The sequence below is a fragment of the Lepidochelys kempii genome, chromosome 3 (assembly GCF_965140265.1).
Source record: "Lepidochelys kempii isolate rLepKem1 chromosome 3, rLepKem1.hap2, whole genome shotgun sequence".
Taxonomy (NCBI): Eukaryota; Metazoa; Chordata; order Testudines; family Cheloniidae; genus Lepidochelys; species Lepidochelys kempii.
Genome location: NC_133258.1, coordinates 210013444 through 210067285, shown reverse-complemented (window position 1 = coordinate 210067285; position 53842 = coordinate 210013444). Strand labels below are relative to the sequence as shown.

The following is a 53842-nucleotide window of genomic DNA, read 5'->3' as shown; positions in this document are numbered from 1 at the left end:
GAATGCTTAGTTTTTAAATGTCTTGCTAATCGTGATGGCTTCATACTCTCACCAGCGAATATCTCAAGGCACAATATACACTTAGGGCGAGGTTCATCATTAACGATAGTGGATGTAAATCGATATTTCAAATAGTTGTCTTGATAATTTCGAATTTTTTTGGCCGACTTCTTGTCAGATCTGATTAGGTCATCGTCGTTTTTACCTCGTAATGTGGCTGACTAAGAGCTGGTACGAGGAGTAGGGGAAGTGTCAGCTCTGCCATTTTCTTGTTGTTCGCTTGTGCTCGCATTATTAGTATTATCTTCAATCCGCGGATTCTTTGCAGGAATCTTTTTAAGCCACTTGTCCATTTTGTGAGGGTTAGGTGAGTTAAAACTAGATAATATAATCCGTAAATCCCCGTAACCGGGCACATGTAAACTGCAATACGTCGCAATACGCTGAAAGCAAACGAACGAGTGAGGGCGCCACTGTCAACCGCTCCGCGTTGTGGAACCCCCACTCTTCCCTCAGGATACCTCTCAGGGCCGGCTCCAGGCACCAGCGTAGGAAGCACGTGCCTGGGGCGGCACGCTGTAAGGGGCGGCATTCCGGCCAATCTTAGGGCAGCGCTCCTCCTGCCACGCCGCCCTTTTGCTCCAGCTGTGCTCCTCCTGCTGCCCCCCCCAATGGATCGTCTCGCGCGCACCCCACTTTGGAGACCGCTGATCTAGTCCAATCCTCTGCTCAAAGCAGGACCAACACCAACTTTCCTTAATTATTTTAGTTTCACTGAAAATTGTGTGGTTTTTGTTTGCAGTTAAATGTTCCCCTTATGTGTTTCCAAACCAAACACTGTAGCATTGCAATACTGCATGAGAACCATAAAGAGAAATTGACAGTCTGAATTGTCTGAGAAGACAGAAATGCAAAAAGGTGCCTGGAGTCACAACACAGATTAGGTTTCAGAGTAGCAGCCGTGTTAGTCTGTATTCGCAAAAAGAAAAGGAGTACTTGTGGCACCTTAGAGACTAACCCATTTATTTGAGCATAAGCTACAGTAGCTCACGAAAGCTCATGCTCAAACAAATGGGTTAGTCTCTAAGGTGCCACAAGTCCTCCTTTTCTTTTTGCGAACACAGATTAGGACATTTTGGCCAGACTCACCAGTACAGTCCGGTGACATAAAGCAGCCATAAACTCGTGCAAAAGAAAGAAAAAGATGTGGAAAACAACTCGTTATGATCATGGGCAAATCCAACCCAATCACATTGCACTGGAGGCAGAACTTAGCACTCCTGATGCCATTAGCAACCCCTATTGATTGCTGAAATCTGAAAGGGCAAGATTTATCAAGGCGATACAAGAGTTGCTATGGTGCCCATGTTTTTAAAATCCAGATCTGTAACAATTATGGGGCAATATTTTTAAGATTGTGAAGCAGTCATGCAAGCCATTCCTTGGGGGCTGGTGTAGCTAATGCCAGCTTCAGTCTCAACAGCGACTCTAAATGACACTAAAGAGCCGCAACCTTTTCCCCCACTGGTGACAACCACGACTGCAACATTGAACATCCTTTCCATGCTCCCTAAGGTAGCAAAGACCCATCTCCACCAATGCCTGCCAGCTGCAGCAGTGGTGTGTGAATCCAGCGGCATTAAAGCCAGGTTCTGGGCTGCTTCCTGGATGATGTGTCACAGATAAGAAAGTGAGAGGCGTTATTTTGATTCCACCCATCCTGAGGATGCTCTTTGGTATCTCCAGAGCACCTTCCCTCCCAGGATCTTCACTGTGCAGTAGGTCAGAATTATTCTCCCCATTCAACAGATGGGGAACTGAGGCACAGAGAGTGATCAGTTGACTTTGCCCAAGGCCACATAGGAAATTAGTGTCGCCAGGAACCAGCACGGCCTGCAGCCCGACTTGGGTAGGACATGTCAGCTGGGATGAGTGACTGCAGCCACACCAGGTGCTGATTCAGCATGCCCAACAAGAAAGATTTGGGCCCTGATACCTCATGTTTGCTGGGGTCCCACCCACTCCCATTTCACTCTGTTTATACAGGGGTGACTCTGGGGAGGGGGAAGCAGGGGTGACTTCAGGGGGATGACTTCAGGGTTGGGCAAGGGTAATTCTGCAGGGGAGGCCTCGGGGGTGGGCAGGGGTGAGTCGGGGGGGATGGGTGGGTGACTCCGGGGGTGTGGGGATGGGTGGGGTGAGTTAGCGGAGATGTGTGGAGTGACTCAGGGGTTCTGGTGGGATGACTCCAGGGGAGGTGGGTGGGGGTGAGTTGGGGGACGGGCGCGGTGACTCCGTGAGGGCTCCAGGCCCTGGCCGCTCGGGATCCTGGAGCTGGGGGTAGGGACGCCAATTTTAGTTGGATGTATTTCTGGAAATTTCATCACATGTCATAATCTTTCATTAAAGATTAATCTTTAAGTCCTGGACACTCCAGGCCAATCCTGGAGGGTTGGCACCCCTAGCTCGGGGGAGGGCCGCCCCAGCGGGCGCTAGGACCCGGCAGCGCCGGCAGCCAGGCGCCCGGCGGGCAGGGAACCCGGCGGCGCTCGGACCCCGCGGGCTCCGGACCGCCCGCCCGGATGGGGCGGAGCCGGCGGCGCAGTTGCCGGGCACGCGCCGCAGCGGGATTGGCGGCGCCGCGCGCTGCCGGCCGATAAAGGTCTCGCGGCGGCGTTTGACGTCACGCGGAGTTAATTTTAAACCCGGACAAGATGGCGGAAGGGGACGCGGCGCGGGGCGGCCAGCGCGCGGGGCCGCCAGGTAACGAGCGGCCGGGCCGGGGCTCCGGGCTCTGCCCCAAGCGCCGGCGGTGGCGGGGCCGGGTGTGGCGGGCTCTGGCGCGCGTCGGGCGGGGCGGGCTCTGGCCGGGGCACGAGTGGGGGCCCACTGGGGGGGGCGCTCTGGCCGGGGCGCGGCGGGGGGGGCTCGGCGCGGGGTGACGGGGGGGGCGCTGGCTGGGGCACGGGGGGGGGCGACTCGGCGCGGGGTGACGGGGGGCGACTCGGCGCGGGGTGACGGGGGGGCGCTCGGGGGGGGCTCGGCGCGGGGTGACGGGGGGGGCGCTGGCCGGGGCACGGCGGGGGGGGCTTGGCGGGGGGGGGGCGCGCTGGCCGGGGCGCGGGGCGGCGGGGGGGGACGCTGGCCTGGGCTCGGCGGGGTGGGGCTCGGCGGCGGGGGGGCGCTCTGGCCGGGGCACGAGTGGGGGCCCACTGGGGGGGCGACTCGGCGCGGGGTGACGGGGGGGGCGCTGGCCGGGGCACGGCGGGGGTGGACGGCTCGGCGCGGGGCGGCGGCGGTGGGGGGCGCGCTGGCCGGGGGGGCTCGGCGCGGGGTGACGGGGGGGTCCGCTCTGGCCGGGGCTCGGCGGGGGGGGGGGTCCGCTCTGGCCGGGGCTCGGCGGGGGGGGGGGGTCCGCTCTGGCCGGGGCTCGGCGGGGGGGGGGGTCCGCTCTGGCCGGGGCTCGGCGGGGGGGGGGGGTCCGCTCTGGCCGGGGCTCGGCGGGGGGGGGGGGTCCGCTCTGGCCGGGGCTCGGCGGGGGGGGGGGGTCCGCTCTGGCCGGGGCTCGGCGGGGGGGGGGGTCCGCTCTGGCCGGGGCTCGGCGGGGGGGGGGGTCCGCTCTGGCCGGGGCTCGGCGGGGGGGGGGGTCCGCGCTGGCCGGGGCTCGGCGGGGGGGGGGGTCCGCGCTGGCCGGGGCTCGGCGGGGGGGGGGTCCGCGCTGGCCGGGGCTCGGCGGGGGGGGGGGTCCGCGCTGGCCGGGGCGCGGCGGGGGGGGGGGTCCGCGCTGGCCGGGGCGCGGCGGGGGGGGGGCGCGCTGGCCGGGGCGGCGGCGGGGGGGGCTCGGCGCGGGGTGACGGGGGGGCGCGCTGGCCGGGGCACGGCGGGGGGGGCTCGGCGCGGGGCGGGGCGGCGGGGGGGGTTCGGCGCGGGGTGACGGGGGGGGGCTCTGGCCGGGGCACGGCGGGGGGGGCTCGGCGCGGGGTGACGGGGGGGGGCTCTGGCCGGGGCACGGCGGGGGGGGCTCGGCGCGGGGTGACGGGGGGGGGCTCTGGCCGGGGCACGGCGGGGGGGGTTCGGCGCGGGGTGACGGGGGGGGGCTCTGGCCGGGGCACGGCGGGGGGGGCTCGGCGCGGGGGGGCGCGCTGGCCGGGGGGGCTCGGCGCGGCGGGGGGTGACAGGTTCTCATGAGTGTTTTGGGGGCGCGGCTGCAGGTCGCAGGGCCTGCCCGGCACGTTTTGGGGGGTGGCCGGCAGGGGGTGGCCCGTACACTTGTGGGTCCTGTTGTGTCCCGTGTCGGCGGGTGGGCAGGAAAGCTGCCGCGGGCGGGCGGGCGTTGGGAGCCGAGGCCTGTAGCTAGGGAGCCGGTGTCCCGGTGCGATGGGGGCAGTCCCTGTTTTCGGGGCTGTGTCTTGCAGAGGCGCCTGTTCCCCTGCCCCCGTCCCCCCTGGTCGCCCTGCCCGTGGTGGCGGCAGCCGGCTGCAGGGAGGAATCCGCTCGCGTTGGAGCGCGGTCCTGGCGGTTCATTTATGCTGTGACCTACTTTTAAGTAGAACAGAAATCCTGAAGTGCCAGTTTTATCCCTTCCAACTCCCTCATTTGTTGCTTCTCAGCTCCTGGCCCTCCGTAGGGAAAGGCTCTTTGAGCTTTGCCCCGCGCAGATGGTTCCTGTAGTGAGTCTGAAACAACCCCTTCAGTGTGTGCATAGAGGGAGTTGGGTGGAAACACTGAATTGAACTGATAACGTTTTAGTGACCTTACCCTATGCTGCAACGTGGTTCTAGCTGGCAGGTGACCTGGGGACCTTGCCTTTGTGTAGGTCATAAGTTATGTGCATAATTGTTGCCAAATCTCTCAGGGAGAATACATTTGTAATACTCTACAACTCTGTAAATAAGCCAAGGCAAAGGATAGCATTTGGACACTATCATGATGGGAAATGCAGAAAACGTAATATAGATAAAAATGTTAAGTCGTGTAAAACCTTAATGACTCAAATTCTAAATGATGGGAGCAACTTATTTTCTCATTCAAATAAAATCAAAACAGCCCTAGTAATATGTAATGTGCTTACTGGTTCTGGTTACAGCACTTAAAGTGGGGTCTGGTTGTGAAATTTTACTGACCAACTGAGAAGAGATCCGATGAAGATAAACTAGACTTTCCTTGCCCCTTTACAAGAATATGCTTGTACTAATATACTGTTTGTCATGGAAGCAGACTTGTACACTGGAGCATCAATGTTCTTGTAGCAAGTCCTCTCTTAATAATGGGACCTACTGTCTTCAAGGGTTTGCTACTTAGACTCCTATATATTTGAGTCTAAGGTCGTACGGTATGGCTCAAGAACAAACCAAACATTTGAGAATGTGACTGTCTGATTTTAGAGCTAGAAAGACAGGCAATGTTTTGCTAAGTCATAGGCTCTTGGAGTTAAAATACAATGTAATATCTTCAGTCAAATGTTGAAGTCTCAGTGCATGTTGGGCATACTTACAACATTTTGTTAATTACACTGTTGCATGATTGGAACACTTAGTTTGAAAACCAGGTGGTTGAATTCAGCATTGTTAACCAAAAGCTGATTGGTAGATACCATATGCTGCCATTGGTTAGCGGTGATACACTTGCTAGTCCACTGGATATGGAGACATCTTGGCAGAAGTAGAAACTGGAACTTACAGATCAGGTACTCTGCAAACCTGTTGAAAGGGGGAAATAACCTGAACACTTCCCTTAATTTACAGCTTTTAATGATGTTCTTCCTCATCAAAAATCTATATTTGTTCAGCAGTAATTCTGTCCTTCAGGGTAAAGTGTGCTGCGTTCAAGAAAATAGGGAGGTGGTGGTCTAAGGAAATACTAGACAAACTCAAACATGATTAACTCCACTAAAAAGTCATACTGACTTAAGGGAATACAGGCCTAAAAGCTCTTAGATGAAATTATTTCAAACTAGAAGTAAAACATTTGCACTGTGGCCAATATCCATGTCTGAAAGCCACCAGTCCTTCAAATACAGATAAGAAGATACAGAATTTCAGAAGACATCTTGGGCCTAAAGTTCAGGGGTATTGAGCACCTACAGCTTCCACTGACTTGGCACTCCTAAGACTCAGGCCCAAGACCTCTCCAGTTAGGAACCCATAATCAAAGGCAACTTCTGAAAACTTTGGCACAAATGTTTCAGTAAAGTTAGTGAAAATGTTACCTCTTCATTGTTTCTACAATAAGATACTGTTGCTGAATACTTAAATAGACTAGTGAAATGCTATTGATCCTCTCTTGCTACCTCACACTTGAGCAAGTTAAAATAACACTTTTAGAATAGGAGACTAGTACTACTGATGTAAGTTGGCCATAGCAGGGGTAAGTGCTGCTAGGTCTTCTCCCTCACATTGCTAATGTTCTTAATGGCAACATCTGAGCTGTTCCAATCATGAAGCTTGCTTGATCATACTGCCAAGTACAATAAAAATGGTGGCAGTGAACTTCTGAAGTACAGACTAGAATTGGAACCAAACTAAATGCATGTTCTTCTCACTTAGCGTAAAACATAACTGAATATTCAGTCTTATATGACAATCACAAATTGCAACCCTTTCACCAGGGTTAGGATAAGAGGAAATAAAAAGTTATGACTGTTCATATCCTTTGTCAAAACACACTATACCATGTCAAAATCTGATTGCTCAGTTCTGAGGAGTCACGGACATAGGACAAACTCCGTACTTAAAGGATACCACCAAAGCTGTTCCAGCTTTGACTGCTCTTGACTGTAGCCCCTCGGGCTAGCTTGCCTTTATTATATTCAGCAGTAAAGCAAAGAACCTACAGTTAGCTGAAGACTTGAGGCCTAATGCATAATCTATAGATCAGGCAAGATGACAGATGTCTTATACTTTAGGTCCCAAGTTAAGATTTCCAGTCACTTAAAAGATTGCATTGTAACAATAAACATGCAGATTTGCTGTGTCCATTTAACAACCTGAACTACTTAGAATGATCTGCAAAAGTTCAAAGGGGCAGTATCAAGTTTAAAATTCAGAGTTTGAAGTGGTTTGCATTCTTGCTTGCATGCGACACTCGGGGTGTGTGTGTGTGTACACAGTGTTGCACTGTGCACTTGCAGTTCTCCAACTTGCATGCATTTCATTAAGTCCATCCTGGACCAACATTTTAAACTTGATTTACTAACAGTTTAAGTTATTAAAGATCACGTCTTAATCTTTTCTATTTCTCATTCTTATTGTCCAAGCTGAGTAAAATCCCAGAAATATAGTTCTTGTTTACACCATGCTGCAATTCTTGCAATCCAAATACTGTAGAGGAATTTTGAAATACCTACACTTGTACTAAAATCTTAAACTTAACATGACTTCTAAACATTGCAGTGAAGAAGTCTATTTAGTTTTTTGTGAAAACAAAAAACACTTTTATAAACCAGCATCTGAGTTCAAGCTGTCTGGCAGTGGTGCCTCTTTCCTGTTAAAATGAAAATATTTTACCCTGAGCATTAATGGATCGTTTCCCTCATGTGTTCAGAGCTTTGCCATAGTCCTGCAGTTGAGTGTTGAAGTCAGTGGAACTCTGCATGGGTTTGCCCATGTGAATCCAATTGCAGTATTGGAACTTATGCTAGTCACATGAATACTAGAGCAAACTAATCTGTTCTAAGGAATGGTCGTCTTTTATGGATAAAAGCAGGTTAATGATATTGAAGAACAGTCTTTCAGTTCATTTGTCATGTGGTACTCTGAAAGGAGTACGGGTATCTGTACAAATAGAAATAACTCAGCTATAGTACTTGGCAACTAATTTCACAGGAAATGTTTTTGAGTACTTATCTAGGGAATCAGTAGGTGATCATATCATGCTTCAGCTGTAAGACTTCCCTAATATTACTCTTCTTTAATAATAATTTCCTGTAAAGCTAAATGATTAACACTACACAGGTCTGTGAGTTTAAAGCTATGGAAGATCTTGGGGGTTTTCAGAAAGCCCCCAATATGTTTAACTATATTGATTTTTAAAAAGATGTTCAAAATAAAATCAGAAAGTTGTGTTTGCACTGTGTAAACTGGAAGTTTGCCTCATGCAATGGCATGCAGATTGGGCCAGTCACATTTCTAATATCTGGTAGCTATCTGCAGTATCTTAAAGGGACCTGCAACTCAAACTTCTTGAAATATACTAACTTTAAAAAGTTTCCCATGTCTGATAGATTTGAGGCATACTGTTTAAAGGGCACTATTTACATAAGTTTAAAAAAAAATTCGGGCAACAAGGGAGGAAACTGACTGCAAGGGGCACAGGGAAACTGACTTCATACAGTGCTTTTGTGCACAAAGTAAATAGGCTGGTTTTTTTGCTTTCAATTACCGTAATCTTGGCTATTAAATCCTACTAGTCAGTAAAAACAAACCCCATTATTTTCAATTGGTATTCCTTTGGCATTGGTCCTATAAATGCTTATATGAAGTGGTCCATGCAGCACTCCCACTGTGTGATCCTTGCTTTCATTCTGTGGACCACCAGAAAGTGCCAGAGACCACAACTTGTTCATAAATGATCTGGAGAAAGAGGTAAACGGTGAGGTGGCAAAGTTTGCAGATGATACTAAGCTGCTCAAGATAGTTAGGACCAAAGCAGACTGTGAAGAACTTCAAAAAGATCTAACAAAATTAAGTGATTGGGCAACAAAATGGCAAATGAAATTTAATGTGGATAAATGTCAAGTAATGCACATTGGAAAAAATAACCCCAACTATACATACAATATGATGGGGGCTAATTTAGCTACAACTAATCAGGAGAAAGATCTTGGAGTCATCGTGGATAGTTCTCTGAAGACGTCCACACAGTGTGCAGCGGCAGTCAAAAAAGCAAACGGGATGTTAGGAATCATTTAAAAAAAGGGATAGAGAATAAGACGGAGAATATCTTATTGCCCTTATATAAATTCATGGTAGTCCACATCTTGAATACTGCATACGGATGTGGTCCCCTCATCTCAAAAAGGATATACTGGCATTAGAAAAGGTTCCGAAAAGGGCAACTAAAATGATTAGGGGTTTGGAACGGGCCCCATATGAGGGGAGATTAGAGGCAAGCTTGGAAAAGAGGAGACCAAGATTTCAGCTTGAAAAAGAGGAGACCAAGGGGGGATATGATAGAGGTCTATAAAATCATGAGTGGTGTGGCGAAAGTGAATAATGAAAAGTTATTGACTTGTTCCCATAATATAAGAACTAGGGGCCACCAAATGAAATGAATGGGCAGCAGGTTTAAAACAAATAAAAGGGATTTCTTCTTTACTCAGTGCACAGTCAACCTGTGGAACTCCTTGCCTGAGGAGGTTGTGAAGGCTAGGACTATAACAGGATTTAAAAGAGAACTAGATAAACTCATGGAGGTTAAGTCCATTAATGGCTATTAGCCAGGATGGGTAAGGAATGGTGTCCCTAGCCTCTGTTTGTCAGAGGGTGGAGAGGGATGGCAGGAGAGAGATCACTTGATCATTACCTGTTAGGTTCACTCCCTCTGGGGCACCTGGCATTGGCCACTGTCGGCAGACAGGATACTGGGCTGGATGGACCTTTGGTCTGACCCAGTATGGCCATTCTTATGTTCTTTAACCATTGTCTTGAGGAACTTTTCAAGTTCAAGTGCAAACCATGATAGCTGTCATGTGCCTAGCAGAGAAATTTAGACTATCATTATTTTACCACTGCGTACAGCCAGGTTTGTGTAGCATATAGTTATCAGTTTTTTTCAGTGGACCGATCACATTTTAGTACTAATTTCCTGTGAAATCCTGGATTGGCAAAAAAGTCAATTCAAAAGCAAGTATTTCATAAGACTAGCTGTAATATATATCTGTTTATTAAACTGACATCTGGGAAACGGAAACTCTTTCAAATAGTGGGTAGATGCAGGTAGTCAAGTTAATTTGAGCTGGATGTAACACACCACTCAGTGGGCCACACATAGGGAGATTGATGAACATGCCACAGTTTTAGTATAGCTGGGTCGTCTAGCTCACTCAGTAGAGGCATATTCTTTTAGAACTGGAGGTCCCAGGTTTGATACATGCTGCCGATGACCCACCCAGAGGTGCAGTGTTAGAGACAACAAACTGCCTGAAAGTTCTCCAAACAGAAAGCTAGCCTCCTCAACTTCAAAGTCAACATTTCCTGTTAATGCCCAAAGTTTTTGTATGGGTTGTCTGTCTGAAATTTGTCAGTGCTCATGGGAATGTGTAGTTATACCTTTGAAACTGGACTAAAACAAGATTCTCTCCGAAAATACATTAAAAATGCAGTTGACCCTCCCACTAATCAATCTCAGATCAAATATTCTGAAGTGCTTGTGTATCCCTGTATCCTCTCTCAGTATTGGCTAGTGGTTAGCTGCTATTTAGGGATGGGTAAAAATTAAACAATCAAGACTGTTAAGCTATTCAGAAGCTAAGGGGCGGTCCTACAAAGAGTAGTTGGGGGAAAGAGTATTTTCTTTCTGCAGCTCACTCGCTAGCAGTAAGTAATTTGGTAGTCATGAGCAGACACTAGAAAACTGAACATGTAAAGTGCTATGTAAGTGCATTATTTGCATCTGCAAAATGCCTCACAAAAACTAATCCTGTGGGGAATGTAAATACGATCTCCATATTATAGTTCAGGGTATTTAGATTGGGGATTGGAGATGGTTTTGGTGACTTATTCCAGGCTACACATGGAGTCATAGGAAGGGACTTAAATTGTAACTTTTGCATTTTTTGGCATGTCTTGCTCATGGCTTGCTCTCTGAAAGAGGAATATTTTGCTGTTTTCTCCTTGTTGGATGCAGGCTTCTTCCCTCCCAATCTCTTGATATCTTTCCTTTTCTCTAGCTGTTCTCTCTTTAACAACTTCAGTTTCATATTTTATCTTCTGACCAGAGAGTGAGCACATGGTTGCTTTAATTGCTGTTGCACAACTGACCTGGAATGTAGCACTACTGTATGGCAAGATGGAACATGCACATTACCACTGATCTCCATGGATTGCTCTTCAAGAACTGGAATGAAAACCAGACTCTGAAATTCAGCCTGAGCATGCAACTTTTTTTTCTTGCATGTTTGCACAAATAAAAATCCACAGATCTACGAAATAGGTTTCAAAGTGTGGGCATAGACACAGATATAAATCAGAACTAGCACATAATTATTCAAGCATAACTGGGTTAAAAAAAGAACTAGATAAGTGATGATCTATGCTTAATGAAGTGACTAGTCACCAAGATGGTCAGGGACATGACTCCATGCTCCAGGTGTCCCTAAGCTTCCAACTGCCAGAAGCTGCGACTGGATGAAGGGATGGATCATTCGAAATTGCCCTGTTCTGTTCATTCCCTCTGAAGCATTGGGCACTGTCAGAAGATAGGATACTGAACTAGATGGACCACTGCTCTGACCAATATGGTTGTTCTTATGTTAAGTCTTACTCGTGCAAAACTGTAAGTGAAATCAGAATCAGGCCCCAAAACATCTTCAATAAAGCTGCAGTCACACACTAAGATGGAAGGAAAAAGTAGATTAACATAACCTTGTCTATATTATAACAATCCACATTGTATAAACAACTTCTTATTGATATCAGGAAAATATTTAACATGTATGTTGGTGCAGTTTGTACTGCATGACTACCAGTAAAATGAAACCTCATTTTCAGTCAAACTGTAAAAAGTGTGTGGAAAATCCTATTGTAGAAATAATGTTGACTGCCTGTTCTGCGATACAGGGTCTATATTTTTACATTGCACGCTCCCAGGAAAGTTGTTCTCACTCAGTGATACAGTTCAGTTTGGGATAAAGAAGGTGTGGCGTGAAGTGCAGTTATTTTAACCTAGTACATAAGCCAAATCTTGTTAGTGCCCCCTCCAAACTCCTGAGGGGCTGGCTTGTACCACTTACGTCTCGTAACTTCTTTCTTGAGAGTAGGTAAAAAGATAGGAGGAGGAGCCCCTTTTCTTTCTCTACTTCTTGCTTTTGGCTGTTGCTTTCCTGAATCTTTTTAGGGTATGTCTACGCTGGCAGAGTTAGTGCCGGCAGTTACAGCGCCGCTCAGAGAGTGCTGAAAGGAAACCGCTGTTGTGTGTTCACACTGTCAGCTGCCTGCACAATAGCATGTTCACACTTGCAGCAGTATTCGGAACGGTGCACTCTGGGCAGCTATCCCACAGAGCATCTCTTCTGCTGCTGCTAGGAGCTGTGGGAAGGCAGAAGGAGTCACGGGGCGTCCTGGGTCCTGTCCCATCCCAATGGCCTATGATGCATTGCTTTGCATCCCAGCAATCCTTGTGTTTCTGTATACATTTGGTGCCATCTTTCAGTGGTTTGTGTACTGTGCACTCTGTGTCTTCGGTCTGCAGGAATGGATCCTGCACTGTTGACCAATATGCTGCTCACTGTAACACGTCACGAGTAGCAGTGGAGTTATTCTTTTAACTACAAAGGCAAGCGGAGTGCAATATTGATCTCGCCACACATGGAAGGTACGACATGAGATTGCTTGTGGCATTCACGGAGGTGCTAACCGCAGTGTAACGCCACTTTTGGTCTCGGGAAACAAGCACTGAGAGGAGATCACATCGTCATGCACCTCTGGGATGACAAGCAGTGGCTGCAGAAACTTTCAGATGAGGAAAGCCACATTCATGGGACTGTGGGATAAGCTTGCCCCAGCCCTGCAGTGCAAGGACATGAGAATGAGAGCTACCCTGTTGTTGGAAAAGCACGTGGCGATTGCACTGTGGAAACTGGCTACTCCAGACTGCTTCCAATAGATCGCTAACCAGTTCGGAGTGGGAAAGTCAACCATTGGACTCATGTTGACGGAAGTGTGCAGGGCCATTAATTGCATCCTGCTCTGAAAGACTATGACTCTGGACAACATGCGTGACATTGTGGATGGCTTTGCACAAATAGGCTTCCCTAACTGTGGAGGGGCAATAGACGGTATGCATATTCCAATTCTGGCACCAGGCCACCTAGCCACAGAGTACATTAATTGCAAGAGGTATTTCTCAATGGTTCTCTAGGTGCTTGTGGATCACTGTGGGCATTTCACGGACATTGACGCAGGCTAGTCCGGAAAGGCGCATGACTTATGCATCTTTCGGAACACTGTCCTGTTCAAGAAGCTGCAAGCAGGGACTTTCTTCCTGGACGAGAAGGTCACTGTAGTGGCAGTCAAAATGCCCATTGTGATCCTGGGAGACCCTGCCTACCCCCTAGTGCCATGGCTTATGAAGCCATACATGGGGCACCTTGACAGCAACAAGGAGCGGTTCCTCAACAGGCTGAGCAAGTGCAGAATGGCTGTTGAGTGGGCTTTTGGCCATTTAAAGGCCTGCTGGCACTGTCTGTATGGGAGGCTGGACCTGGCTGATTACAGTATTCATATGCTTATAGCCGTGTGCTATATGCTCCATAATATTTGTGAAGGGAAAGGTGAAAGCTTTGCTCAGCACCTGGAGGCTGAATTTGGACAGCCAGAGACCAGAGTTATTAGAGGGGCACAGTGTGGTACCATAAGGATCAGGGATGCCTTGAGTCAGTGATTTGAACTAATATTTGTTGCTATGCTCGGGAGTGCAGTGCTTGTAATGCTCGGAGGTGATAGTGATTGGTGCAGACAATGCACTATGAAGGTGTAAGAAAATTACCTGTTTGCTTTCAGTAAGGGAATAACGATTGCTTTCAAACCAAAACAACTTTATTAAACTACTGGATTGGGGAGAGAAACAATAAAACATATCTGCACTGAGGGGGAAGGGAGGGTCGCAAGAGGAGGTGAGGTCCTGGGATGGTTAAAGATTCGTGTATGTCCAGGTATCCTATCAAACCTTGTCCTTTGGAGTACAGTGCAGCGGGTACTATACTTCAGCAGGGCTAAACTGCAGAGGGATGGGTGTTGATTGCAGTGGGTACTGGGAGTCTGCAGGACTGGACTGTGATGGGGGCAGGAGTGGCTCTTGGGGAGAGCCAGCACTGTAGGGGGTGGCTTATAATCATCCCTGTCCCCACATTTTCCACAGGCTGTGTTCATTATGGAAGATATCTCGCTGCTGAGGGTGAGCGAGGGAATCAAGGGAGGTTCTTCTCCAAGACTGCAGCTTCCTTATGTGTCTTGCCTCTGTGCAGCAATGGTGTCATGCAGATTCCCGTGAAGTAAGGGAGTCAGTCAACACCCTGTTCCGCTGCTCAGACTAGGCATGTGGTGGTACGCACATCATACAGACACAAGCCTGCTTTCTGCAACCCTGCGGCCCCCAACAACTCGCTTCAGCAATTCCCAAAATCAAACCCACTTACCAGGGGGCCTCCGTTTGCACTTCACCAAGATCCAACAGCTGTGACTGGCTAGGCTCCTCTGGGGTAGAAAAGAGCACTAAGTGGCTGCATGCATCTCTGACCTCCAAGTCATCTTCTGCCTCTGTGTCCCCGTCCACAACCTTGTCCAAGATTTCCTCCTCCTGGCTCAGTCCATTCTCGGCTGGGCATGTGAGCCAATGGAGTATCCACAGGGGCCTTCGCAGTGGAAGTGGGCTTGCCACCAGGTATTGCGTCCAGCTCTTTGTAGAACTCGCAGCTCATGGGCACAGCACCAGAGCGGCGGTTTGCCTCCTGCGCTTTGTGGTAGGTGTTCTGCAGCTCCTTTACTTTGACCCTGCACTGCAGTGTGTCCTGGTCATGGCCCCTTTGTCATGCATTGTGAAATCTGTCTGTAGGTATCATAATTCCTATGGGTGGAGCATAGCTGGGACTGGACAGCTTCCTCTCCCCAAATGCTGCTGATGTCCAGCAGCCCAGCATTACCCCAACATGGGGATCGCCTGGTGCATGGAGCAGGCATGGTCTGCTGTAAAGATGCACTGAAACCACTGCACAAGTCACCAAGCAAACAAGAAGGGGACTTTCAAAATTCCCAAGGAATATACGGGGTGGGGATTATTGAGGGCAGTGCAGTAGAATTCAAACTGATGACCAGAGAGAGGCAAGAAAAGGCAGTGGGGGACACCTCCTGGAGGCTGATAGCAGCTCTGTAATCGACCAGGGTGTCTACACTGGCACTGTGGTGCTGTACTCCCGGCGCAGAAAGCTCTACGCCTCTCGTCGGGGTGGGTTTTTTACAGCACTGCAACTGCACAGTTTCTGTGCACTCAGTGGCGTGGCCGTGTGCTCAACTCGGGAGTTACAATGCAGCAGACTGCTTTACTGCGCAGAAACTTGCCAGGGTAGACAAGGCCTGAATGTGGTTTGATTTGAGATCCCTTTGGTTTAGGAGTTAATTAGGAACAGAAGCATACTGGCCACAGCACAGAGGACTGACAACTTGTGGAAACTCACAGTATCCGTTTCAGGTGAGGAGCAGGCAGTGGAAGCAGGTGAATTTCTAAACAGCTAAGATCCTGTTTAAATGCATATATCCTGACTTCCTGCAAATACACAGAATGGCACTGAGAATTTCAGCTGCAAAGCCTGCCATGTAGTGTTGGTGGCTGTTGTGATCAAATATCTTCTATTTAAAAGAGAGAGAACTTTTCCTCAACATTTTCCTTAAAATGTAAGCATACAAAATACACTTATATTACTTTACTGAGCTATTAAGAAGAGTTCTTGTTAATTGTTCATGTATAAAGTAACACTTAATGCTAAATATTATATTTCCATGCCATTAGCTTTAACGAGGTACTTCGTCTTATCACTGTTACTATTCTGTTGGTTGGAAGTGGAACTTCAATTAAAATTTATCAAGTTGGGACCTTATTTCATGTTGGCTGTGTTATGTGCCCTATGTTCTTATAGTCCGTTGTGGGGTTTGTAAGACTTGGGTGTCTCATCTACATTAAAAAGACCACCCTGGAAGTGGTTCTGTTTGGGAAACCTGTGCAGTTAATGAAATCTATTGGGTTCAAGTAAAATACAAAATATTTAAAAGCAAGTATTGTCTCTAAATGCTAACAGGCTTTTAAACCTTAATTCTAGAAAGGTAGAGCTTCCTTACATGTGTTACGTAATCTTATCATTACAAATTTATAGCTTTACTTCTAAGATGTACATTTTTGTAAAAGTGCAAAGTTCCTAGAGCTTCATGCAAGAAATCTGCTAGTACTAAAAGTACTGTAGAAATAAGTAGTAATTGTGTGGGTCAGCTGCTGAATCCTTATCACATGGCACATTCCTAAAGGTTTAACAGTGAAGAAAAGAATCTTCTAGTATAAACTGAGGTTAATGGTATTATACATGGAAGTTGAACTAATCTTAATAGCAGTATTTCAAGATCAACTATAAAAACGGGCAAACAGTACTTCATGGACAAAACTTAGAGAATGGAAATGGAGACATCTGTGGAGCATTCAGACACTACACAGGAATCTTGATTTTATGAAAAAATGATGTATGGAGTGTGAAGAGGATTTAACTTGGCTCATCTAATAGAATGTGAATAAGCAAGAATAACATGCCATTTAAGTACTTTGCATTGCAGGCATAACATTCTTTTGGTCCTTTTTGTTAACCAAATATCCTACTAGACTATTCTGTAGTACAAAATACAGGACTAGCTTCCCATTTTATAGAGCATTAGAACTGGCTAGATGTGGAGTTCAAAAAGTAAAAAGTAATCCATTATTGTACTTGCTTGGGGTCTTTGTGTCAGCTCTGTGACTGTAATGTTTGTGTTTTACACAGCAACAGGGAAGAAATGTCTAAAAAAGACCCACACAAACTGAGGAAACTGAGAATACACTTTCTTAGGTGCCCAAAATAAACTGGGGGGGAAGCTTCCATGTATTGGTTATAGTGATATTAAGGTCCTATAATAATAGGTTAGTAAATCTTCAGACAGAAGCATGATTAAGGTGACTGTCCCTTCAAATGAAAACAAGGTTTTAAAGACTATAAAGGGCAATGATAAAGGGTTGCTGTGTGTATATGATCACTGTGTAGAAAAGTGAAGGTCAGTAATAATTATAGCAATATTGGATTAGTATTTCAGACTCACCTGGTTGATGAAAGAGGGAAACAGTCAGCTCCCTCCTGTCTTCCTTTCATAATCCTTGCCATCTTGTCATTCTCTTCCACATTATTCATCCTTTAAAAAGGGTGTTAGAAGGCAAGTCTACACTTAAAATGCTGCAGCAGCGCAGCTGCACTTGTCCAGCTGCAATTTTGTAGCGTTTCAGTGAAGATGCTACTACGCCAATGGGAAAACTTCTCCCGTTGGTGTCGTGTTAATCCACCTCCACAAGAAGCACTAGCTGTGTCGACAGGAGAAGTCCTCCTGTTGACATAGCGCTATGTACACTGGGAGTTAGGTCTGTATAACTGTGTAGATTTTTCCACACACCTGAGTGACGTAGTTATACTGACATAAGTTACTAGTGTAGACCAAGCCTAACAGAAATACACATTGTATGTAGACATAAATTGTATTAGTGCCATCCATGCCACCAACTGGTTACAAAGTTCATTTAAATTGTAGTGTAAACAGGACCTAATGGAGTGAAACTGACATGATCCTGGAGAACTTCAATACCTTTATGATGAAGAAATGCTTCATGCAGGAGCAGCATAAGAATTTTTCTTTGTTCTCATGTGGGGAAGGTGTAGGGGACCCAGGGAAAGGAAATTTGCTTGTTTGGCTGCAATTCTCTCTATCTTGAGTAGTCCTCTGGGAGGCCAGATTGATTTAAATCACCAAGTGGAAAGCCTCGATTTAAATAAACTTTAATCAGCTTTTCCATTTGTACTTCAGTTCTCTTCTAAAGAAAGGTGCATTCTCATTGGATGATATAACTATTAAAACACTGATTTACAACTAAATAGCCTTTATGCTAGATTTGGTACTTCTTTTTACTACCTAGGAGGATACTCTATAACGATATACATTCATTTAAGCAGTTATATAATTTAACATTTTCAGATTCTTAAATGTACATTTTTAGTATGGTAGAAAGTGGTGAATGAGATATTGCTCACTTACTAGATATTTAACTTTTTGCCATGAATTGTCAAGCTGTGTTAAGATGGTAACTGTGTAATTAAATTCCAAACAGCATATAAAACTTATTTTTATTTAACAAAACAACCTTAAATGTTATGGATATAGAAACTTCTCTTATCAAAGTGTTCCACATGTACAACTAAATGATTTATTAAACAGGAGGATTAACTGTATTCCATTAATTAAACTGATTATTTCAGCTTAGCCAAGGAAATTTTTCGAATACACCTGAGTAAAATGACTGGAACTTACGTTCCTACTCATCTAAGTCTTTTGAAAATGAGACAGTCTCCCAAGTGACTTAGGCTGACCTACTGTGCCATATTTATAAAGCTTGACCTCAAAAGTTAGATGTTTTCCCCCATTCTTTCATTAGATAGAAAGCAGCCTTTACCTCATTTTTTGATGAGACTCAGGGATTCAAGAAAAAAATTTAATAAATCAAAATATCTAATTTAAATAAAAATCATTAACTTGTATTCACCCTGTCCTCTGCTGTTACTGGAAGAACTTGTGCTGTTCCTTCCTACACATAGCTTTCTCCCCCTCGTCTAGCAAAAGTTAACCTGGTAGTTTCACTAACATTGTTTCCCACAACCAGTTAAAATTTAACATTCATCTTTGTCTAGGAAAAATCAGGATGATCAGCTTTTCCTGTTGGACAATCAAATACAGAACCCAAGTTGGCCTTGGAGAAGTAACAAATTTCAATACAATCCCAGTTTGATAATGCATGCTATTAAATCTACTTCAGCATACAAGAAGTTGGTTGCCTGAGGTTTGGACAAGTTCTGCTTGCCTTCCCAATGTGTATGTGCTTTATGGGATCTGACCATTTCTGGAGGCAGTAAACAAGACTCCTTTGGGGACAGGGGAACTTGAGATGCTGCATTTTTTCTTCCTCATTCACATGTCTTAACTTACCATAATATTTCCCAGAACAGCATCATGCAGCTTGGCACTGTCCTGGTAGATCTCATTTTGCTGTTGCTGCTGGGGTCTTGCTATGTGTGGAAGTCCTGTGCTAATAAAAGTCCTCTAGGTGAGAAGGAAGAGAAACTTTAAGTTTGTCTCTGTCTCCTCCTTTCCCACCCCCAACCCTAAAAAAAACCAAACCAAACTTTCCTCTTCAGTGTAGTAGATGAACATAATTGTCTCAGGGGCTTGATCCATAGTGTGTCCCCAAAACAGGAAGTGCATAGTGAAATATGACTGGGTTTGTGTCACATTTCATGCCACTACAGTCTTTGCAGTTACTTACTGCAGCATTTTTCCAAGGCCCAACTTGTGTGGAAGCAAACTGCTGAATATATTGGGGTGGGGAGGAGTGTAAACTTTTTGCCACCTATCCTGCAGTAATGTACTGCCTGCAGAAAAGTCTTCTGCATTTCCTCTTCAATTAAACACACAACAAAACACTAGCTTTCCAATATTTCCATTTAATGGGAAAGACTCTTCCTTTGCCCTTTTATATAAACCTTTCCATAAACAGACCTTTGATTTCTTTTGGCTATCTAAGATTAGATAGACCTATGGTCTAATTAGCTGTGACACTTCTTGGGTTTCTTGGTCACCAGAATATCTTCTCTCTCCCCATTCCCTTGTAGCCATGCAGCTTCAGGTCCTTTGCCTTTTTATGGTTTCATATAACCAATCCAGAATTAACAAACATAAGAAACAGAAATTCTGTAATTAGAAAGGGATGGGGGGGGAGGGAGGCGCAGCATTAAATATTCATTTCCCCCTCATTCCTGTTGGATATCCAAACAAGTCTTTGGAACTTAACTCATCCGCCCTATTTATAGCAGAAATATTCAAAACACTTAATTATTTCTGGCCTTAAAATGAGCTGCTTGGCAGCATTTGCGAGTCGGCAGTAGGAAGGCAGCGGCGCCATGGCTTTCGTGCGACTCTTGCTGTGAATTTACAAAATGAGGCCACTGGAAAAAAGGGCAGATAGCAATTGTTTTTTAAAAAAAATATTTTATCACTTAGGGTAGCAGCACTGTCTCATAACTGAACTATGAATTATTTGTCTAGATATTGTAAATGTGCTTATAAATTAACTAAAGGAAAGTAAATTTTATTTGCATCTGACCCTTAAGGGAACTTGTAACTCTCTATTAAAATTTCACACATGCCTACACTTTCTCTATTCAGTTCACTACCCCAAAACACTAACCACACTCAGGCCTCTCTCGCTAGAGAAAGGGGAGAGACTAAAAAATGCCGGTCCTTTAGCGGGGTGAAAAGGTCTGACAGGAGCCTTAAAAATTAAATTATGCTTCTTCACACTGTACAAGACTCAACAAGAACTAGCTTGGAATCTTAGCTCAAACTTTACATCCAAAAGCTCAAATAATAAACTTTCTGATCATAATAAACTTCCCTTTAAAAGGGGCCACTATAAACTTTAAAACAGACTTGTCTGAAATTTTGGTACCTAGTGTGCTTACAAGCAAAACCCATGATTACTATGACTGGAAAGTGTCAGAAGGGTAGCCGTGCTAGTCTGGATCTGTAAAAGCATCAAAAAGTCCTGTGGCACCTTCATAGACTAGGCTCCAATAAGTCTGTTAGTCTATAAGGTGCCACAGGACTTGTTCCCGCTATGACTGGAAAGTTATCGAGACAAAATTCCCCAGTTTTTTCAGTTGACTGTGCATGTGATAGCATTTTGTGTACTCCCTTCCAGATTCTCCTGTATCAGTCTTTCCCTTATAAATATCCACATAGGAGTCATCAGATTAGTCATGGCAAAAGTATATGTGCAGTGTTGTAGCCATGTTGGTTCCAGGGTATTAGAGAGACAAGGTGGGTGGGGAAATATCCTTTATTGGACTAACTTCTCTTAGTGAGAGACAAGCTTTTGAGCTACAGAGTTCGTCAGGTCTGGCAAAAGTATGTGACCTGTAATTTCATTATCAGAATTCAGAAAAGTGTTATATGTTTAGCTTGATTCACTAATTGTCTTTTCAAATGTTAATCTCTAGATAAGAGTTTTGAGGAGGATCCCCTGGTAGACTCTGATGCCCTGGTCGACTTGGAAGATGAAGCAGATTTGAAGACGCCTTGCCCTATACAAATTGTTCTTGCGCATGAAGATGACCATAACTTTGAACTTGATGAAGAGGCGTTGGAGAACATTTTGCTTCAGGAACACATAAAAGATCTCAATATAGTAGTTGTCTCTGTAGCAGGGGCTTTCCGCAAAGGGAAATCATTTCTACTGGACTTCATGCTTAGATATATGTACAACAAGGTGAGTAGTTGAAGGCTGTTCCTGCAGGAATAAATAAGATACCACCTAATTTGCTAGCTCTCTGCTTTGGCGACCTTGTTTATATACCATACTCTTTTTTTAAAACAAAAAACAAAAAAACAGTAAACCATCAAAAAAAACCCAAAACCCTGCCCTTTTGACTCCAGAAATATTGACATGGTGTCAAGTTGGTGGAGCTTGTGAAGGCCTTACACTCATCATGATGCCATTTCTCTGTCTGTAATGTGATAACATTTGAATATAGCATCCATTCAATTCAAGTATTTCAGGGAATAGTCTGGGCATCAATAACCAGAGCCCTATTGATTTTGGGGGAACCTAAAGAGGAAAAATGGAGCATGACCATCAGATTAGCACATCTGCAAGCACCTCTGCAATTGTCTCAAAGAATTGGTTGATGATGCCTGTTAATTCCTTGCAACATAACAATGCCTCTATCTCATCTCTGCTCTGAACATCCTGAATCACTTATCTCCCAGAAAGAGAATAATGGCAGCGGATAGCAGGGAAGGGAATTAGGGTATCCTAATATAGGGGGAGGCATGGGAAGAATAGGGGTGCACACAGACCTCTGCCATGTGAGGGAGGAAGAAGGAAAAGGGGCACATAGCATTTCAGGCCCTGAAATATGAGGGGGTGGCGGGATGGCCCACAGGGATCTTATGGGGAGGAATGGAAGAATGCATGGAGCCCCTGCTGGGTGCAGTGAGCACAGCTGACAGAAGCTATGACGTGTGATGCATTAGTAATACTGATATTCAGTTCTGAAGAATGTTCAGATATTCTTTGTAAGTATTTTTGTTTCCTACAGTGGTTAGCTTAACTTATTGTTGGTGTCACAGCAGAAATTGGCATGGAGGAAGGATTTGAGAGAGGGTAGTGGCTTCCAGATGAGATGAGGGAGAATGCTATATGTATAAGGTGCAGCATGGAAGAAGATGGATTTGTGGAGAAGGTGGACTAATTCACTATAGCAACAATATTTCAGACTTTAAAAAAGCATGATTGCATAATACTTGTAATTTTTGACTGTTTACTGTTTCAGTTTGTGGCCTTTAAAAAGAAGATAAATGGCTTCAATTCAGACATTGAATTAAGTAAGGGGAAGAGTGGCAAAGTTTTAACGGCAGTTAAGAGCAATTAAATGTGTTCTAGATTTCTCAGTTACAGAAAATAAACTTGTAATCTACATATCAGTACTTATATAAGCTAACAACAGTGCACATGTGTTCAAGTATCTTTCATCTGCTCACTGAACAGTGACCTTGAACAGCCATCTCCCATGGACAGTAGAAACAATATGTAATACAAAATTAACTGCCATGCTAGGGGGCCTCAAAGGCATTCTGGTATGTGCTCATCAGTCCTTGACAGTGAGAACCAGGGTAAATTGTTGCCTTTTTAAAAAGTAATCTAAGGGTGAAATGCTGACCCTACGAAAGTTGATGAGGTGTTTTGACATTGACTTCAAGGGAACCAGATTTCATCCTAAATCTTGACACTCAATCCTAGACCACTTCAAATTGCTGCTGTCAAACTATTTGCTGCTTTAAAATAATGGCAGATGTGCTGATTAATGAGCATTTTGGGGAAGAGAGCAAGATATTGCCACAGTTTAAGGCCTTACTAAGAGTTAGGTGAAATAACTCTCTTGTAAATTTGGAGTGTAAGCTTTTCCATACCCATGACCTCATTATCTTGTATTCATCTGTATGGCCAATAGCGCCATGTAAGTAAAACCTGAATTTGGTTTGGGTATTTTCCTCTGTGATTAGATCTAATATGGAGGCTTTCCACCCCGCTTGTCTTGTTTTATTCTGTAGTGGTCAGACCAAAACTGTATCTGGATTTTACAAAAGAGATGGATAACTGATCCCACCTATACACCCTTGTGCAACTAGTTAAATGCACCATGGGGGTGGGAGATGGTGTTTTTTTACATTCCTCTGAAGAACGTCGATCCGACGTTCCTATGGGAAAATTGAGTTACGACATTTTGACTTAAGACGTGATTTTCAGGAACCAATTGTCACAAGTCCAAGGACTGCCTGTATCACTTCTTGGTACCAAATGAGGAACATGCAGAACATTGGAGCAAGGCAACTAATCATCTTTGCTTGATTCAAACAAGGAAACTTACTTCATTTGGAATAGCAGCCTGTGTTCCATAGGCCTTCAAGTTCTGCAGCTGTTGTTTAGTATGTTAACTGGGTTTGCCCTGAGAGAGAGCCCCGTGTTCCATTGTTTAGACAATTGCTACTTCAGAGCTAACAGAGTTGACACCACAACTTCAAAGTCCAGAATGACCTCTCCTTCACCCTCTTCAGACCAGTGCTGCAGATCTTGAACCAGAGCGATCTACCAGACAAATGTATATTGCAAAATGGAAGAGATTGACTTTAGGCAGTATGATGGAAGAAAGTCAGAAAATAAAGCCTCATTCAAGTAATGGGTAAGAAAAGTTCCATACTCCAGATGTTAGAAGAGGTTTGGCTTTTTACCTGGATCAGACTAGGCCTTTCAGGTCTTTGTCTCAGCTGTTTGTGCAGTTTCAGACAGAGTAAAGGGCCGCCTACTATCCACCCAGAGGATCTCTTCCTGGATTTGTGTGTGTCTCAGAGAGAGACCCCGATTTGGCTGATTCTGCACCTCCAAGTAAAATGGGTGCTCACTCAACCAGGTCTTGGGCAATTTCCATGGCCTTTTTGGCTTGTGTTCCCATACTGGACATTTGGAACGGAGAAACCTGATTGCCTGTCACATGTTTGCACATCTATTCCACTGTAGGTGGCTCACACGATGTTTGAAGTGGAAGTGGGCTCGGAGTCTACATGAACAGGGATTGTTGGACCACCTGTCCAAATCCGGCAGAGTCTCTAGATTGATGAAAGATGGCACAGTGGGAGGCAATCACCCAAAGAAATGGTTACGTATCTTTCTATAACTCTTGTTCTTTGAGATGTGTTGCACATGACCCCTCCCTTTCTGTCCCTTCTTTATCAGTCTTTCTGGTAGGAGGTAACTGGGGGGGAGGGGCGGGCTGTGGGCAGCATGGCCCTTTGTACTGTGTTCAGTGGCATGAGGCACCAGAGGGTGCTTTCGCTCCACCAGCATTTACTGCTAAGGGAAAAATCTCCAGCAGCTATGCCTGAGGCGCACACACGCTTGCAGCAGAATGGACGTGTGCAACACACATCTCCAAGAACAACAGTTACAGAAAGATATGTAATGAGTTATGTTACCCCTGCCTACAGCATGAGGGAGTCTTGCCTTTGCTTAGCTGGGTATCAGCTCTCTAACAGCACCAGCCTGTTAGTCACTCAAGCACTCTCCTCTGGGCTATGTCAGCCCTGACTTTGCCTTGCAGTTTAATAATTGGTGCACCCCAGTCCCTTTGAAGCATTCCCTTGTGCTACCAGTTCCTGACGCTGGCTACTTACAGAATTATCAAGTCTGCTGTTCCCAAAGGAACAGTGCGCTCCTGCTTGTATGGATTCAATTTAGGATCAGCGCATTGCTTAATATCACAGCACTTAAACTTATTCTTGTTTTCACTATAAAGGTATTTATCAAACATTCCAGATTCAAGTGATAGTTAAGTTTAACCTCTAGAAAGCACGTTATGATTTGTTTTACATGTAATGGTTTGTTTCCAATATATTTACTTACTAACAGGTTAACATCCTGTCTAAAGAAGCTTCGCACACAAAGTCCATTGCAGCATTTGCAACCAGATTGGCTGAGGTCCTGTTTCCATGAATGTAAATGTGCTGTCCACTTATTTCTTAGGTGCAGGATGACAAGGTGTCATCTTTGCCTCGTGCATGTGCCCTCAAAGTGCATTGTCTGTCCTCAGACAGGGCTTGTGTTTTGCTGTGTGGTGCTTCTTTGTTGACTTAACATCTCTTTGTTAAAATTTACCTTCCTCTGTAAATAGGCTTAATTTATATCCTAGGTGCCGACTCCATGGGTGCTCAGGGCTGGAGCATCCGCAGGGAAATGGTGAGTGCTAAGCACCCACTGGAAGCCCCTCCCCCAGCGGCCCTGCGATCAGCACCTCCCCTTTCCTCCCCCCCAGTGCCTCCTGCTCACTGGGATCAGCTGTTTCGTGGTGTGCAAGAGGCTGTGGGGCGGAGGAGCATGGACATGGCACACTTGGTGGAGGGGGGGCAGGAAGAGGCAGAGTGGGGATGGGGACTTGGGGAAAGGGGTGGAGTTGGGGGCAGGGCCTGGGGCAGAGCCAGGGTTCAAGCACCCCCAGCAGATTGGAAAGTCGGCACCTATAATTTACATCCCAAAAGAGAGAGACATTCCTTACCTCTTGTCTGAAGGAAAACCTGTCTTTCACCTCTGCGGGTGATGAATGCCTTGATAAAGACTTCAAAATCATATTTTTTATATACACACACACACTAATATCTGTACATACATGTCAGAATAATATTAATGACCAGTGTGACCACGGCTTTTGTTTATGACCTCACATGATGCTTTTTGGTGAACCAGGATGTACATACCAGAAGATATTCCTATAACCCCCTGGCTAGCTGCCAGTAAGGGGTTCTTGGGACACAGGCAGGGAAAATAAATTGATTCAACATCTGCATCTAGTCTTCTGCCAATGGGCCATTTCCTAACCTTTAAAATCAAGCCGTCCCTTTATTAAGATTTGACTTGACTCCTGTATATGCCTACCATCTACCTCTTTGTATGTAGACACACCACAGTGAAAAGATTCATCAATAATCTCTTCCTGCTCTTTCCCACCTCTATGTAAACAGATGCATTTGTGGATTAAATCTGGTGCTTATGAAACTGTTGGACTCTCCCCTATGAGCCACTGCTCTTTATGCTGCCAGTTTTTGAAGACTGATTTCCTCTTCTCAGGAGCATCAGCTAGAACAGTTTGAAGTATGGGCTCTGCTGGCTGATTCTTCTTTCTGCAGGGACAGAGAGGCTGTCCCCGCCTTAAATTTTTTTCTAAGGTAGCTTCTGACTTCTACCTACCACTCTCTTGACAGTTTACTTCCCTGAATCCTGACCACTACTGGGAGACGCTAGCTCATAAATTCATTATAAAGGGAGCTCTTAAGTATTACCGGGGCAGGTTGAAACCTAGACAGCAACTCCCAAACTGGTTTGTGGAGCACTTGCTGGTCACTACCATTGTTCTTTTCTTCTTGGGTGGTTCTAGTAGTCTGTCTGCCCTTTGAGGGTCTTGTATTTCCCCTCTCGCTGTGGGGCCTGAGCACTTCGTGAGCTTTAGTGAGGCGTGGGTGGGGGCGAGGGGGCTAAAATCTATTTTCCTGATGAGTGGATGTAGGGACAAATGTGTTTAGGGACATGAGGCTGAAGTTCCCTTATTCAGCCCCTTCTAGAGTGAAGTAGGTGTTTTAAATACTGCAGCCGTGGATGCACTCAAAATGGTACAGGTAATGAGTCTTTCTGTAGTTCTTTTGAGGTGTTCTGTGCATATCCATATGACCCACTCTCCATCCCTACTCTGAAGTCAAAGGTATAAAGTTGAAAGTTAAAAGCAGGTTAGACAAATACCTGTCAGGGATAGTCTAGATAATATTTGTCCTGCCATGAGTGCAGGGGACTGGACTAGATGATCCCTTGAGGTCCCTTGCAGTCCTACAATTCTATCATTCTATGAAATAACTGTTGGTCGCAGCCCCTTATGGGGTGGAGGTATGTGGACAACCCTAAAGGCCAAAGTTTTCTCGAGGGAAGCAGTCAAGACACAGGGGAGTTGGAGCACCACAGGACCTGCAGGTAGTTATCTCAGACTCCAAGTACAGCTGAGCAACCTCTTTTTCTAATACTTTTTGTAACTTGAAAGCCTGTTCTAAGAAACCAGAGAAGTATATGGAAGTGTGCTAAAATACAATCCTACAAGTGATCCTCTTGCTGTTGAGTAAGTGTGTGTCTTTCTCTTAACAGAATTCCTCATGTTGGATAGGTGGGAACAACGAGCCATTGACTGGATTTACATGGAGAGGTGGATGTGAAAGAGAAACAACTGGCATTCAGATTTGGAGCGAAGTGTTTGTAATTGACAAGTCTGATGGGACAAAGGTAAGCATTTCTATGACTAAATGGACTCATTCTTCTTTATGACCTCTTAAGCTTTTGTTGCCTTCATGAATTTGGTTATGATTAATTTTTTTTAAGTGGTCAGATACCCCAGGTTTCTCAGTCACCCTCTTTGTATTAATCCTAATAGTTTCTAAGAATAAAATTTCAATTTATTTATGAGATGGGGTGGTGTACAGGAGGGAGGAAAGGGAGAAATTCTAGCTTTGATCCAAAGCCTTTTGCCAGAATATATATATATTTATATTTTCCACCCTGTTGCTGTTCAGATACTTTGTGGCTATTGTGGAAGGCTTTCTAGAAGTGACTGCTGTTGACCGTCGTGTATAGCCAAATGTTCTGGCAACTGGAAGTATTCTGCAGAAAAAGCTAGTGAATTCTGCAAAAGTGAGACGCAGTCGTAGCCTGCAATTAGGCTCCAGTGGAATGTACACATGGCCACAAAATCCCTGGAGGCCAGGCTTTAAGTGTGTGTGGAAGTTGTTGATCCCTCTCTGTATGGTTCTGGATGTGCGGTTCTTGAGATTTAAGTTTTATGTATAACCTCTTCACAGTGAAGCAAAGGGTTCACGTGTTGCATTGTGTGTAGTGAAATATGCAGTGACTGCTGACAACAAGGATTAAATCTTCTTAAGCCTGTCCCCCCCCGCCTCCCAGAGCTCTTGACTGATATTTTTCATAGGCATGGCACTGCTAGAGCCCAAAGGGAGAGTTGGCAGCTTCATTGGCTGGATAATGTTACAAGTTTTAAGTAGATGGTGGCCTCAGTGAATGTTAGAAAGAACCTTGCATCCTGAGTGGTATAGAGTTGCCTCTGTAACTTCCATGATTTTTAACTCAGGGCTAGCTGACTGGTTCTGTGATTGTAGAATGGTCAAAGTGTGGGATCTTGTCTCTAGCAGCTTGTGTAATGTTACCCATTTGTTCTTTTTTTTCTGTCTTTTATAACTGAAAGAAAAGGAAATATGAATCTATTTCAAAGATCTAGGGGATCAGACAGTAGATGCATTTTGGAGTCAAGACTGTTTCACTGTTTCATCACTTAATTAATTGTCAACTTACTTAGCAGGAAACAGCTAGTTTTCCTTCAGAAAATGTTTAATTGTTTCATATGTTCTTGAAGTAAGCTTTGTCACACATCTAGTGTTCATGAAAAATGCTGGAGTGTTAGCCCCAGAGACTGAAGTCCTCTGGTGTGTCACAGTCAACAGTAAGGGTCGGCTTTGCTACAGTGCCCTGTAAGAGTGCCTCATTGGTCAAGGTTGAGGATACTTTGGGGGGAGAGGCTAACTCTGTATCTGTGTATCCTTGGCCTCTCTGCAGAATGCCAGTAAGGGTGTCACTCTTGGGTAGTGGTTTGAGTTGTGGACACCTGTCCACTGGGAGCTGAAGAAAGACTGTCAACGCAGTTTTAATGAGTCAACAGAGGGGCAATGACTTCCACTACCTGAACTGGATCTGACCCAGCAGCCTAGAGGTGAAACCATAACATCTTGGTTAATTATTGCTGCTTTTTAAAAATCTTTAGGTGGCTGTACTACTTATGGATACCCAAGGTGCCTTCGATAGCCAATCCACTATCAAAGACTGTGCGACGGTGTTTGCTCTGAGCACCATGACGAGTTCTGTCCAGGTGAGAATAGCTGTGCTGATAAATGGCAGCTTTTAAACCTCTTCGGCTTAGAAGACATCTTAAAAATATATCTGTAGTCCTGCCTTAAAGGGATAGGCAGACCTTTTAGATTTCCATCGCTCATTTAGAGTATCGCAGATGAATCTCTCTTTGGAGCGGAGATTACCCAAACACTACCCCCATTTCAGGTCCCTAGTTCTGTTGCACTGCAGATTCTACTAGGGGAATCCCAAATTGATTTATTTATATATATATATGTATGTATGTATGTAGTGACACCTCCACAAAGATGCATGGCAAAAATCACTGAGCAGCCCAGCTTATCCAAAGGGAGGGCTGACCCAGCACAAGAAGCTCTAAATGGACTACTGCTGCGACAGTTAAACTTCTGTCAAACTTCTTGCAGTATGTCTCTTGAATACGGTTTTGAGGCTTGTCTAAATTTTCAAAAATGACCAGGTGTTTTTAAGGAGTATTAAATTGGACACTCATTCATTTGTAACTCTTGAAAATGTAGGCCTCTGTATATATCTGTTAACAAATACCTACATATACAGAATCCCGCCTCTCAGGAGGTGACAGTACCCTTCAAAGGCATCTTCTAAATCTATCGGTATAAATTTTAAGTCATGAGGGGAAAAAACACACTATCATTTTTATTACCCACTTTTAACATTTAAGAATAAAAAATGAGTTCTTGTAGCTATGTTTACAGAGACACTGTCAACTTGAAATCTAGTCCACTTTTAAAAAACGAGATACTATATGTTTGCCCTGGAGTCCCCCGTCACCTTTTATGACTTTACAGTCTTGTCTGTTTTTAACTGGCTTTTCCCTTCATTGCTGCTGTCCAAAGACCCATACAAACAGGAATCTGTGCATTCGATACTTTGTGTATAGTCAAAAAGAAAAGGAGTACTTGTGGCACCTTAGCGACTAATCAATTTATTAGAACATAAGTTTAAATTTGTTAGTCTCTAGGGTGCCACAAGTACTCCTTTTCTTTTTGTGGATACAGACTAACGCGGCTGCTACTCTGAAATCTGTGTATAGTCAGTTTCACAAAGTAAACTTTTTTGTGGGGTGGGAATGATACTTTACTTCAACAGAAAGGGAAATCTTGCTTGTTGCAAATAACAATAGTATATCAGTCTTTCAGAAGATTGGTTTGTGGGTTTCACTTTTTTAATTAGAGGTACATTTCAGAGCATTCTAACAACCTTGAAATACTGTGCTGACCTTCCACAATATCAGGCATTTAATACATTCTTATCCTTTTCTCCTGAACCCTTGGCTTGTATGACTCCAAATCTAGCCATAGATCACTAACTCTGCTTTGAGTTATGCCTCAACATTCAGTATTCGTACTGTCTCATCAATCCTGGGGGCTCAGGAGAGGTAATGATTTATTTGCCATGTTGGCAAAGTTCTATGTCAGCTGGGATATTTAAAAGTAAAGGAAACAGAACTTTGCAAAATCAAGCAATATATAGCAAAGAGCTATCCAGCTCTATGTGGGCCAACACCAGTGGGGTTCTGTCTGATGCAACATTACCACAGTAGCATGTGCTGGGGCATCTCCTATTCCTGCCCCAAGCAATCTGAGTTGGGGATAGAGAGGGAGGTGAGTTGAGTTTCAAGCTGCTAATGTTAAACGTGTGCCCCTCTTATTCAACTGGGGTGGGGGGTGTTCAGCAAATAAAATAAAAAAAAAGTTTGCAGCTCATTCACTCTTGGAAGAACTCTTACGAGCTAGGATTAGGAAACTAATCACCCTTAACAGCAGTTATGTCCAAAGTCATTGGTATGCCCAGGTGGCGCTTTTGAAAATGCAGTACGTGATACCACTTTGACTAAAGAGTGACCGTTGGCTGTTTCGACCTCAGCAGAGGTGGTGTGAATACTCAAGTTCTCCACTATAGACTAAATCTGTGTTACGGAAAGATAAAGAATAAACCTTTCTTCTGCTAAAAGTCTTGGAACTGCAATATCTCTTACAGGTTTACAACTTGTCCCAGAACATTCAAGAAGATGATCTCCAACATTTGCAGGTACATATAAACTGAGTTTACTTAATATGGCTTTTATTGAAGTGCTGTCCTCATAGAATTTTTTCAGTTTCCTATTTTGCTTGATTTGGCAATCTGAAACTCTTGGAACCCTGTTTAAGGGATTGTAAACAACTTTTGGATCAGGTTAAATGTATTTTTTTTTCAACTGGTTGTAAGCACGATCTTTTAAAAAGCAATTAAGGTATTGGTAAAGCAAAGGCAGTTAGTGTGATGGGGTGTGAAAGTCTTTTTGTCTCCCTTGGAGGGGGCTCCCTGGCTAAGAGGCACATCTACCCAGCGATGCTGCTAAGCAGAGGGTCTGCCAAATCAGACCGAGGGGACTGATGGATTTATTTTAGATGAATTCCAGCAGGAGTCACAGTTGGCTCAGGGAGGCACTGCCAGTTTGGGATACTATTAGGCACAGCTGTGTCTGATTAAGGTTCGGAACTTTCGGGTTAGCCTGCACTTGATATTTGCACCAGTGTAATTGTGTTTAGATAGTGTGATTGCTTTGTTTTACTGAAATAGTTCTATCAGTGCAAGCCCTAGTGTGGATGCATTTTCACCGATAAGTGTATTCACATTGTGGGGGCTGTATTGCTTTAACTACCCCTATCTAGTTAAAGTGGCACACCTTTTTAGTGTGGGCAAGACTGTAGACCGACAAGAAGCTGTCCAAGTGATGGAAGAATTGTCTTGTTTGTAACCTGCGTTTTCTTCTTTCTAAGTCACGTGAGGAGAGAGTGGCCAGAGGTTGCTGGGTTTTGGTTTTGTGCATGGAACACGAGCCTGGTCTCTTTCAAATAAATATGAAGTCCCGAAGAGACTAGCTTTTGTGTTAGCCAAACCTCTGTCTCCCATCTCCAGCTGCTCAGACCATGGCCCCTGCCACAGCTTGAAACTGGTTAACACGTCACCTGATACCAGGCTCCCCGACACATTCAGCTTCGCAAAAGGTGACAGCTGCCAACAGTAGGAGCCAACTTATAATTAAACATTTTTTAAATGCATTTCACAACTAATACATAAGTGCTTCTTACTGTTTGACCTTTCAGAGTACAAGCTGAGCAAAAGAACTGAGCAGTTTCTTAGAGGTTAAAGGGAAACTGATTTCCCAGGTGGCTTTGGTACTTTGATTGGATTCCAGTTGTCAACCTTGAGGGTGAGATTCATGATTGGGGAGGGGAAACTGCCTGGTGGATGAAGTTGGAAAGGGGGATAGGAGACGCATGCAATCACAGGTTGGAGGAAGTAGTTTGGGGTTGATAGGATATGAGCCGTGTCAGCTCTTCTCTCCAGTGGCCTTGAGGTGGGGGCAGGAAGATACTTGTATTAGGGAAATGGAATCTGTGGCTTGTCCTTGAAGGTCCTTGTTTGCGTACTTGGCAGCACCAGCTGTGTCCCTCTAGTGTCCACTTTATGGGCCCTGTCCCCTTCCAGAGTGACATGGTGGCTGGAATAGGCCCCGGGTAAATCCATGTTTATATTAGATACTGCTAGAGTTTACAGCCAAATCAATGCCACCTTATGATCAATGGAAGTAGGCTGGGGGCCTCCCAAATGTGGTTTCATTCCTGTCTTTGAGAGGCTCCAGAGGCTAGTTTTGTATAACTGCTCTTCTCTGTCAAAGGTGCTCTTGAATTGGGTTTCACAGGGTTCCATCTCTTTTCCCTAGTCGTCCCACATGGACATGGGTCCACTAGAAGGGCTAGTAAGGAGATGTAAGGCTACTGTGTATCTTCACTATGTTGATGACATCCAGCTGTCTTACTTGCATTGAACCAACAAGCTGGCTGAAAGCTCAAGCTATACAAGATGAGTGATGTTGGTAAGATGGTGGAAGCAGCTAGAAGAGAAGATGAAATTAAGGGTGTGTGCTACTATTTGTTACTAGAGTTTGCAGTCTAATACCTTGTTGCTCCTGGTAGATCACATAGCAGCAGTGAGTAGGATGATTCTCTTCCATCTGCACCTGGCCAAGAGACTGCAATCATTTTCTTGAATGCACACTTCGCAACCACAATCTAAGCCTTTGTAGTCTCATGTAGACTACTGCACTGCCTGGGGCTACGCCTTTAATCAGTTCTGTTACTGAAGCTTGCGCAAAAGGCAGTGGCTTGTTTGAGTTTCTTGCTGTGATATAATACGTGTTCAAGGATCGGCTTTAGTTGTCTGTATGTTGACTCTGGAGGTTGAGGTCTCTGTCATTGGAGATTTTTAAGAGCAGGTTAGACAAACACCTGTCAGGGATGGTCTAGATAATACCTAGTTCTGCCTTGAGTGCAGAGGACCGGACTAGAAGACCTCTCGAGGTCCCTTCCAGTCCTATGATTCGAAGTGACCATATCTCTGTCCAGCTGTATGGTGAAGAGTGCAAACTGGATCCCCTTCTTTTCCCAGGCTAAAATAGAAATGTGCTGATCTCCAGAGCTTGCTGTGTCTGTTTCCTATGCTCTTGAAAAGGGAGGGAGGAGTTGCAGGCTGGGAAGGGTATCTGGTGGGTAGGAATCATTGGCTGGTGTGAGGGTTGGTCTGTCCTTTCTGATTTGGTGAAGCTGCTGCAATTCTAAATTGGCTTTTATTTGTAAGAGATGTCAGGCATCTAGAGCCTCTGATGAGGAATGTTTTGTAGAAACCCAAATCAACGTGCAGCACTTTGGAGGGGCACTCCTTGGGGGAGTTGGGTGCGTGCTATGTCAGATGGTGGCTGCCCAGGGAGGCCTGGATGGAGAGGTTGGGCAGGGGTACTCCTTTAGCTTAAGAAACCACAGGGTGGGAAGGTAACAGCTATGTGAGAGCAGATGATCTGGATAATGAAGCTGGAAGCCTATGCGGGGTGGGGGCTTTTCAGAGACCATTGGAAGGTGGAGGGGAGATCTTCATGAAGAGGAGTGTATTTTGCTGGAATGACATGCAGACTTCCTTGAGAGACCAGGGAAAGGATAGTCCTCCCTCAGTGCAATTTCTTGAACATTGGTATTCCCATCCTCCAGGTGCCGAGGGTTAACTTCAGGGCTATTCTTGATAATTCAATTAAAAATTGGAAGCCACTAATTTTACCATTGATAAAAAATGGTATTCTTAATGGCAACACAAATTCTTTTTGTAATCTGTATGTGGCATTATTCTTAACAGTTTCATTTAATAGTTGTTTACAGAGTATGGAAGACTTGCTATGGAAGAAATTTACCAAAAGCCATTTCAGGTAATATATACTCTAAACTCTAACCTTTTTACATAATTACCTAGTTCAGGGCTTCTCAAACTTCATTGCACTGCAACCCCCTTCTGACGACGACAAATTACTACACGACCCCAGGAGAGGAGACTGAATCCGAAGCCCGCTTGAGCCCTGCTGCCCAGGGTGTGGAGGCCAAAGTCCGAACCCCACCGTCCAAGGGCATCAGCCCCAGGCAAGGGGCCTGTAACCCGAGTCCTGTGCTCAGGGCTTCAGCCCCAGGCAGTGGAACTCAGGCTTCACTTTTGGCCCCAGGTCCCAGCAAGTCTAAGCCAGCCCTGGCGACCCCATCAGAACAGGGTTGCAACCCACTTTGGGGTCTCGACCCACAGTTTGAGAACCGCTGACCTAGTTTTTCAACACCTGTTCATAAGGGTAGGAAATCAGTTAATTTACATTATGGAGAGAAATTAGCTGGGCTGAAGCTCGTAGTCTTTTTTTATAGGTCTGGGTGAAATGTGTGTGAAAAATCAAACCATGGTAACTGCCTGATGGAATTTCATGTAGGTGAACTTAGGCTAGCATAGAATCTTTCTGAAAAGGCTGAAGGAAATCTGACAAGGAGTTAAAGATACAAAGTGTTTTTAATTTTTTTTCTGCTTTTTAGCCCTCCTAAGGTAGTGATGGGTTTTTATGTTTAACTCTATTTCCAAAACAGCTTGCACTAAATCCTTCAAATTGTCTTACTCTCCTTGGAGTTATGGCAGTATAGATCCCCACTCTTGAGGGAGTGTGCACTAGTTACCAATGTTGAAGTCCTCTGGAAAGCAGTTTAGGACTCTCACGTGTTCATGTACAGAACCAAATGTTCAATGTGGGACTACATAGGAGCTGTAGCTCCAGCTTCACCCCATTCCATTTGGCTGTGGAGGTGAGAGGACTTGGAACCTCTCAAGTTCCTTCTTCTTTTGTAGGTGCCCTTACATAGTTCATGCTAGATTTTAAAAGTCTAAACAGACTGTGTTGTCAACAATATTACACTGTCTGGCAATCCTGTTTTGTGCCTTATGCTGAAGCAGTGATCTTTGAGGAGAGACAAAGCCAGGGTTTCAGCACAGTGGATCTTTTAATAGCAAATTGTAGGGTGAATGGGTGTTCTGGCTCTGGTGCTCATATCTGCTTGCTCCAGGCAGGCTTAAACCAAGGGACTGTGAACATCCTGATCTTAGGGTTCCCTTGCAGTTTCTCTCTGTTAATTTGGTGTCTCCCAAATCCTTCTTTTTGTTCCATGTGTTGTGGTTCTACTAGGTCCTAGCTTTTACTTAGGAACTAAATATGCAAAATACTGTAAGTGTACATAGCTAGTGCCATCCAGCTAGCTCCCCTCTTGGTAGGGGAGTGATGTCATAAGATCTGTTTCATGTCTCCAGTTGATGGAAGGGAGGATCACACTCCTATATCTGGGCTGGCAAGAGACAGAAAAACTAGAGTAACAGGTGAGAGTGTCCTTTTCGCTATCAAAGGTCACAAGTACATGCTAGCTTGAAGGTGCTCCTTCAGCTGTTCTTTCTCACAGCAGAGAGGAGTAACAAGCGTCTTGTATTCAGCTTAATCAGGTTTGGGGTTATAGTTTGTTGAATTACCAGCCGCAGATGTAGCATTCTTGATTCTCTGCCATTTTCTGCAGCTATAAGGAATATTAAATTAACCATTCATTATTATTGTACTCTTCTGTGTAGACACTAATGTTCTTAATCAGAGATTGGAGCTATCCTTATGAACACTCGTATGGCTTGGAAGGAGGAAAAAAATTTCTAGAAAAGCGATTGCAGGTAAGTTACAGCTTACAAAACCCACACTGGTTCCTTAGTTCAGGTGCTGTTCTGTGTTTGAGATAGCTACACACGATTGGCTAAATATTTTCTGCTTGCTATTTTCTCAATACAAATGATATTTAAATATGTGACATCAAGTGATTGCCTTTGTACGATCTAAATTTTTATAGAAGTTCAGAAAAAGGCTAGACTATGTTAAATCTATTCATAAACTTTCCGCCATTAAATTCAATTATAAATCTTGCAGTCAGCTCCACAGAGCCATTTAGAATTCTTACTTTGCTTTTTTCAGGTAAAGCAAAACCAGCACGAAGAGCTACAGAACGTAAGGAAGCATATTCGCTCATGTTTCAGCAACCTTGGCTGTTTCCTATTGCCCCACCCTGGTCTTAAAGTTGCGACTAATCCAAATTTTGATGGGAGGTTGAATGGTAGGAAGCATTCCATTGTGTTAATTTGCTTTGGATATATATCACTGGAATTGTTTTGCTGTAGCATAGAACTTGCCTTAAATCTTGCCTTAAATTTATTGAAGAGTTTGGGGTTGAAAGGTAAAACTTAGAAGTGTGCATTGGCATATTCTCTTTTTGGGTTGTTAAACATATGGAGGAATTAAGTGATTATTTTTTTCCTGGTTCTGTGTTGCTTTTTAAGTTCTCAGGTAGCTGTTGGCTGTAACCTTGCAGATTTAACACTATCCAAGATGGCCAGCTGTGGGATTATGCGGTGCCTAAAATCAGAGGATTTACAAGCAGAATCCTAGGAATTCCACTCACATTTTGGTGGGTGAGAAGTTGCTAATGTGCCAAAGGGTGGTGTAGGAGAAAAAAATTCTTGCATCTTGTGGAGTTCCCACCAATTATGTGCTGGGAGCAGAGACCTGAGCGGTTATACTGTGAGCGGTCTTCAAAGAATTTATTCTAGTTACTCCAGTACTATATAGATGAAGGGAAAAAACCCTACTCTAATTTTACAATAGTTTCCAATTGTCAAAGTGTTTCTTTAAGCCCTAAAAATTTCTTCAGGATAAGCAAATTATTCTGAGTCAGGAAGCATTGTTTTTTTAAAGGGATTTGTTGTCAGTGTGTTTTTCTAGAGGAGAAACTCATTATTGCTTGAAATTGAGACGTACCACCTTTTTCTCCGGCTGATTCAATTTCCACCAGACATTGATGATGATTTCAAGAGAGAGCTGCGGAATCTGGTTCCATTACTACTTGCTCCTGAAAACTTGGTAGAGAAAGAGATCAGTGGATCCAAGGTGACTTGTAGAGATCTTGTAGAATATTTTAAGGTAGGCAAACTCTTGTACTAATTATTTTTTCACGCCTTACCAAATTTATCCTAATTTTAGAATACGTTCCCAAAGAAGAGATGATAGTATCTAGGTTGCCACTCACTGATGAGCTTTAGGTAGTTTTGACTTTAATTTCAGCACGTCTGCTGAAACTGGTATGCATGGTTTTCCACCAGTACAGCTCTAAGGGCTTGTCTCCACTTACTTGAGGGCATGCGGTGATCAATCCACTGGGGGTCGATTTAGTTAGTCTCGTGAAGACCTGCTAAATCGACCACTGATTGCTTTCTGATAGACTCCGGTATTCCACCAGAACAAGAAGCATAAGGTAAGTCAATGGGAGAGTTTCTCCTGTCGACACAGCGCGGTATAGACACCGCAAAAGTTTGACCTAAGCTACGTCGACTCCACCTACGTTGTTTACGTAGCTGGAGTTGCGTAACTTAGTTCAACTGGGCCCCGTAGTATAGACCTGCCCTAAGTGAGCTGCTGTTTTGGCTGTGCCTTTAGATAGGTGTAGGACCAAAAGGCAAATCTGACATATTTTTCTTGAATAGAGATTATTACTTCGTGTCCTTAAACTGAGTTTGAGACAAATTAGAGCAAAGTGCCAATCTTGGTCCTGATATAACTTTAAATATAGGTATTGTGTGTAGTTACACTTGTAATTAAAGTTGTCTAAGCACTTCCATTTGAAGGCCTGTTTTCCAAGCTCATAACTTAATCAAATTTTTGGGCTGAAATTGTCCATGTTCTCTCTCAACCTGAGAACTCTTCTTCTTTGAAACATTAGAATAAAGATGGCATAGCTGTTTTTAATGGTATGTGTAGGGAGCACATGCTGCTGCTGTTTAACCAAAGCAAAACACTTCTGCCACCTTTGAAGGCTTGTGGTGTCTCAGGGGTTACAGCAGGAACTTGCAAGTAAGCCGTGTGTAGTTCCTAAGTTTCCAGTGTGCCTTTTGGTGGTCTGGTGAAAAATCTGTTGTGACCTGGGGAAAATTGCAAGGGTTTAAACACGTCTGTATCATGCAGGCGCACTGCTGTTGTCAGAGAAGAAAAGGGTTGTTTTTCCTAACCTCACATGTTGTGTTGGCTCCACTTGTGCATGTGTGGGTAAATTCTGAAGAACTTAATTTGTAATATGAGGGGGTGTGCGAAGTAGGATCTGTGAGGGCATGTAGGGCATGAGGCAGGGGCCCTGCAGCAACCCTTCCTTTGTGTTCTGCACACTATGCACACCCAGCAATGTTTGATTGCTACCTAGCAAATAGTTCTTGATGATCAAACTTCTCTTTAAAACAAAATCCCCTTGGAAATTCCAGATCAAAATCTACATTAAAAGAATGTGACGGTTTCAAAGTGAAGCACTTGAGTCAGGAAATACCAAAGTTAAGGCAGCACTGATAACCAAAACCCTGGCCCTGGTGAGCCAGTGTAGTAGGACAGTCTTTAATTACATGATTGCATGCAGATTTTTTTCTCCATAGGACCTGTACCGCACTTAGTTCAGGGACTGAATGTTTAGTGAATGTGGAAGAGACCACACCCTGAAAAGTGAGGATAAAATATATAAATATTTAAGAACAGCTGCCTGATTCACGTTGCACTGTCCAACCTATGCAATGAATGACATGGGGTGCTGTGAAAAGACTAATATGTGATCATGCAAATAAAGATTCCCAACATATAGGCACAAGGGAGTAGAACTAAGATTAGGAGGGCAGCCTTAAGTCAGAAAATAGTGAAGTTGAGAGCTTTACTTTGCTGTTCTTCTGATTTAGTTCATGTTGTACGTTATTCAGAAGAGTTCCGTGCAGATTGGCCACTTACTTGTCTCATAACATAAAACTCTGGGTGCTCAGGTGCCCTGTTCTTTGACTTCCTTTCTGAAAGTGGAAGTCCCACTCCAAGCATAGAGGTCTGTACATCAGCATCAGGGACCAGGACTAATGGCAGAGGAAGGAGAAATCCCATCTTTCTCTCCCTCCCCCACTCCTAGAGATGAATAACTATGAAGGAGAAGAAGAATACAGGAGGAACAACAAAAGAGTTCAGTGTGCTAGCTAGTGCACTGGCCCAAAGCAGTGAACTCCATGTTGCTGACCAGAGTCCCAGTTTCCCATTAATCTGACCCAGAAGGCCTAAGTTCCTTCCCCAGCTCACTGCATACAGGGCGTTGCTCCTCACCAACCTCTGAGGAGTGTGCAGACTGGACACAGTGCGTTGTCCTCTTCCTTTCCTCCTAGGCACAGACAAAGGACAACTGAAGCTCTTAGGGGTGGGGAGCTGAGGTCCAGCTCAATTGTAATCAGCCCACTTAGCTTCCCTAGCACACCCTGCCACCCCAACAGTTGTCTCCCATGTCCCAAAGTTGGTAGTTTCTTCACCTTCCCCCAGATTATCCCTTATTCCTACAGGGGTGGGGACATAAGTGTTCCTCCACCCCAAACTTGTTCACCTCCTGGAGATGGGATGTAACTCTCTGCTGCTCCAGATTCTGGGGAGGGCACGGGGGGGGGGAGGAGGGTTGTCTTCCCCCCCATCTTTCAGAAGAGGGGTTCTTCCCAGCCCTCCAAAGACTCCCCCCACATACATTTGGGGGTGTGTGTATGTGGGGGGCATAAGTGCTCACTCTTCCCTGATGAGCTCCAGGCTGCCACTCCTTGAAACAGTAGTAGCCTCTTTTCTCTTCAAAACCCTCTTCTGTGCGGCAGGCCTCAGCCCTGGTGATGCACAGACACACCTGAACAGGGGGGTGCGGTGTCTCTGAACAGAGATGTATTTTTAATAAAATAAAACTCCAAGATTCATCCCTAACTCACTTCGTGCGTGTGTGTGTGTGTGTGTGTAAATTGTAAACGTGTCAGTGAGAAGAACCTTCAAATGAAGCAAGTAGAACAGGGGTTCTCAAACTGGGGGTTGGGACCCCTTAAGGGGTCACAAGGTTATTACATGGGGGGGCTCGCGAGCTGTCAGCCTCCACCCCAAACCCCACTTTGCCTCCAGCATTTATAATGGTGTTAAATATGTTAAAAAGTGTTTTAAATTTATAAGGGGGGTCGTGCACAGAGGCTTGCTATGTGAAAGGGGTCACCAGTACAAAAGTTTGAGAACCACTGAAGTAGAAAGTGGTTTTAATACCATGATAGACATATAGCTCTAATCTTGGTAAAAGCACATATTAATTGCCATGTGTCACTACAGTATTGCTTTGATTCACTCAATATGGAGATTAGTAGGGACAGCATTTATTATAAGGGGTTTGGAATGTAAAGGGATTAAAGTGTTGGGAAACGTGTAAATGTCAGTTGTAGATTATTTTACTCTTACATGTAGAGATTTGCTTAATTGAATATTTAGGATTAACATGCAGGACTGATTTGGACCCTGGCTTTCTTCCCATCATAAATGCTCAGGTAAAAAAAAATCAATAAAACAAAATTTAATTGTTTTGTTTTTCAGGCTTACATTAAAATCTATCAGGGAGAGGCGCTACCTCATCCTAAATCAATGCTCCAGGTATTTCCTTATCCTTTGAACATAAGCGAAGTGAAGAAATAAAAATTAAATTCTGTGCTATCATTAAGGATTGTATTTCTTCAAGAGACTGAAGGTTGTGAATGAAGTGTTAGCACCCAGGGAGCTGTGCTTCTTCAAGAAGGGCCAAGGCAGTTACCCACTTCGGGGACTTGTGTGGGCTCAGAACCACCTGAAGTGGTAGCCACTGGGGTTCTGCTGTACATTAGCGTATACACTCCTTCGAAACCTTGCCATGTTGTCTACATTTTGACTCAGTTTCCGGTATTATTTTTATTAGCTTAGTATCTAGTGCTAATAGATAGGTGCACTTAGTTAGTTACATGTCTGCACCATTACATGGTGTCAGGCCACTTTTCACTCTGTGGGTCTGTGTCAGATAAGGTAACTGTACCAATATTCCCCTCCATGGCTGATCCAGAGAGGAAAATCAGATTTAGATTGAGCTTTGTGCCGTCCAGTCATGCCTTGCTCAAGTGTGCAATGCTTACGTTGTTTAGGGTTTAGGACTTGCAACAAGGGAGGTGCTCACTTTATGCTGGCTTTACCTCTTGGGTCTTGAGGGCTGAAAGCCCCTCTAGTGAAAGAAGCCAGAGGAGTTATTTGGTTTAGAATCTGAAATTGTTCTGGGTACCCTCCCCTTCAAGGAACCATCTCCTCCTTGGACTTGTGTAAGGGTTCAGAAAGCCACTTCCAGTGCTCCCTCAGATCCGAAGACAAGGGATAGGCTCCAGTGGATCACCACTTCCCTTCCTCCTGTGACTTTCAGGGGGAGGATGGGACCACATTCTCTCCTGTAACATTATTTAGACTGGTTGGCTCTGACATGGACACATGCATGACCCCAAAAGACACTGCTTACTATAAATTCTGAGCCTGCAACTGCAGGCCTGTGACCTGACCAGAGGTAATACACTCAGGGGAGGGGGGAAACTGCCTTTTATATAGCGATGGAATTTTTTCCTGACCGCTTTCTAACATTAATTTGGATATCCTTTTCCATTTGGTAACCATCAAAATAGTCTCTTCCATACCTATCTCATGATGGAAAGATCATGTACAGGTATATGGATGTATCATATGTAGCTTTTCTAGAGTGCCAGGGCTGAAATCTTTGCTTCTAGTGAGCTATTTTAATCTATTTTACAGCAGATCCTTTATCTGTTCACATGGAAGGTTTTCTTCAGGTCTGAAGTTAATGGGTAAACATTCAAAATTAAATGGTACAAAACTGGTTAAAGGTGTTGGTGCTTCATAATGTATAACTAATGTTACTGGCAAGTCAGATACGACCACGTGCAGTGCTTGATCAATATCTGTATGCTTTCATTTTCTGAAGGCAACAGCTGAAGCCAACAATCTTGCTGCAGTAGCAGGAGCAAAAGACACCTACAACAAAGGCATGGAGCAGGTATGTTGATTACGAAATTAAGGCAGTGGTACATGTAGTAAGGCCTCTGTTGTAGAGTTATGCGTAATGTGGTGTTAAACAGTTACACGGTTAACATACTAATGGACAAATTGGCTGAGCATCAGGACTCCCATGTGTGAAGATCACACATGCTGCAAAAGTTACAAGATCACTCGTGAAGAAGGGAGAAGGAAATTGATGGTGAGGTAGGGGGGGTGGGATTGAGATGTATTCTCTACATGCTAAATGACTTGAGAATTCTGTTAACAGCCGCTGATTAAAAAGATACGAAGCAGCTAGTAGAATGAACAGATACATCTGGTAGTAGTATCACCGTACAGTGTTCATACTAAAAAATATAAAAAAAATTGTTTGGGTTTTGGAGATATTACACTACTTTGATTTCTGATGATTTTCTGTAAGGCTATAGAGCAACATAAATGTGCCGTAAAATGTGAAGATTAAAAGGTACTTAAATATTCAGTATTTGCAAAATCCAAAACATTTCTTCCAAATAGCTACATGTAGCTAACAATTTCATTCACCATATGCTACTTCAAGCTCCATTGTGAAGGTACTCTTTTATAGTGAACACACTACCAAGGCCCACTGCAATCTTCAGACCACAAAGTTGGGCAACAGTTTAAAGCCACTTATCACAGAACCATTGACACCATGTGGGAAATTCTGAAATACAATTGTACATCTATGTTATAGATATCAGAAGGTCTTTCACTTACTGTGAAGCATGTGCCCATGAAAACAGCATCAACTTAAGAGTTCATCTGCTCCTGTAGCTACTGTAAATTAGTGCCATGGCCACCTCTGGATTACTGTGTGCAGTACTGGCCACTACACCACAAAAAGGATATTGCATAAGGACATAAGAACGGCCATACTGGGTCAGACCAGTGGTCCATCTAGCCCAGTATCCTGTCTTCTGAGAGTGGCCAATACCAGGTGCGCCAGAGGGAATGATCCATCCCATTGCCCATTCCCAGCTTCTGGCAAACAGAGGCTAGGGACACCATCCCTGTTCACGTTGGCTAATAGCCATTGATGGACCTATCCTCCACGAATTTATCTAGTTTGTTATAGTCTTGGCCTTCACAACATCCTCTGGCAAGGAGTTCCACAGGTTGACTGTGCGTTGTGTGAAGAAATACTTCCTTTTGTGTGCTTTAAATCTGCTGCCTATTAATTTCATTTGTTGACCCCTAGTTCTAGTGTTATATGAGAGAGTAAATAACACGTCCTTATTTACTTCACATCAGTCACGATTTTATAGACCTCTATCATATCCCCCCCCTAATCATCTCTTTTCCAAGATGAAACGCCCCATACTTAATCTCTCCTCATACGGAAGCTGTACCATACCCCTAATAGTTTTTGTTGCTCTTTTCTGAACCTTTTCCAATTCCAATATATCTTTTTTTGAGCTGCGTCGACCACATCTGCACACAGTATCCAAGGTATGGGCATACCATGGATTTATATAGAGGCAATATGATATTTCTTTATTATCTATCCCTTTCTTAATGATTCCCAACATTGCAGATGATGAGAGCTTGGAGATGGTTGACAAGAAGGGCATGGAAAAACTGTCCTATGAGAGAAGAGATTGGAATTATTTGCCTTAGAAAGGAGACTAAAGGGGAATGAGTCTATTAAAATAATGAATGGTACCCAGAAGGTAGATCAGGAATTTTTGTTCTCCCTGACTCACGACCCCAGAACAAGGGGATGCCATCGAATCAAACTAAAAGGTGGTAAATACAAAACTGATGAAAGGAAATCCTTTTTCACACAATTTGTAAATGGACTGTAGAGCTCACAGCCACAGAAAGTCAGAGGCGAAGAACTTAACGTGATTCAAAAAGATTGGGTACGTGTGGTTATCAAGATTATCACTGATGATAATTCTAGATGATAAAATCTTTGGAAGGGATACTAAACCCCATGCTTCAGGGTTTAAGCCTGTCTTTTCTGTATTAGAGATCAGGATGATGCCTAATGTGGGCAGATTACCCCACATCTACCCATTGCAGGGTTCTTATACCTTCCTCTGAAGTATCTCGTGCTGGAGCCTGTCAGAGACAGGATACTGGACTAGGCAGACTCCAGGCCTGATCCAGTCAGGCAATACCTATGTAATAAAACGGAGTAGGAGTATTCCCATTTTGTGAAGACCTTTGAGGTTTTCAGATGAATTGTTATAAAAGAGCTGAATTATTTCTCACCTGAAGTCATGACTGGCCATGGAGATGATTGAAATATTGGAGAATTTAGACTTCAGGTAAGGAATAAACAGGAACAGATGTTTTCTTACAGATCCTGTTTCCATAGGAACTTCCCAAGTGTTATATTTTATGTACAAAATAAGTGTGGCTAAACAAAACAAGTCTTTATAAACATCTTTTGGATAACTTTGAACATTTTTTATACCAAGTCTTGGTGTGACAGATGGGTCTGAAACTTTTGACACTAAGAACAGAGAAGAAATAATTGTTTTGGTCTTTATCTTAATTAACACTAGTTTTAATCAAGTCTTTATTATCAGTGCTACCATAGTGCCTACGAGCCCAAGTCATGGACCAGAACCCCACTGTGCTGGGTGCTGTATAAATACTGAAGACGGTCCCTGTCCCAAAATGTTTACAATCTAAGTATGACAAGGAAGAACAGGTGGATACAGACAAGGAAGCACAAGGAAACAATGAGGCCATATTGGTCATCTTGATGAGCAATGGTCTCACTACAGTTAGGCTGCTGGCGAGCGCATGAGGGGCAGCATGGGAAGAAGCATGAAGGGACTTGTTTGAGAATGTAACTTGTGGTTGATGGATGCTGACATCACGGGCCAATCAAAGGTGGGAGTCAGTACATTGATAATGAATGAGAGAGCTCATTAATGGCCTTGACAGTAAACACAAGCGACTTTTATGTTTGAGGTGATAGAGAAGGGTGAGTCAGTGAAGGATGCAAAGAGGGGAGAGATGGTCAAAACAACAGGCTAGAAAACTATCTTTGCAGCAGCATTTTGACTGGAGGTAAATGGAGCTAGGTTACATTTGTCAAGCCAGAAAGAAGGATGTTGTAGTAATTGAGATGATTTGAGACTGGACAAGAGTTCTAGCTCTGTGGATGGATAAGAAAGGCCCTAGCTTAGAGATGTTATGCAGAAAGAATCTTCATGACTTAACCATAGCCTGGATGTGAGGACCTAGAGTGGTCTGGTGATGCCCAGGTTATGGGCCTGAGTGACTGAAAGGATGATGGTGCTGTCCACAGTGTTTGAGAAGGTGAGGGAGGAGGCAAGGAGTTCTGTTTTAGCTGTGACTAGCTTGTGCTGACAGCTAGACAGCCACAAGATATTAGAAATAGACCAAAATTTTAGTATGGACAGAAGACGACTGTTCTGGAATAGAGAGAGAGATCTGAGAGTCAACAGCAGACTTGAATTTGTATTTGTGGATGAGATTACCCAGAGAGAAGGTGTAGAGGGAGAAGAGAAGGGGACCAAGGCCGGAGCCCTCTGGAATCACCACAGAGAGCCAGGTGGGGGGATGAGGAGGATCCTCTGAAGGTCACACTGAAGGAGCAATTAAAGAGGTAGGAGAAGAACCAGGAGAGGATAGTTACAGAAGCCAAAGGAGGACAAGACTTCAAGAGAGTGGTTGGTGGTGTTGAAGGCAGCTGATGGGTCAAGGAGGATGAGGATAGAGTACTGGTTCTGAGCTTTGGTGTGGAAAAGTTCATCTTGCTCTTTGGCAAGAGCAGTTTCGGTGGAGTGTAAGGGGCAGATGCCGGATTGGAGAGGGTCAGGATGAGATTAGAGGAGTTCTTCTACAGACCGATCTTTAGCAGGAGCCATGTAAAGAAAGAAGACTAGGATAAACAATCCAGAATGATAGTTTGATTTATGCCTCCCTTGAAGGGGGCAGGATGGATGGGCAGGTGCATGTTGCTGGTATAAACTCTTGTCCTTAATCTCCCCTTGAGAGCATTAAGTCTCTCCCAGATCACCTTTTTACCTCAAGAGAACTGGATGGGACTCCTTAGAGCAGCATTGACTAGCTCCATCATCTGCCAGAAAGGGTCCCTGGGGCACAAGGTACTTGTCCTCTCTCCCGTATCCCTGGTTCCCATTACCCAGGTGCAAGAGAGCAGGAGTGAAACCCATCTTTCCTGCATGGTCCTTCAGAATATGGCACCAGACATGTCGACTTGCTGAAGACCATGGCTTCAAATTCAGAATTGTAAAGGCAGGGTGCTGTGATTAGCAGCCCAGCTGTTCAGTAAAGCTGCTCATAGCAAACTCACTGAATAGGAAACTGAGCATGCCCAAGTACCTCCTCAGGCAGAGGGAGGCCTTTATCATTCAAATCACCTGCTTGCCCTTAGTGAGTCTCTGATGCACTCATGAAAAGGTAATGTTATGGGATGGGCAGCTGGCGTATTCCTTGCGGTCTGTCTTCACACACTGCTGAATTTACCAAGAGCCAAGGAATTGACAGCATTTGTTTTTGTGAACTCAGAATATGGCCCAGTGTGTTTGATTCTGGGTAGACCTGTTAAATCTGCTGTGTTTGAAATCATCCCAACTTTGAAAGAGCTGTTCTTATGGATGTGTGTTTCTGGGCTGGACACTTTTCAGAATACTGCAAAGCTGAAGTTCTGAGCAGATTTAAGAACGCTTCCCCAGCCTCTGGTTCTTGTTTGTTGCATCATAACTGGTTCGGTCATCTTTTGCTCAACTGACTAGTGAGAGGCACTCCATGCTGTGGGTCCCATTTTCTGGTTTCACTTAAATGATTTTATAGCATTTCCTCTGTTCCTTTAAAAGCTCTTTTGGAAAGGACCCATGGCAGCAATGGACACTTGCCCCCTTCAAGAGGGGGCTGGGGCTGCAACACAAGCAGAGAGATGGACACAGCTAGGGCTTTGACCAAGCTCATGAGACACTGGTTGTACAGTCCTAGTGGCTTACATTAGCTAAACCCAGTAGCCTCCTAGTCTGGCTGGAGGTGGTACAGTGGCTGATCCATCAAGCTAGCTACCTTTCCACATCTGATCATTTAGAACCAGAGCATCTCTTTGCATCCTAGCTTAGGATTTGTTCTTGTTAACCAGGCTGCTGAGCGTGGAAATTGAGTAGTTTGAAGTCGTGCAAGCGGTGTCTTACGTGTCCTTTTAACAGACCAGAAAATCACATAACTTTAATTGGAGGTAGATTGGTGAATCCCTTTAAATTGCTCCCCCAAGCAACTTGATTACTTTCTGTAGTCCAGAAATGAAGAGACGGCACCTTCAGAGATCTGACTGATATTTCAGACTCTGAGCCATTAGAGTCCTGTGAAATCAAGTTTCTGATATGGAATATTTAAATCTACAGGATGCAGTCACAGCTGCCAGCAGGGTTTTAAAAAAATCCATTCTTCTGTAGGGAGAAAGGGAAGCTCTCCTAGGCTGGGGCCATCACGTTTTGCAGAATCTCTGGTTTTACTGGGGGAGGGAATGTTTCTAACCCTTCTGGGCCATTAGCTTTCCACCCCTAAGTGAACAGTGTCGCTTGATGCAGTGCTGTCTTCCCAAGTCTGCAGGCACAGCTACAGCCTGTGCCACTATTGATAGCTTTGCCCAGCTGCAGCCCAGTGAAAACTGGGGATAGACGAGGCCGAGATGGCATCCGTGGGTAGGTTAACCCGGCTAGGTCCAAAACAGAGGCTGAGGCGAAGGCTAGAGTTCGTTGCCCCTTTTCCACCTGTTTTAACAGCCAAGAGGTTCTGAGATTCTGTTTCACCTAAAAGGAGAGACTTGCTTCTGTGTACTTATTCTGTGAAGGTGAATGTTACAGCAGGTCCACAGTTTCCTTGCTGCCACTGAGCCCCCTGCCAAAAAACCCCCAACAAAAGACGCTGGAGAATATAAAGTCATGTTAGAGTGAACATTACCAGATGGTCGAGGCCATTTCTGATTCTTAAGCTTCAGTCTGAAGCAGGAGTGTCTTAACTGCTTACCTTGAGCTTTGGAGTGTTCTGACCGTGGTCAGCTGCAGGCAAGTGTGGTGCTCGAGCTACTGCCCTCTAAGGATCGAACATCAAGCAGGTAATGGTTTGTTGTTTCGAATGCAACGTTGGACAGCACAAGCTCTTCCTGCTGTACCCTGACCCCTCACGTCTGGTTATTCTTCTCACAGGTTTGTGGAGGAGATAAGCCTTACATTGCTCCGTCAGACCTGGAGAGACAGCACCAGGATTTTAAGGAGTCAGCTGTCAGACAGTTCTGTTCTGTGAAAAAAATGGGAGGAGAGGAGTTCTGCCGTCGCTACCAGGACCAGCTTGAGGCGGAGCTGGATGAAATCTATGCAAACTTTGTGAAGCACAATGATGGCAAAAACATCTTTTATGCTGCTCGTACCCCTGCCACTCTGTTTGCTGTTATGTTTGCCATGTACATCATCTCAGGACTGACTGGCTTCCTTGGTATGAACTCCATCGCTAGCCTGTGCAATCTCGTCATGGGGCTAGCACTGATATCCCTTTGTACTTGGGCATATGTTAAGTACTCTGGGGAATTCAGAGAAGTTGGAACAGCCATTGATCAAATCGCTGAAGCACTATGGGAACAGGTTGGTATCTATTGAACTATGAAAGTGTCCTTTCTTGGATGAACTTGCCAATTACGATTTCTGTTTAATGCTGTTAATCAAAAATTGTTCTAGAGCAGACTAAAGAATTCAAGTTCTTCTGGAAGGTAAAATGAACTCAGAAGTATAGACATTGTGTAACTTTCAAGGAGGATACCTTGGAGAAATTAGACTATAAAACCAGCCCAGGATATCATCCAGTGTCTAATTACCTGAGGTCTTTGCTGACACTAAGTTCTGAGAGTAGCACAAAAGTGGAAGGATTTTTTAAAAAAATCCTTGTTGTTTACTTTTCTCTAAAAGGTAAGTTTGAAAACCCGGTGAAGAATTCTTAGAGAGGTAAGTTGAAGTTGTTGAACGTCTTCATTTCTGATATGGTGCATGTGAGACTCCATTGATTTACTGGAGCAAGAACTGTGATGCCACAACACTGCCCAGAATCATCTCTGTATTTGTCATCCCCTTGCTGTTGGACAGCATGCATGGCACTGAAGAGAAAGCTAATTAAAGACTGCAGGGAAGAAAATTAGAGGTAATGAATACCTGCAAGGAGTCCAGCTTGCAGCAGCTTCCATAGGAGAGATGGCTGTGTTTTCTCATATTGGGAAGACAGACTGTTTTAAACATTACTACTACTATTTTGAGTAGCATAGTGGCTAGTATAGTTGCCCACGTAAAAACGTTTGCCGGAACCAGTGGTTCTCAACCTGTGGCCTAATCAGTGCACAGCTGTGGCCCATGCGACATTCTCAGGGCCATACAAGTAATATATATTTTGCGTGGATGTGGTCCATATAACTCAGAAAGCTGCATATGTGGCCCACAATGGTAAATAGTTGGAGAACCACTGGCTGGAACAATTTGCCTTTCTTTTTAAAGCTAACATATGATATGACCTTACATTAAGGTAGCAAATGGTGGTAGATGAATTTTCATTCAACTCTTAATCTGGGAACATGTAATTCTGCCTTTATAGCCTCAAGCCAATCTTGTGACTACTTTATCTGATTGGCCAACTATATGGGTCCAACTTTGAGGTTAGAACATAGGATTTTTGACTGCTTTTCAGAGACTGAATAGGGAATGCCTTTAGGAAAGGTTACTGGAGATTCTATAGTTCTAGTACCTGTAGTAGAGTGGATGTGATGCTTTGAGTAAAAATAGGCAATGACTTGTGCTGAGATCTCAGATGAGAGAGGTGATGCTAAAAAGTGACAAGCAAATAGTTGTGTGAGGTAGAAAATAAATACTTAAGGCCTTACAATGGAAACTGGTTGTTTAAAGACTGAATCTCAGTTCAGGATTACTGTATGTGAGATGGTACGGGGCAATGTGCAGGATGATCAATCTCTGTTCTTAACTATGTAGGTTACCTTTGACAGATTTTTTTTTCTTAAATTGCAGGAAGCAAAACTAGACAATAGGTTTGTAACTTGAGGAAATCAGTTAAATTCTCATAATTTACTTTCTATGTCCTAATTCCTGAAGCTTTGAAAAAATCCATACCCTCCTGCAGTCTGATATAAATTCCGACTTCAGAATTGTTTTGTCCTAGCTTGAAGTGGCTTCCTCGAGTCTAGACTTCATCAGCTTCACATGTAAAACTAGGGTTTCTAAGCATGCGGTTGGGTCCTTACTCCAAGGAAGAGACCAGGTCATAGTAAATCAACACTTCAGTTTTGCTGGCAGAGCTATGTTGGTTCAGGGTGTGTGAAGGAAAATCACACCCTTAACTGACCTAGCTGTGCTGACGAAGACTCTGGTATAGATGCAGTTATACTAGCATGAAAGCCTTTTCCTGGTGTCACTTACTTTGCTTGGGAACTCTTTTGCTGGTGAAAGCTCCATTCCTACTACGAGGGTTTGCCAGTACAGCTGTACTGACTAACCCTTTCTAGTGTAGACTCTGTGACCGAACCCGTCACAGAGACCCCCTTGGGACTGTCACCTGATGGGCTGAAATTATCTCTGAGCCCGTTTTCCCTGCCAGCTTGGGACTCCAGAACCCTGCCTTGTTGAGCCAGACATGCTAGCCTGCTGCAGTACAGACCCAGGTCTGGTCCACACCCCCAAAGCTGCAGACTTTAACCAAATACTGCTCAGCAGGTCACCTATCTCCAGCACCCAGAAACCCAGTTCCCAATGGGATCCAAACCCCAAATAAATCCATTTTACTCTGTATAAAGCTTACATAGGGTAAACTCATAACTTGTCCACCCTCTATAACACTGAACATAGAATCATAGAATATCAGGGTTGGAAGGGACCTCAGGAGGTCCTCTAGTCCAACCCCCTGCTCAAAGCAGGACCAATCCCCAACTAAATCAGAGAGATGCACAGCTGTTTGCTCCCTCAGGTATTAATCACTTACTCTGGTTCATTAATAAACAAAAGTGAGTTTATGAAGTATAAAAAGTAGGATTTCAGTGGTTTCAAGTAATAACACAGAGAACAAAGTAAGTCACCAAGCAAAATAAAGCAAAACACACAAGTCTAAGCCTAATACATTAAGAAACTCTTTACAGGTAAATCTCACCCTTAGAGATGTTCCCATAAGCTTCTTTCACAGACTAGACTCCTTCCTAGTCTGGGCCCAATCCTTTCCTCAGTACATTCCTTGTTAGTTCCAGCAGGCATCTTAAGTGAAAAGCAGTGGCTTTCTCATGATTGGGACCACCTGTTTGTTCTCTCCCACCCCCCTCTTATAGCTTTGCACAAAGCAGGAATCTTTTGTGTCTCTGGATCCCCACCCCTCCTAAATGGAAAAGCACCAGGTTTAAGATGGATTCCATCATTCTCTCTGGATTGGCTTACATGAACACAGGAGGGCTTGCAAGTAAACAGAGCCATTTACAACCAATTGTCCTAGTCAATGGGAGCCATCAAGATTGTAAGCCATCATCAATGGCCCACACTTTGCATAATTACAATAGGACCTCAGAAAGAAAAGGAGTACTTGTGGCACCTTAGAGACTAACCAATTTATTTGAGCATGAGCTTTCGTGAGCTACAGCTCACTTCATCGGATGTAGCCGATGAAGTGAGCTGTAGCTCACGAAAGCTCATGCTCAAATAAATTGGTTAGTCTCTAAGGTGCCACAAGTACTCCTTTTCTTTTTGCGAATACAGACTAACACGGCTGTTACTCTGAAATAGGACCTCAGAGTTGTATCTGAAGCTAGAAATATAAAGTATAAGACTGATACATGCATACAAATCAGATGAACACACTCAGTAGATTATAAGCTTTGTAATGATACCTTACAAGGGATCTTTTGCATGAAGCATATTCCAATTACATCATATCCACACTCGTAAGCATATTTCCATAAACATACGGAGTGCAACGTCATGGACAACACCTGTCATTGCCATTGGACTATGCATTATACTGTGAGATAAGAACCAGTTCCTCTCCGATTGCTAGCCTAAGGCCTGGCTTACTTAAAAATGAGATTGACCTATTTGTGTTGCTCAGAGCTGTAGTTAGTTCAACCTAGCCCTCAGTGTAGCCGTGGCTCCTCTGATGGAAGAATTCTTCTGTTGACCTAGCTCCTACCTCTGAGAGATGGATTAGCTACATCTGTGATGGATGGGTTCTTCCCAATGTAAGAAACGTCCACACTATAGCCCTCTAGGGGTACAGTTGCAGCAGCTGTAGTGTAGATGTGCCCATCATCATTCTGAAACTGAAGGTGGATTCCTTTGTCCCATGTCTCATGCATGTTGTTGCTACTGACCACTTCTAAATCTCTCTGCTTTTCTTTTTTCTCTTTGCTTCAGAGGAATCCCAGGAAGGTGAGAAATTAGCAGCAATTAGTCTTATTAATTAGTTGCCTTTATTTTCCTGCTGCTTGCTGCGAGTCCTTTTCCTAACCACTGAATTCATATTTTAGGTGTGTTCCAAACTCTTTGAAGTTGTTAGACGTCGAATGATTCGCCGTGTTCTTACATCAGCGCAGCGACAGCGACTCTCGTCCAACAATAACAAGAAGAAAAATTAGACAGTATTTTTACATTTCTTTCTGTATCTGAAGTGTTCACACTTACACATATAGGACAATAAGCAGGACCGTCTGGGCCGGTCTGCATAAATGCTGTAAACATACCAGATTGATGCTGCATATAGGGTATGGAACTGCACAGCCATCTTCTAGGAACTGTAAAGTGGTTTGAATTCCGTGAAATGCTGCTGTGTAGGAGGAGATCGGTTTTGTTCATGATTCACCTCATTACTATAGCAGCACAGCTTTTCACCATTTCCTTTAGTGCATCATGTTCTTGTTTATTTTTCAGATTCCAAGATCTTAATTTTTTCATTACTTGAATTCTTGTATTTTATATTTTTAAAGGGTTATTTATTTACCTCCTCTTTATTTTGCACATTTCTCATACCACAGGTATTGAAGCCCCTGAGTGATAATTTGATGGAGGATAACATGAGGCAGTCTGTAACAAACTCTATCAAAGCAGGCCTGACCGAACAGGTGTCTCATCGTGCCCGATTAAAGACAGACTGACCATTCATCTCCTCTTCAACTCTGCCCTCTCATCCTAGACATGCTGTACAATGAGAACTCAATAAAAATAAACCAAAGTTTACAATCAACTATAGAAGTAGTTTAGTGTGACTGGCTTCACTGATTGGTGCCATCAAGTGTGAAAAATAAGTTTGTCAACATTAAGCATTCTCTTTAATCTGCTTCTAAGACAGACCAGTGCCATGGAGACTGGTAAGTGCGGGGACTCTACATGCAGTTTTAGTGTGTTGTGCACGTGTCCCAGGGTGAGTGACGTTCCGCCTTTCCTGAGATGG

General features: G+C 44.2%; 1 protein-coding gene across 2 annotated transcripts; it reads left to right on the top strand.

Annotated features, from left to right (window-relative positions):
* The first annotated feature begins 2625 nt into the window (after window positions 1-2625).
* On the top strand, window positions 2626-53635 carry ATL2 (atlastin GTPase 2). Of its 2 annotated transcripts, none has more exons than XM_073339967.1 (14): window positions 2626-2763; window positions 21041-21309; window positions 27277-27411; window positions 28958-29062; window positions 31063-31113; window positions 34265-34321; window positions 36034-36126; window positions 36422-36560; window positions 37296-37423; window positions 40892-40948; window positions 42306-42377; window positions 48577-49008; window positions 52810-52824; window positions 53427-53635. In XM_073339967.1, the coding sequence occupies exons 1-14, from the start codon at window positions 2715-2717 to the stop codon at window positions 53544-53546; spliced, it is 1722 nt and encodes a 573-aa protein (XP_073196068.1). In that variant the 5' UTR covers window positions 2626-2714; the 3' UTR covers window positions 53547-53635. The 2 variants fall into 2 exon arrangements, with proteins under 2 accessions (XP_073196068.1, XP_073196069.1); XM_073339968.1 differs by lacking the exon at window positions 2626-2763 and adding an exon at window positions 18766-18857.
* The last annotated feature ends 207 nt before the right edge of the window (window positions 53636-53842 follow it).

Coding starts and splice junctions, on each gene's coding strand:
- ATL2 (XM_073339967.1), top strand. CDS start 2,715: ATGGCGGAAGGGGACGCGGCGCGGGGCGGCCAGCGCGCGGGGCCGCCA. Junction 27,412..28,957: donor ACAAGTCTGATGGGACAAAG/GTAAGCATTTCT, acceptor AAAAATCTTTAG/GTGGCTGTACTACTTATGGA. Junction 36,127..36,421: donor TTCTAGAAAAGCGATTGCAG/GTAAGTTACAGC, acceptor TGCTTTTTTCAG/GTAAAGCAAAACCAGCACGA.